Below are 70,795 nucleotides of genomic sequence, written 5' to 3' on the forward strand. Positions count from 1 at the left end.
CCCCCAATACTCACAGCATCAATTCCACAGGAGGATTTTTATAACGTTTTTCTGACTTGCTTATTCCTTCTCTTCCAAAATACCCTTGACATCCTCTAGTGCTTTAGTCTGGTGAACAAATTACAATCATTTTAATAATCACTAAGAGAAACAACTACGTCTCCCACATTTAGGTTCTAATAAATTGGAGATTTGGGAATAAAACTTGGTAGATATTTTATTTTGTTTCCAAATTGGAAATGGGGATTTGTCTACATTCCACCAGGATGAAAAGTTGTAAACCTTTTGCAAATCTGACTTCCATGATAAGCAACCACCAATTAAAAGTAATTGCCTTAGATGAAATCATTGTCTTGATTTGATAGGCAAAGGGACATTGAATTCCAGTTTGAGAGAAATGGAAGTTTATGTGAGTATCCTTCCGTCCATCCATTCATCTATAGATCTTCCCTATTAATACCCCTGCATGTGGAGTTCTACTGCTCTAAGAATATTTTTTTAAAACCTAGTTAGAGAAACAACAGAAGAACAAACCTTGACCAAATGTCAAAAGTGTCCACACCTTCTGTTTTTAAACAAAAGCTGACAAAAACTGCCCTTCAAAATAATGACACTTCTTCCATATTTGTCTCCCCCTTTTGCCCTCCAGCTCCCATATTTGGGTTAGTCTGGTTCCCCAAATCAGCACAAATGTGTTTCCCAACTGCTACAAGATTACCAATAAAGGGGTTTCTCTCTGCATGTCTGAATAGATTGAGGATGTGTACTTCTGTCCTGCTCCAGCCACTTGCAAATCCTCTTCCTTCACCTCTCCCTTCCCCCAATCTCCACTTTGGGTTTTTTGGGGGTTTTTTTCGGGTGGGGGAGAGAGGCATCCATTCTGGGGAAATCCAGAATGGATAAATGTCCCAAATGATGTTGTGTGACACATCTGCCAATACGTAGCACAAGCTGTGCAGCTGAGGCATTTTTCCCTCTACCAGCACAAGATGCTTCTGCTTTATTCCAAACAAACTACAATTAGAGACTGTTTGATTTTGAATGGGGTTCTCTATCTCTTCTACCAACATCAAAACCCAAACAATGAATCATAGCATCTTTAAGAGTATTACTATCATGACACATTTGCTTCAGGGTAAGCTTTTATGGATTAGATATCATTTCTTCAGACAAAAGTGTGAGGCTGTGGCCTAGGTGGTGAAGGAACTCTGCAAACCCCATTGTGATTTGGACAACTCCTCCATGTGACTTGTCCTCTTTTGTTTAGCAGGTGGGGTTTGCTGGGTTCTCAGTCCCACCTGCATCCTTCTTACTATGTTGATGTGTATACGGATGGGGACGTGGTGGCGCTGTGGGCTAAACCGCAGGAGCCTTTGTGTGCTGCAGGGTCAGAAGACCAAGCAGTCGTAAGATCGAATCCACGCGACGGAGTGAGCACCTGTCGCTTGTCCCAGCTCCCGCCAAACTAGCGGTTCGAAAACATGCAAATGCAAGTAGATAAATAGGGACCACCTCGGTGGGAAGGTAACAGCGTTCCGTGTCTAAGTCGCACTGGCCATGTGACCACGGAAGATTGTCTTCGGACAAAGCAGTGGCTCTATGGCTTGGAAACAGGGATGAGCACTGCCCCCTAGAGTCGAACACGACTGGACAAAAATTGTCAAGGGGAACCTTTACCTTTATACGGATGGGTCCAGCTACTTGAGTGGAACAAGAGGAAGTCCACCTGAGGGCACAGAAATCTAGGGGTGAAGAAACTGAGGGATATTATGAGAACAACAACTTCTGGACCCATTCTGGACTTTTTATTCTTTTCTCCTTTTTTGGAAAACGTCCAGCAGATCCATTGCTCCTGTGAAAGCAAAGTCATCCACCTCCTGAGGTCTAAGTTCTACACATTAATTTTATAAAAGAAACAATTAAAAGTGCAACAGGAAAAGAAGAATGCAACAAGTAAATTTCATGTCAGATTTTGTACCCTCCATTTCATTCATTCATTCATTCATTCATTCATTCATTCATTCATTCATTCATTCATTCATTCATTCATTCATTCATTCATTCATTCATTTTCTATAATCCCTCACTTAGTGACACAATTACTGTGGTGATATATCCTTGAAACCTTTGTTCATAAAGTTATAGTTTCAATATATTCCTAAAAATTATAAAGGACGGAGCCTTTGCTATTCCAACCCCGGAATAATGACGGGAGGCAAAGATATGGATTAAATATGGCCCACTTTATTGATAACATCAAAATACGATAATGGCAATCCTTTGCCAAAAGAGGGGCCCTGCTGTAGTGCGGAAACAGGTGAAAGGCAGGGGTATACCGACACCCCATATTCAATAAATGGGCGAGTCCCCAGCCCCAAGTTCCCATGGTCTCCAGACAGCAGGAACCTGGACAGCCGCTAATAAAACACCCCCCCGGACCTCAAGCCATCTTTCGCTGATGACTGTTGGTCCAGAAGTGGCCCAGCGCATCCTCCCGCCACAGACACTGTAATCACATGATCCGCAGTTCTGGGAAGCGAGATGCGCTGTTGGCTTAACTGAGATTACAATTGGGACACACTGAAAATATCAGTTATTTCCACACTACCCGACTATGTGACCAAAATTAAACCACCAAAATGCCAATAACCCTTATCAGGTGTGGGATAGGCAAAAAAGCCAATCAGGATGGAGATCAAAAAATCCTATCTGGCCCCTGAAAGGCAACCAGACAAACTCACACTAGAAAAAAGGGAGGGTGTGTGGGAGCCTGAAAAAGGGGAAGAGGGCAGTGCAAGGGGGAAAGCCTTTTACGTACCCAGGGCTTTCCCGCCTCTCACACATCTCGTGAGACTTAAATGCAGTCTCGCTCTATCCCGGGTGGATAGCAAGGGTCGATTGCTTCGGCCAAAGGCAATGCCTTGCCAGCAATCACAGCATTGATAACCCAGATGGAAATTTATTCAACAGAGCAGGAGGGGCGACACTGAGAAGGCCCAATTTCTTCCTGTCATCTTTTTAACTTCACTTTTTCATCACATTCATTGTTGTGGTTTGGGAGGAGCATGTAAATTGCAAGCTGTATTCTGCGGGGAGGTGTTGTGACAACTACTGAGGTCCTGAATCTTTTTTGGGCTTTATAGGTCAGCACCATGGGAAATCCTCATCATCATCTTCTTCTTTGAATTGCAGAGCTTTAAGGCACCCTGTATATCATCAAGCAAGCCCTTGTCAAAGAGGCCCATTAGAGAATTGAACACCTCACCTCTGGTCTGTTCTTTGCACCAGAGGGCAAAAAGTGTAAGCAGAGAAAATGGATCTTCATCTTTCCTGGACTAAGTATGAAATTGGCCCCTGTCCAGTCCATTATCATGGCTGGGCAATGCTCAAGGACTCAAACTGCATTTTCAGTGAATGAAGCAAAGGAGAGAGAGACCTGCCTCTCACAATTATAATGGTGGCAACACGCCCTAAAACTCCCAGAGACTTCACATGGTGGTTTCATAACCTAGTAAGAATTAGTGAGAGTGAGGTACCCTAGATCTAGTACCTCATCTCAATGGGAAGTATGTTTGTATGTTAGGAAAAAAATTTTCATTTCATTCTTTTTTCCACCTTCTAAGCTGCTCCTTGGTGTTCAACTCAGGCCTCAAGAGAATAATGTAAACCTTGGGAGCAAAGATGCAGATCAAGAGGCCAGCACTGGAAGCTAAGATAGAGAAGATCTCCACAGCGACCATGTGTTTCCCTTTGGTACTCAAATAGGAGGGAACAAAGGACACCCAAACACTGCAGAAGACCACCATGCTGAAGGTGATGAACTTGGCCTCATTAAAACTGTCTGGCAACTTTCTTGCTAAGAATGCCAATGTGAAGCAGATGAAGGATAAAAAGCCCATATAGCTCAGGACAAAATAAAAGATGACAAGGGAGCCTCCATTACATTCTTCTATAATCTCTTCACTCAATGATTGCATGTCAACTGCTGGGAATGGCGGAGATGTTCCTAACCACACGATACAAATTCCTGCTTGACCCAAAGAGCAGGAGAGCACAATGCAGTTTGATGTCCTTCTTCCCAGCCATTTCTTCATGTTGGATCCTGGTTTGGTGGCCATGAAAGCCACGACCACTGTGATGGTTTTGGCCAAGACACAAGAAACGGCCACTGAAAAGATGATGCCAAAGGCTGGTTGTTGGAGGAGGCAGCTCAACTTTCCAGGTTGTCCAAGAAAGAGCAAAGACGAGAGGAAGCAGAGGAGGAGAGAGATGAGGAGAGTGTAGGTGAGGTCCCGGTTGTTGGCTTTGACAATGGGGGTGTCTTTGTGCTTCATGAGAATTCCTAACACCCAGGTTGTCATCAGGGAAAAAGAGAGAGCAACCAAGGCTAAACTCCACCCTAAAGGATCTTCATATGACAAAAAGATGACACGTTTGGGCTGGCATCCATTATTGTTCTCTTTTGGGTACTCGTCTTCTGGACATTTGAAACAGTCATCCATGTCTGAAAAGCATAAATAGAAGAAAAGATCATTGAGAATAAAGATAATGTAAAATAAAATGGGCAGGTAATGGAAGACAGGAGGACCTTGCGTGCTCTGGTCCATGGGGTCACGAAGCGTCGGATGCAACTTAACAGCTAAACAACAACAATATAACATGACATTGAAATATTCAAGTGTGAGATGATCCCTTTCACAGTGCTGTTTATCTTCCCAAGGACATATGCCTACTTTATTCAAATAAGCTAATGTTAATAATTTAAATATTTTAGCAACTTTGAAATTCCCTAATTTATAATATCCCTGATTTTTTAGAATCCCATTGCTAAGTTTTGAGAAATTTGTGTAATTCAGTTGATTCAGTAAGGCTGTCTTAAAGCTAATCTATAGGGCACGCCTACTAATCCACTAAAGCCTACTGTCATGTAGGGATGTCACGCATAGGGGTCTTAGGAGGACCCTGAGTCCGTGAGGGATTTTGTTCTACTCTGCATCTCCAGTTGTGGAGGAAGTCGTGCTTAAGGAGGAAAGAAGCCCAAACCTCCTTCCTCTGATTGCATTAACTAAAGGAAAGGATTTCCCAGCTATACCCCTAACTTTGTTAGAAATGTGAAAAAACACTGGTTCATGAGTTCTTAACCTCTGAAACAAATGAGTGTAATACTCTCTATGTGGGGCTGCAGCTGAAAGCTGTATGGAAACTTCAGTGGGTCCAGAATGTGGCAACCAAATGGATTACAAGTCCCAGCACTTATGATCATATATCTCCAGTCTTGGCATGCCTTCATTGGCTCCCGGTTAATTACTGTGCTGAATTTAAAGTGTTGAGCATGAATCACTATGAAGAGCTTTGTGCCAAATCAAACATGTCTGCCTGAGAACACAGCCCAAGCTCCTTCCCCAACTGTCATGGTGAGGGAGGATCCCGGTGGCCTTTCCAAGAAGGTGAGTGGGACTCTTGGCCAAGGCGGAGGGGGAAATTTAATCACAAAACCTGTAGTGTTGCATTGTTAATTCAGCACAAAGCCTTTCATAGAATTTGGTGCCCATCTCTAACTCTGTATGGTTTAGGACCTCTATATGGGGTGGAACGACTCCTCTCAAAACAGCCAGCTGTTCCACACATTCTTCTCAGTCCCTCAAGTTGAGAATTCTAACAGATAAGAAGGCCAAAAAGCAAACAAAATAACCGAACTTTCTTGGTTCAGGCCCTTTTCCTCTGAAAAAAAAAGCTATCTACACAAGTTTAACGTATGCTATCAACGTAAAGTTTAGGAAGCTAATTTTGGCTGCACACCACATAGCTGACCTCTACTAGTCCAGAACTGCCTCCGATGGTCAAATGGCTTTTCATTTTTGTATTTCTTTGAAGTAGCTCCAGCTCATGACAGGGCTGAATGATAGCTTATGCTTTCTATTTTATTATTATATCTTGTCATCGTATTCTGTTTTTCTTTATTTTTGTAAACCACATAGAACATGGCAACATTAAGAAGGTAGTATAGAAACTCAAATGGGACGTGGTGGCGCTGCGGGCTAAACCGCAGAAGCCTGTGCTACAGGGTCAGAAGACCAAGCAGTCGTAAGATCGAATCCACGCGACGGAGTGAGCACCTGTCGCTTGTCCCAGCTCCCGCCAACCTAGCGGTTCGAAAGCATGCAAATGCAAGTAGATCAATAGGGACCACTTTGGTGGGAAGGTAACAGCATTCCGTGTCTAAGTCGCACTGGCCATGTGACCACGGAAGATTGTCTTCGGACAAAACGCTGGCTCTATGGCTGGGAAACGGGGATGAGCACCGCCCCCTAGAGTCGAACACGACTGGACAAAAAATTGTCAAGGGGAACCTTTACCTTTAGCTATAGAAACTCAAAGAAAAGCAAGCAAGCAAGCAAGCAAGCAAGCAATTAAGCAAGCAAGGAAGGAAGGAAGGAAGGAAGGAAGGAAGGAAGGAAGGAAGGAAGGAAGGAAGGAAGGAAGGAAGGAAAATACTACAGCCAAGGGAAGAGTTCACTGGTTAAGACATCTGAATCACACACAGTAAGGATTAGTTGAACCACTGAGAGCTTAAAATTGCAGAACATGTTAATCAGCAGAAATTCAACACTACAGGAGACATCAATTTTCTTAAAGTGTTGTAAGCTAGGGAAGATTACTCTGGACTCTATTTCATCTGTTGCTGTTATTTTGCACATGAGATGGCATTGAAGCCTAGACACCTACAATATCTTTTCCAATTTCCAGCTGCCGTCTCCTCTGTGTAGATGTGTTTGTCTGTATGTTTCTCCAAAGGCCCAAGATTAAGCCTATGCTGATGCATTAAATGGGTCTCTCCTCAGTTTTGTATCCTCACACTTGTTGATTTGCCATGCAAATATAGAGCTCAATGGGCCATTCTGACCAAGACAATGAATGGAACTCCTGCAACTCGGGAGCAAAGTTCTAATGATTTCTACCCCTCTCCTTTCCCCCATAGAGCCTTTGAAGGCTTCAGGACAGGGTTGGGGAAAGAGGGGTTTTGAATCCCCCTAAATCACTGCTGAGTTGCTGCTGATGGTCCAGACGTACGTGTTGTGGTGGTATTGCAAGGACTTCTCGCTCTCTGAGTTCATTGAACAATTGCATAAATCATCTGAGAATTATATCATCCAGTTTTCAGTGTGCAAAGATGCAGAAAATATTGTTTTCGGACTGCATCATTAGTCGTTGAAGAGTTTTATAGTAAGTTAAAAAACATGAGAACTCTTATTTTCTTATTTTTTTCAACTGACCTAAAAAACCTAAATTCTCTTTATATGACAGATTAAATTAAATGAAAAGAAAACTGGAACACCTACCTGTCTGGTTTGAAATCCTTCCTGCTGGGCATAGAACACAATCATAACAACAAAACTTTTCTCCTTCCTTACTTTTCTTCTGAAAGCCAGGATGGCAGTAGTCGTTGCAAACCGAAATGGGAACCACCTGTTCATAAAAAGAAGAGAGTTGAGAAGGGTCATCGCAAAGAGATCTGGAATAGTCCTCTTAGCCAAATAACCTACAGAAACCAGGTTGGCCAACTGGGGTCTTTTGAATCGATCTTCTCTGGATCCCTTCATAACTCACCAAGACTCAAGCCATGCATAATAAATGTTCAGTTCTACAGGGGAAGAAAAGGTAAAAATACTCGTATTTTAAATTGGGAACAGATATATATGGGAAGTCAATACTTAATCTAGTTTTAGAAAGTGGTCGGTAACTTTCATAGAATAGTGAAGTTGGAAGGGTCCTATAAGGCCATCAAGTTCAACCCTTTGTTTGATGCAGGAATACAAATCAAAGGATATCTGCCAGGTGCTTACAACTAGCTATTAGTAGCAGTATTATCAAGGATAGAAGCAAAAGCATCAAAGGAATTAAAGATACGGCAAACATTTTGTTATCACTTTGACAGGGATTTCCTTGTTACATCTGAAGGACCGCCTCCTTCCATATGAACCTACCCGGCAGTTAAGATCTAGCCATGGGGCCCTTTTGAAATAGCCGTCCCTTAAGGAGGTAAGAGGGACGGCTTGTAGAAAAAGGGCCTTTTCGGCAGCCGCCCCCAGACTGTGGAACGCCCTCCCGATTGAGATTCGTCCGGCGCCGACGCTGATGACATTTTGGCACCAAGTCAAAACCTTCCTGTCCCAGATGGCTTTTAATAGAAATAATATCAACTATGGGTCCTGATGGCAATTTTTAGAGTATATATTTTATTTGTTTTAACTTTTTAATTATATTTTAATTGTTGTAAGCCACCCAGAGACCTTTGCGTAGTGTGGGCTACATATAAGTTAAATAAATAAATAAATAAATAAATAAATAAATAAATAAATAAATAAATAAATAAATAAAAGTTCTGCTCTTTGGATTTTTTTTTTTCCAGAAATTTCCACCCTTCTTACGATCTCCTGCTCTGGTACCTTATTCATCCTTGTTCTGAGATTATGAAAAATGGCTTTATTTTAAATCCAGCATCTATCTGTGGCTACACTCTGCTTTACTTTGAAATCAAGCCTTCTAGTAGAATATGCTCACTCTTGCCCAAAGTTCCCCTTATTGCCAATTCCTCCACTATGTCATCTCTATTGGTTAGAATCAAGTCAAGAATATGGTAGATATTTCTCTAGTTTCTTCCTGTAATTTTAATAGGAGAAAAGTGTCAGCCACACAAGCCAGGAATTTCTCAAAATGACCATCCTTGGCTGAATATGCCTTCCAACATATATCTGGATAAATAAGATCTCCCTTCAGTATGACCTCGTATCTCTTTGAAACTCTTGCAATTTGTTTTTCAAAGGTTTCAACCTCTTCCTCTCCCAGATTTGGTGGCTTGTATTATTTCTATGAAGTCATATTTGCCCTCCTGAAATAAAATTTCCACTTCTTTGTTTCCCATACTCCCGGCATTCATATATAGACACCAGAGATGGTGTGATTTGCAGCCTGTTTATACATTTATGTGAATATTACTATTAATGTTAATGTTATTATTTACCAACATTTAAACAAATTAATCTATCCCTCTTATTGTGAGTAAGGGGTCATTTATCTTTAATTCTGTGCTTGCATCTTTTTCCCGCATCCAATTCAGTTTAAGGCCTTCCTGAACAAAGTTTTCATGCTATGGCCAAATATATTCTTCCCAATCCTTGTTTAATACAAGCCATCTCTTGGTATCAGTCCTACTTCTGGTAAGTTTAGCTCATGGTTCAGAAATCTTTGTCTTTATTTTACAGGCAAACACACCATGTTGAAGAGATCTGAAGGGAAAATAACCTTCATTCACCAACATGACCTCCTTAGGGAAGGACCCCCCCAATAATCCATACCTCGTTAAAGCCTCGGTGCCACACAATTCTATCCCAATCGATCACGACTTCTTCTCCTTCAAGAGCACCGGGAACCACCCTTCCAATTTTCACTTGATGGAAAGAGTTATTGGGGAATATGACCACGTTCATGATGTCAAATCCACCCCCTATTTCCCTTTTCTCATTAAAAGACACTGATTCTCCCTCTGTGTTGTTAAATGACAACCTTTGCAGGAACGGGTGAAGCTAGTTGAAAAAGGAAACAGAACAAATGAGATTAAGGGACAAGAGAGACTGAAGCAAGGAGAGATAGCAAAACATTTTCTAGACGTATGTAGTCAACATCCAATTGAATATTTACAGGAACCTGAATTTCCACCTGAGTAAGTTAGCTCAAATATTTGACAAGATACCAGTCAAGTTTTTCTGGCACATCAGCAACACCTCATCAGATTAGCACAACAGCTTCTTCTGTTGGGATGCGTACATTAATCTAGAACAGTGGTTCTTAACCTTTGTTACTCGGATGCTTTTGAACTGCAACTCCCAGAAACCCCAGTCAGGAGAGCTGGTGGTGAAGGCTTCTGGGAGTTGCAGTCCAAAACTCCTGAGTAACTCAAGGTTAAGAACCAATGATCTAGAACACTGGTTCTTAACCTTGGGTTACTCAGGTGTTTTTGAACTGCAACTCCCAGAACCCCCAGTCAGCACAGCTGGTGGTGAAGGCTTCTGGGAGATGCAGTCCAAAACTCCTGAGTAACCCAAGGTTAAGAACGAATGATCTAGAACACTGGTTCTTAACCTTGGGTTACTCAGGAGTTTTGGACTGCAACTCCCAGAAGCCTTCACCACAAACTGTGCTGGCTGGGGTTTCTGGGATTTGCAGTTCAAAAACATCCAAGTAACAAAGGTTAAGAACCACTGATCTAGAATAAGTTACTGACTCAGATTTATCTACTGATTACTTTTAGTGCTTGATCTGTTGAACCCCAGCAATCACATGAAAAAAGTAAAAGCACATTCATTCTAATCATTGTGAAATTTAATTGTATTCCATGCCCTACTTCTAAAGGAAAAGTGGAACACATTTCCTAATTCTAGGTTATCCACAAAGAATGAGAAACCACTTCTGTGTACTCTGTACTTTGAGAATCCTGTAAGGGGGTTGCCAGAGGTTGGAACTGATATGACCTCACACAAGACATTCAAATATAATTGAAAAAAAATGGAAATTTATAGAGTTCCACTGTGTGCTAGCTAATTGGGCCTCTGGCTGATCAGACACAAACACGTGATGCTCATTCTTTAAGCACTCGAAACTGGGATTTATTGGTACATTCAACGTGTGTTCTGCAACGTTAAACTTGTTATCAGCTTTATCTCTCATCGCCAACGGGTCCAACGAGGGTGTCCATAAGTGTTGTAGAAACAGGTTATAATCAGATTCATACCATGGACCTTTAACGAAAGGGTTAGTGTCCTCATAGTCCGGTGAATCCAAACCATTGTCAATCAAGGGAAGGGTCTCCTCATCTCTTCCCTCCAAGTCGAAGGGGTTGTCTCTCTCGAGTCGTGGGTCCCAGGGTCTGGTAAATACCTCCACCGGCAGGCCTCCTCCAGACGCCATGCTCTCCTTTCTCCTTTCTTGTTCCTTCTGCGTCTTTCTCCTCCCTTAATCTCCTCTGCCACTCTCTGGCTTCGGATTCTCCCCAGTAAGAGGGTCCAGGAGGTAAACCCCTCTGTCTGCAGTAGTCTGCCTCTTCCCGAGGCAATCAGACCTTTTCACATTTCCCTGTCCAGGGATCTTCAATCCAAATCAACTTCCAACCCCCTGATATGTCATCTCTCTTCCCTTTTATATCCACATTTCCCACCTCCATCAACGGTCTGCCTCTTTCTTCCGTTCCCGCCTTTTCAGTCCTGGCCTGGGTAGACACTGATACCTTTGCTATCCCCCGTTCTCAGTCCTGGGTATCTACTCCTTGCTGCACTGTCACGACGCGGGAGGCTGGAGAGTCTGTCTGCACCTCTTGCTCTAGTCTCACAGCTAGTTTAATATTCAAAATATTTAGAGAGGAGTACAGATCTCACCTGCCAAGGCTGAAGATGGTCAAGAACAACATCTGGATTCTCAATCATGGTTTTCTGTCTCAATCTGGATGTGTACTTTTCATGGAAAGTATGTGCCAGGACATAGATGGCATTGTAGATACTATAGCTGTGTCCGGTCAAATGCATGTCAAAAAGAGGCTCAGGAAGGCTTGCCAGTTTCTCCTCTCCAGTACATTTCTCACTATCTGGAACCGTTTCTCCAAAGAAGCAGTCAAAGGCTTGCTCCCAGAAATCTTTCAGGAAACCATCTCTTTCATTCCAGCCAGGTATGATAGGCTGAACAAACTCTCCAAATTTCAAAAGATCTTTTTTGTGAATCATAAAGGAAATAGCACCTTCAAACAGCTGAAGATCCCAATACTTTTGTGGTCCCGTTAATATAAAATCAATCTGAGTTGTTGTTATCCACACTTTTCTGTATTCGGAATACCTAATATTTTCCTGATCATAAAGAAATATAAGTGTTCTTAGCCATGCCATTGTCGAAGACTCTCCGTAGACGATACATGCACTGGCTTTTTGATTAGTTAAAGGTACATATATTTTCCGAAGGACTTCAACAATTGTTTCATCCAAGTCATCCAAATTAGGTTGTTGTGGAATTCTTTGTACGAAAGCTGAGCATATTCCATTTTGAGAAAAGAGTAGCTCCATTGTCTGCACAAAGTGCTCCCCGCTCTCATTATCTACCACAAACATCCCAACCCATATCCATCTAAAATGCTGAAGCAACCGGATTATCCCCATGTATTGAGGGTCTTCAATGGGGACCATGTGGTACAAGTAAGGATGCTGAGATGTATGAATCTCCCCTGGAGCCAAAGAGCCATAAGTGAACTATAAGACAGGAGGGAAAAAACAACTTTGTGATGATTTAGAATTTCAGACATTTCAATAATTATTCCAACATTTTCTCCTCTTCTTCAAAATCAATTTTATTTCTGCATCTGTATTTTCTACTCTTCCTGAAAGCATAACTTGCCACTCAAATTAAATGAGGGGGAAAGGACACACAAGAGTGTGCTATCCTAACTATACCTGCATCTTATCCTACCTGAGGAATTTTGTAGAGACCTAAGACGTCAGCCATAAGAACAGAGGTGTCGGAACCCAGTCCCCCAATAACTGCTAGGAGACTTTTCTTTCCATCACACTCATAATTGGGAACGTATCTCAGCCTTTTGGAGAGCAGGTTGAGAGTGGTCCGATAGGTCATCCATGAATTAGAATAGCTGTCACAAATGTGGAAGCCAAGGGTGATGTTGGGTAAGATTTGGGGATTCTTGTTGATCTCATCGATGGCAAAGGCCATGGCCAAGGCATGCTGGTAGAATTTTGGCACCATGCTGTCAAGACAGATACTTTAATATTGCAACAACATTTCTATAGTTTATGAATTGGCATTCTTCTTCAAACTATACTTTTTTTCCTTCATTGAAAAGACAAATGCTCAAGAAGAAACAGACAGATACATTTGTTTCATAGCTCAAAATGTCTTCATTTTAAAATAGCACAATGAAACCAAGCATTTTTCCCACCAACGAGAACAGAAAAATCCAATACAGATTAAAAGATTAGAGAGAAATAAAACTTCATGGTGGCAAAGTGTACATTATATGGAAGCAAACAAAAAGTATGCAAACAAGTTGAATGGAAAAGTAGAACTGAACATTTACAATTAACAGAGTTGGGAAGAAAAGGTTTGTTTATTTGAAATGCATGATCACAGTGCTGGCATACTGTTCTGGAAAGGTATGGAAAGTGTAATAATGCAGGAGGTAACGTCTGTATTGAGCTCCGCTCCCCACCTACAATGGTTTTAACAGTTATAAATATTTGGAAGGGCTGAGCCCTAAAAAATTTGTAATCAGTCTGCCTTTTTATAGTTAGCCGGTCACAGTGGCAGTGAAGGCTGGGACAAGATCTGTAGCATGTGGTGAGTTGTTACTAGAGCATTCCTTCTCAAGGAGATGGGTGTTGGGAAACAACTCCCTGATGGGGATAAAGAAGATTTGCTTTGCTTTCCTGCAAAGATAATTGACTTTTTTACTGCAGACTCCCGAATTTACACTTCGCACTCCCATAGCCAAGTCCTTCTCTCCTCTGGTGGAAAGTGATAAGGAAGGCAATCAAAAGGGAGAGAATGACAATTGGCCTAAAGAGAGCCCTTAAGAAATTTGCAGACTTCTGCAAAGTGAAGGAATTAGAAATAAATTATCAAAAGACAAAAATGATGGCCTTTGGTAGAAGGTAAAAGAAAAGGTCTTGGACTATAAATGGGCAATCTCTCAAACAGTTTTCCTGTTTTAAATATCTAGGTATGGCCCTTCAATCCACTGGTGAGAGAAAGGCTCATATACAATATGCAGCTACCCAAGGGGGGAAAAACAGCAAATGTCATCTTAAGGTTCTACCATTCCAAAGGGGGTTGATATATTCCAGCAGGACAAAAACTCTTTCAGACAAAGGTGGCCAGCCAGAGGCTCTACGGCACCTTAACAGGGCCTTCATCCAGTTGCTTTGATCCAATAGAGTGGGTTCAGAGTAAATTCCTTAGAGCAATTCTTGAGGTTCCAAGATGCGTAACAAATGCACAAATTCGTTTAGAGACAGGGTCACTAAAAATGGTAGCCAAAATTACACTAGCCTCCCTTTAGTACTGGCTTAAAATAAATTTTCAATTACAGGGATTAACCCAATCTACTTCTAGAGGACAATTTTCAAGTCGAAGTGATTGAAAGTGGTCCTAAATAAATTGCAAGTTATGGGCTTCTCTCTGCAAGCAATATTGAACATGCAATGGGATGAAGCGAAATCAGCCCTTAAACAGATGGAAAGACGGGTAGATCTTAGTAGATGCCCCAACTATAGAGTGATAGACACGCACAAATATCGCTTGCTCCCCATGGTCTATTTATCACAGCTTGAGGCATATAAGTTGGCTAGATGTGCGGCCTTTCCCTCAGCGGTGTTGGAAGGCAGATTTAATAAGATGATCCTGAGGGAACAGAGACTCTGCCCTTGTGGATCTGATGAGATAGACTCTATAGAGCTTACGATGCTCAAATGTAACAGGCATAGCAAGATTCGAGGAAAATATATTACACCTCTCTTAAGAGACATGACAAGCCAAAAAGACTCAGACTACTGTAACCAATTGTTTCTTGATCAAAATCGGACTACTACAGAACTGGTAGCGAAATTTTGGGCAGTATGCCATAGTAGCCAGAATAGATAGCCAAACCCTTAGAAGTTGGTCTTTTATTGTTATATTTGTAGTTTTATTGCTTTTTGTTTATTTGATTTGGTCTTTTGCAGTATATGTCAGTACTTGAAGCTCTGCATTCAGTTTTGTTTTATGTATGGCTTGATGCTGGAACAATAAAATATGTAATATAGGAAATATTACTATTGAATAACAATGAATATATTATTACATTCAGCACATACAAGGATCAATCCTAATGGTGTTCTAACACAAGCAACAGCAATACTGAAAAGCATCTTGTTCCAATTCTTTCGTAAGCTACCAGTCATTCTCGATTCAGAATGTCACTTCATTTTTCCTTTCCTTGAATTGGTGTATGAAAAATTTTGGTTTTCTTTACTTTGATGAATCTTATCAACCACACATTTAAACGAGCACCTATTTGTACCTCTTCAGCTTCCCTAATCAACTTATTCCGACACTTTGGATTTCAGAATTTGTTGAGTATTACTGGCATCATTTGATTACTATAGTTTTGTGCTTTCCCTCAGATTAAAAATGCAAAGGATATGGAGAGGAAGAAATACTTACTTTACACCAAAAAGGTGCTGCGAAGGCTGTTCTTTGAAAGAGATTCCATGGAAAGCATGAATGATCTGAGTCAGAATCCCTCCGATGAGGAGGACACCAGGCTGGTACCACTCATGCGGAACTGGGAGAGGATCCTTCACAGAACAACTCATAGTCCTTCCTTCCTTGCACACGGCAGAACGGTAACTGAGGTACCAGGACTAAAAACCCACTCGTTTGGCAGCAAAGCCTCTGCTCAGACACAGACTCTCCTCTTATGAATCCAAATGAGTTTGCTTAATTTGGCTGTAATGAATGATACCAAGGGACACCAAGCCCTCATCTGAAAAGGCGCTATAATGACCTTTCTTCAACTACCAAGAAATAGAAGAACTGCAAACCTTGAACAGTATCTGAGATGAACTTTGATGTATAACTGACAGAAACGAAATCAACAGAGCCCGCACAATCTCTTCCTCACCCAATACTCCCAGCATCAATTCTGCAGGAGGATTTTTATAATCTTTTCCTGACTTGCTTATTCATTCTCTTCCAAAATACCCTTGACATCCTCTAGTGCTTTAGTCTGAAGAACAAATTATAATCATTGTAATAATCACTAGGAGAAGCAACTAAGTCTCCCACATTTAAGTTCTAATAAGTTGGAGATTTGGGAATAAAACTTGCTAGATATTTTATTTTATTTCCAAATTGGAAAGGGGGACTTGTCTATATTCCACCAGGATGAAAAGTTGTAAATCTTTTGGAAATCTGACTTCCATGATAAGCGACCACCAATTAAAAGTAATTGCCTGAAATAAAGTCATTGTCTTGATTTGGTAGACAAAGGCACACTGAATTCCAGTTTGAGAGAAGTGGAAGTTTATGTCACTATCCTTCCTTCTGTCCATCCATCCGTCCATCCATCTTCCACCTAGTCACCTGTCAATCAATCAATCAATCTTCCCTATTAATATCCCTGAATGTGGAGTTCTACTGCTCTGAGAACATCTTTTAAAAACCTAGGTAGAGAAACAACAGAAGAACAAATTGTCCTTCAAAATAATGACTAATGACACTTCTTCCATATTTGTCTCCCCCTTTTGCCCTCCAGCTCCCATATTTGGGTTAATCTGGTTCCCCAAATCAGCACAAATTTGTGTCCCAACTGCTACATGATTGCCAATCAAGGGGGTTCTCTCTGCATGTCTGAATAGACTGAGGATGTGTACTTCTGTCCTGATCCAGCCACTTGCAAATGCTCTTCCTTCACCTCTCCCCGCCCCTCCCCCAATCTCCATTTTGAGGGGTTTTTTTGTTTGTTTGTTTTGGTAGGAGAGGCGTTCATTCAGTTGAGGCAAGTTTCACTCTACCAGTACAAGATGCTTCTGTTTTGTACTGAACAAACTACAGTTAGAGACTTGTTTGATTTTGAATGGGGTTCTCTATCTCTTCTACCACATCAAAACCAAAAAAAATTGAATTTTTTGAATGGGGTTCTCTATCTCTTCTACCAACATCAAAACCAAAAAAATGAATCATACCATCTTTAAGACTATTACTATAATGACACATTTGTTTCAGGGTAAGCTTTTATCCCCTTCACATATTGCTACCCCTTCACTGATTGCTGACTTGTTGTGGCGAAGGGGCTTGAGTCATTCAGAGAAGCTGAGCGCTATGCCGTGCAGGGACACACAAGACGGACAGGTCATAATGTTGAGTTCTGACTAAACGCCATCCACATGGAGCAGGAACTGGCAATGCCACTCCAGTATCTTTGCCAAGAATGCCCCATGATCAGAAACAAAAGGCTAAAAGATATGACACTAGAAGATGGGTCCCTCGGGTCTGAAGGTGTCCAACATGCTACTGGGGAAGAGCAGAGGACAAGTACAAGTAGCTCCAGAGCTAATGAAGTGGTTGGGCCAAAGCAGAAAGGATGCTCAGCTGTGGATGTGCCTGGAAGTGAAAGGAAAGTCCAATGCTGCAACGAAAAATACTGCATAGGAACCTGGAATGTAAGATCTATGAACCTCGTTAAGCTGGATGTGGTCAAACAGGAGACGGCAAGAATAAACATTGACATCCTGGGCATCAGTGAACTAAAATGGATGGGAATGGGCGAATTCAATTCAGATGAGTATCATATCTACTATTGTGGGCAAGAAGCCCGTAGAAGGAATTGAATAGCCCTCATAGTCAACAAAAGAGTGGGAAAAGCTGTAATGAGATATAAATCTCAAAAATGACAGAATGATGTCAATACGAATCCAAGGCAGACCTTTCAACATCTTCTAGAATTGACACCAAAGAAAGATGTTCTCATTCTAGGGGACTGGAATGTTAAAGTAGGGAGTCAAGAGATAAAAGGAACAACAGGGAAGTTTGGCCTTGGAGTTCAAAACGAACCAGGGCAAAGGCTAATGGAGTTTTGTCAAGAGAACAAGCTGGTCCTAACAAACACACTTTTCCAACAAGTCAACAGGCGACTCTACACATGGACATCAATAGATGGGCAATACCGAAAACAGATCGATTATGTTCTCTGCAGCTAAAGACGGAGAAGCTCTATACAGTCAGCAAAAACAAGGCTTGGAGCTGATTGTGCTCTGATCATCAGCTTCTTATAGCAAAATTCAAGCTTAAGCTGAAGAAAGTAGGAAAAAACACTGGGGTACTCAGGTATAATCTAAATCAAATCCCTTATGAATACACAGTGGAAGTAAAGAACAGATTTAAGGAACTTGATTTGGTGGACAGAGTGCCTGAAGAACTTTGGATAGAGGCTCGAAACATTGTACAGGAGGCAGCAACAAAAACCATCCCAAAGAAAAGGAAATGCAAGAAAGCAAAGTGGCTGTCCAAGGAGGCCTTACAAATAGCAGAGAGGAGAAGGGAAACAAAATGCAAGGGAGATAGGGAAAGCTACAGAAAATTGATTGCAGACTTCCAAAGAATAGCAAGGAGAGACAAGAGGGCCTTCTTAAATGAACAGTGCAAAGAAGTAGAGGAAAATAATAAAAAAGGAAGAACCAGAGATCTGTTCAAGAAAATTGGAGATATTAAAGGAACATTTTGTGCAAAGATGGACATGATAAAGGACAAAAATGGGAAGGACCTAACAGAAACAGAAGACATCAATAAGAGGTGGCAAGAATACACAGAGGAATTGTATCAGAAAGATCTCAATGTCCCGGACAACCCAGATAGTGTGGTTGCTGATCTTGAGCCAAACATCCTGGAGAGTGAAGTCAAGTGGGCCTTAGAAAGTTTGGCTAACAACAAGGCCAGTGGAGGTGATGGCATTCCAGTTGAACTATTTAAAATATTAAAAGATGATGCTGTTAAGGTGCTACATTCAATATGCCAGCAAGTTTGGAAAACTCAACAGTGGCCAGAGGACTGGAAAAGGTCAGTCTACATCCCAATCCCAAAGAAGGGCAGTGCCAAAGAATGCTCCAACTACCATAAAATTGCACTCATTTCACACACTAGGAAAGTTATGCTCAAAATCCTCCAAGGTAGGCTTCAGCAATATGTGGAGAACTCCCAGAAGTACAAGCTGGATTGCGAAGGGGCAGAGGAGGCAGAGACGAAATTGCTAACATGCGCTGGATTATGGACAAAGGCAGAGAGTTCCAGAAAACCATCTACTTCTGCTTCATTGACTACACAAAAGCCTTTGACTGTGTGGACCACAACAAACTATGGCAAGTGCCTGACCACCTTATCTGCCTCCTGAGAAACGTATATGTGGAACAGGAAGCAACAGTTAGAACTGGATATGGAAACACTGATTGGTTCAAAATTGGGTAAGGAGAACGACAAGGCTGTATATTGTCCCCCTGCTTATTTAACTTATATGTAGAATACATCATGCGAAAGTCTGGACTGGAGGAATCCCAAACCGGAATTAAGATTGTCAGAAGAAATATCAACAACCTCAGATATGCAGATGATACCACTCTGATGGCAGAAAGTGAGGAGAAATTAAGGAACCTTCTAAGGAGGGTGAAGGAGGAGAGTGCAAAAAAATGGTCTGAAGCTCAACATAAAAAAAGCTAAGATCATGGCCACTGGTCCCATCACCTCCTGGCAAATAGAAGGGGAAGATATGGAGGCAGTGACAGATTTTACTTTCTTGGGCTCCATGATCACTGCAGATGGAGACAGCAGCCACAAAATTAAAAGACGCCTCCTTCTCGGGAGGAAAGCGATGACAAACCTAGACAGCATCTTAGAAAGCAGATAAATTTCATGTCAGATTTTGTACCCTCAATTCTATTCTATTGATTGATTGATTCATTCATTCATTCATTCATTCATTTTTTCATTCATTCATTCATTCATTCAGTCATTCATTCATTCATTCATTTTTCATTTATTTTCCATAATACCTCACTTAGTGACACAACTACTGTGATGATATATCCTTGAAACTTTTGTTCATAAACTTATAGTTTCAATATATTCCTAAAAATTGTAAAGCACAGAGCCTTTGGTAACCCAGATGGAAATTTATTGCACAGAACAGGAGGGCCAACACTGAGAAGGCCCGATTTCTTCCTGTCACCATTTTAACTTCACTTTGTCATCACACTCATTGCTGTGGTTTGGGAGGAGCATGTAAATTGCAAGCTGTATTCTGGGGGGATATGTTGTCATAACTACTGAGGTCCTAAATCTTTTTGGGGCTTTATAGGTCAGCACCATAGGAAATCATCATTATCATCTTCTTCTTTGAATTGCAGAGCTTTAAGGCACCCTGTATATCATCAAGCAAGCCCTTGTTAAAGAGGCGCATTAGAGAATTGAACACCTCACCTCTGGTCTGTTCTTTGCACCAGAGGTCAAAAAGTGTAAGCGGAGAAAATGGATCTTCATCTTTTCTGGTATGAAAAGTATGAAACTGGGCCCATGTACAGTCCATTATCATGGTTTAGCAATGCTCAGGGACTCAAACCGCATTTTCTGTGAATGAAGCAAAGGAAAGAGAGACCTGCCTCTCACAATTATAATGGTGACAACACGCCCTAAAACTCCCAATGACTTCACATGGTGGTTTCATAACCTAGTAAGAACTAGTGAGAGTGAGCAACCCTAGATCTAGTACATCATCTCAATGAGAAATATGTTTGTATGCTAGGAAAGTTTTTTTTTCCATTTCATTCTTTTTTCCACCTTCTAAGCTGCTCCTTGGTGTTCAACTCAGGCCTCAAGAGAATAATGTAAACCTTGGGAGCAAAGATGCAGATCAAGAGACCCGCACTGGAGGCTACAATAGTGAAGATCTCCACAGCAACCATGTGTTTCCCCTTTGTGCTCAAATAGGTGGGAACAAAGGACACCCAAACACTGCAGAAGACCACCATGCTGAAGGTGATGAACTTGGCCTCATTAAAACTGTCTGGCAGTTTCCTGGCTAGGAAGGCCAACGTGAAACACACAAGGGACAAAAAGCCCAAATAGCTCAGGACAAGGTAAAACATGACAACAGAGCCTCCATTGCATAATTCAATAATCTCTTCAGTCAACGATTGCATGTCAAATGCTGGGAATGGCGGAGATATTCCTAACCACAGTGCACAAATTCCTGCTTGACCCAAGGAGCAGGAGAGAACAATGGAGTTTGCTGTCCTTCTTCCCAGCCATTTCTTCATGTTGGATCCTGGTTTGGTGGCCATGAAAGCCACAACCACGGTGATGGTTTTAGCCAACACACAAGAAATGGCCACTGTAAAGATGATGCCAAAGGCCGGCTGTTGGAGGAGGCAGCTCAGCTTTCCAGGTCGTCCAAGAAAGAGCAAAGACGAGAGGAAGCAGAGGAGGAGAGAGATGAGGAGAGTGTAGGTGAGGTCCCGGTTGTTGGCTTTGACAATGGAGGAGTTCTTGTGCTTTATAAAAGTTCCTAAGACCCAGGCTGTGATCAGGGAAAAAGAGAGAGCAACCAAGGCTAAACTCAACCCTAAAGGCTCTTCATAAGACAAAAAGATGACACGTTTGGGCAGGCATCCATTATTGTTCTCTTTTGGATACTCGTCTTCTGGACATTTGAAACAGTCATCCATGTCTGAAAAACATAAACAGAAGAAAAGATCATCGAGAGTAAAGATAATGTAAAATAAAATGGGCAATGGGAGGCAGGGGAAGACAAGAGGATCTGGCGTGCTCTGGTCCATGGGGTCACGAAGCGTCGGACACAACTTAACAGCTAAACAACAACAAAATAATGTGACATTGAAATATTCAGGTGTGAGATGATCCTTCTCACAGTGCTATTTATCTCCCAAGGACATATGCCTGCTTTATTCAAATAAGCTAAAGTTAATAATTTAAATATTTTAGGAACTTTGAAATTCCCTGATTTATGATATACCTGATTTTTAGAATCCCATTGCTCAGTTATGATAAATTTGTGTAATTCAGTTAATTCAGTAAGGCTGTCTTAAAGCTAATTCATAGGGTAATCCTACTAATCCACTAAAGACTACAGGTACTGTAATATAGGGATGCTACGCATAGAGGTCTTAGGAGTCCTTGATGGAGCTGACCTCTACTAGAGCAGAACTGCCTCTGATGGTCAAATGATTTTTTCATTTTTTTTCTTTGAAGTAGCTCCAGCTTGTGACAGGACTTAATGAGGTTTATTCTTTCTTTTTTTATTATTATTCTTGTCATAATATTCTGTTTTTCTTTATTTTGCTAAACCACACAGAGCATGGCAACATTAAGAAGGTAGTATAGAAACTGAAGGAAGGAAGGAAGGAAGGAAGGAAGGAAGGAAGGAAGGAAGGAAGGAAGGAAGGAAGGAAGGAAGGAAGGAAGGAAGGCTCCATGAAGACAAATACTACAGCCAAGGGAACAGTTCACTACTTCAGGTGAAATGAAAAGAAAACTGGATCACCTACCTGTCTGGTTTGAAATCCTTCCTGCTGGGCATAGAACACAATCATAACAACAAAACTTTTCTCCTTCCCTCCTCTGCTTCTGAAATCCAGGATGGCAGTACTCATTGCAAATTGAAATGGGAGGCACCTGGTCATAAAAAGGACAGAGTTGAGAATGGTCATTATAAGAGATTGTGTAATATTCCTCCTAGTCAAATAACCTACAGAAACCAGGTTGGCCAACTGGGGTCTTTTGAATCAATCTTCTCTGGATCCCTTCATAAATCTCCAAGATTCAAGCCATGCACAATAAATGTTCAGTTCTATGGGGGGGGGAGGTAAAAATACCATTATTCTTAAATTGGGAACAGGTTTATATGGGAAGTCAACACTTAATCTAGTTTTAGAAAGTGGTCGGTAACTTTCATAGAATCATAGAATTGTGAAGTTGGAAGGGTCCTATAAGGCCATCAATTTCAACCCCCTGTTTGAGGCAGGACTACATATCAAAAGATATCTGCCAGGTGCTTACAACTAGCTATTAGTAGCAGTATTATCATTAATTAAATTAATAAACGGCAAACATTTTGTTATCACTTCAACAGGGATTTCCTGGCTACTCCTGTGTACTCTTCCTTGGTGGTGACCTGACATTCTTTCCACTTTTTATACAAGTCCTTTTTTTTCCCCAGGTCCTCTGAGCTGCTTGCAGCCTCCCATCTTTTTCCTTGTTGGCATTGTTTCTGCTTCTGCTCCTTGGATTTCTTTTTCCAGAACTTCCCACCCTTCTTAGGATCTCCTGCCGTGGCAACTTACTTAACCCTTATTCTCAGATAATGAAAGAAAGGCTTTATTTTAAATCCAGCGTCTATCTGTGGTTAAACTCTGCTTTGGCTTACTTTGAAATCAAGGCTTCTAGTAGAATATAATCACTCTCGAACAGAGTTCCCCTTATTGCCCCTTCCTCCATTATGTCATCTCTATTGGTTAGAATCAAGTCAAAAATAATGTAGATAGTTCTCGGTTTCTTCCTCTATTTTAATAGGAGAAATGTGCCAGCCACAGAAGACAGGAATTTCTTCATTCACCTACATCAGTGGTTCTTAACCTTTCTTACTCGGATGCTTTCAAACTGCAACTCCCAGAAACCCCAGTCAGGACAGCTGGTGGTGAAGGCTTCTGGGAGTTGCAGTCCAAAACTCCTGAGTAACCCAAGGTTAAGAACCAGTGACCTACATGATCTCCTTAGGGAAGGATCCTCCACAACCCATACCTGGTTAAAGCCTCGGTGCCACGCAATTCTATCCCAATCAATCACAACTTCTTCGCCTTCAAGAGCACCGGGAACCACCCTTCCAATTTTCACTTGATGGAAAGAGTTATTGGGGAATATGACCACGTTCATGATGTCAAATCCACCTCCTATTTTCCCTTTCTCATTAAAAGACACTGTTTCTCCCTCTGAGTTGTTAAATGACGACCTTTGCAGGAACGGGTGAAGCTAGTTGAAGGAAAAAGAAAAAAATGGGATAGAAAGACAAGCAGACACTGAAACTAGCAGAGAAAGCAAAATATTTTCTAGACATGTGTGGTCAACATCCAATTGAATATTTACAGGAACCTGAAATTCCAGCTGAGTAAGTTGGCTCAAATATTTGACAAGATACCAGTCAGTTTTTTCTGGCACATCAGCAGCACCTCATCAGATCAGCACAACAGCTTTTTCTGTTGGAATATGTACATAAATCTAGAATAAGTTACTGACTCAGATTTATTTACTTATTATATTTCAACTGTTGAAACCCAGGAACCACATGAAAAAAGCAAAAGTACATTCATTCTAAACATTCTGAAATTTAATTGCATTCCATGACCTACTTCTAAAGGAAAAGTGGAACACATTTCCTAATTCCAATTTACAGGTTATCCATGAAGAAAGAGAAACCACTTCTGTGTATTCTGTACTTTGAGAAAACTGAAAAGGGTTGCCAGAAGTTGGAATTGATATGACCTCACACAAGACATACAAATATACAGTGGTTCCTCGCTAGACAGTTACACCGCATGACAGTTTTTTCACTAGACACTGACTTTTTGCAATCGCTATAGTGATTCGCAAAACAGTGACTCCTTTGGGGTAATTTTGCTGGACAATGTTTGGTCCCTGCTTCGCAAACCGATTTTTGCTAGACGACGATTTTGACAGAACCGTCTGTGCTCGCAAAACAGGTGTTTGGGGGACCTAAGCTTCGCAAGACAGCGATTTAAACAGCTGATCGACAGTTCGCAAAGTGGCTTTCCTATGGCCAATCTTCAATAGACAACGATGATTCTTCCCCACTGGAACGCATTAAACAAGTTTCAATGCATTCCACTGGGGAAATGCTTTTCGCTAGACAATGATTTCGCTAAACAGTGATTTCAGTGGAACGGATTATTATCGTCTAGCGAGGCACCACTGTAAATGAAAATGGAAAATTTAGAGAGTCCCACTGTGTGCTTATTTATTAATCTAAATATTTAGAGAGGTGTACAAATCTCACCTGCCAAGGCTGAAGATGGTCAAGAACAACATCTGGATTCTCAATCATGGTTTTCTGTCTCAATCTGGATGTGTACTTGGCATGGAAAGTATGTGCCAGGACATAGATGGCATTGTAGATACTATAGCTGTGTCCGGTCAAACGTATGTCAAAAAGAGGCTCGGGAAGACTTGACAGTTTCTCCTCTCCAGTACATTTCTCACTATCTGGAACGGTTTCTCCAAAGACGCAGTCAAAGGCTTGCTCCCAGAAATCTTTCAGGAAACCATCTCTTTCATTCCAGCCAGGTTTGATAGGCTGAACAAACTCTCCAAAATTCAAAAGATCTTTTTTGTGAATCATAAAGGCAATAGCACCTTCAAACATCTGAAGATCCCAAAACTTTTGTGATCCTGTTAATATAAAATCAAACTGAGTCGTTGTTATCCACACTTTTCTGTATTCGGAATACCTAATATTTTCCCGATCATAAAGAAATACAACTGTTCTTAGCCATACCACTGTCACAGACTCTCCGTAGACGATACATGCACTCGCTTTTTGATTAGTTAAAGGTTCATATATTTTCAGAAGGACTTCAACAACTGTTTCGTCCAAGTCATCCAAATTAGGTTGTTGTAGAATTCTTTGTACGAAAGCTGAGCATATTCCATTTTGAGAAAAGAGTAGCTCCATTGTCTGCACAAAATGCTCCCCGCTCTCATTATCTACCACAAACATCCCGACCCATATCCATCGGAAATGCTGAAGCAACCGGATTATGCCCATGTATTGATGGTCTTCGATGGGGACCATGTGGTATAAGTAAGGATGCTGAGATGTATGAATCTCCCCTAGAGCCAAAGAGCCATAAGTGAACTATAAGACAGGGAAGAAAAAAAACGATCATTGTAATAATTTGGAATTTCAGACATTTCAATAATTCTTCCAACATTTTCTCCTCTTCTTCAAAATCAATTTTATTTCTACACCTGTATTTTCTAATCTTCCTGAAAGAATAAATTTCCACTCAAAATACAAAGGGGGGAAAAGGACATACAAGAGTGTGCTGTCCTAACTATACCTGCATCTTATCCTACCTGAGGAATTTTGTAGAGACCTAAGACGTCAGCCATAAGAACAGAGGTATCGGTGCCCAGTCCACCAATGACTGCTAGGAGATTTTTCTTTCCATCACACTCATAATTGGGAACGAATCTCAGCCTTTTGGAGAGTAGGTTGAGAGTGGTCCGATAGGTCATCCACGAATTAGAATAGCTGTCACAAATGTGGAAACCAAGGGTGATGTTTGGCAAGATTTGGGGATTCTTGTTGATCTCATTGATGGCAAAGGCCATGGCCAGGGAATGCTGGTAGAATTTTGGCACCAGGCTGTCGAGACAGATACTTTAATATTGCAACAACATTTCTATAGTTTACAAACTGGCATTCTTTTTAAACTAGACTTTTCTTCCTTCATTGAAAAGACAAACCGTTGCAAATCTAGTTTGATAGGCTATTGAGTACAGTGGTGCTGAATCCTGCCTATGCTGTTATAAAAGCAGTAGTTCTAATCTGCCTTAAGGCTCTCTGCTGTACTTTGAACATGGTTCCTTTTCTTGATATTCAGTGTGCGCACATAGCTGAAATTAAATGAATCTGACAAATGAGAGGAAGAGCAATCTAAGTCTTCTTTGCAGACTTCTCTGTGAAAGGCATTTTTCCATAATCATTTTTTCTCCTATAAGAAAGCATCAACTTCTGCAGAAGGATTAAGACCTTGCCCAAAATGGCATCATCCATGGATCCACTTCCCTGGGCAAATCTTGTGAAATTGGGCAGAACTGCAAATGTTCTCAAAAAAAATAATAAGGAGAAGAAAAAGGAATGGAGGGAGAAAGGAAGGGAGGCAGGGAGAATCCTAAAATTAGAAATCTGCCCTCAAAAAGGCTTTGAGTACAACATTCACTGGGTGTTACACTGCCAAAATATCTGTGCAAAAGGTTTCACAATATCTTTAGTAAAAAAAATTCCTGCATCCCGGTGCCAATCCAATACAGATTAAAAGACTAGAGAGAACTAAAACTTCATGATGGCAAAGTGCACATCCTTTGGAATGAAATAGAATGTATGAAAACAGCTTGAACGAAAAGTGGAAGTGAAAATTTGCAAATAAAAGAGGCTACAAGAGAAGGTGTGTTTATTTGAAATGCCTAATCACAGCGATGACATGCTGTTCTGGAAAGGTAGGAAAAGTATAATATGGGAAATATTATTATTGAATAACAATGAATATATTAATACATTCTTGAGCACATACGAAGATCTATCCTAATGGTGTTCTAACACAAGCAATAGCAATACAGAAAAGCATTTTTTCGTACGCAACCAATCATTCTCAATTCAGAATGTCACTTCAGTTTTCCTTTCATTGAATTGGTGGAGGAAAATTTTTGGTTTTCTTTACTCTGATGAATCATATCAGCGACACATTTAAATGGGCAACTATTTGTACCTCTTCAGCTTCCCTAATCAACTTATTCCTCCACTTTGGATTTCAGAATTTGTTGATTATTACTAGCATCGTATTATTGCTATACATTTGTGTGCTTTGGTCTAGCTTAAAAATGGAAAGAATATGGAGAGGGTCAAATACTTACTTTACAACATCAAAAAGGTGCTGCGAAGGATGGTCTTTGAAAGAGATTCCATGGAAAGTATGAATTATCTGAGTCAGAATCCCTCCGATGAGGAGGACACCAGGCTGGTACCACTCATTAGGAACTGGGAGGGGATCCTTCACAGAACAACTCATACTCTTTCCTTCCTTGCACACAGCAGAACAGTAACTGATGTCCCAGGACTAAAAACCCACTCGTTTGGCAGCAAAGCCTCTGCTCAGACACAGACTCTCCTCTTATTAATCCAACTGACTTTGCTTAATTTGGCTGTAATAAATGATATCAAGGGACAGCAAGACCTCATCTGAAAAGGCCCTTCAACTACCAACAAATAGAAGAATTGCAAACTTTGAACAGTATCTGAGATGATCTCTGATGGATAACTGACAGAAACGAAATCAACAGAGCACTGTCAGCCTCTTCCACCCCCAATGCTCCCAGCATCAATTCCGCAGGAGGATTTTTATAATCTTTTTCTGACTTGCTTATTCATTCTCTTTCAAAATATCCTTGACATCCTCTAGTGCTTTAGACTGGTGAACAAATTATAATCATTGTAATAATCACTAAGAGAAGCATCTACGTCTCCCACATTTAGGTTCTAATAAGTTGGAGATTTGGGAATAAAACTTGCTAGATATTTTATTTTGTTTCTAAATTGGAGAGGGGGACTTGTCTACATTCCACCAGGATGAAAAGTTGTAATTCTTTTGCAAGTCTAGCTTCCATGATAAGCGACCACCAATTAAAAGTAATTGCCTGAGATAAAGTCATTGTCTTGATTTGGTAATCAAAGGCACACTGAATTCCAGTTTGAGAGAAGTGGAAGTTTATGTCACTATCCTTCCTTCTGTCCATCCATCCGTCCATCTTCCATCCAGTTATCTGTCAATCAATTAATCTTCCCTATTAATACCAATGCATGTGGAGTTCTACTGCTCTAAGAACATCTTTTAAAAACCTAGGTAAACAACAGAAGAACAAACCTTGACCAAATGTCAAAAGTTCCACACCTTCTGTTTTTAACCCAAACTGACCAAATCTGTCCTTCAAAAATGTGACTAATGACACTTCTTCCATATTTATCTCCTCCTTTTGCCCTCCAGCTCCCATATTTGGGTTAGTCTGGTTCCCCAAATCAGCACATATTTCTTTCCAACTACTGTACTACAAGATTGCCATTAAAGGGGGTCTTCTCTGCATTTACGCGCACATATTGGAATATGAGGCGGAGCATGTGTACTTCTGTCCTGATCCAGCCACTTGCAAATCCTCTTCCTTCACCTCTCCCGTCCCCTCCCCCAATCTCCATTTTCTTTGGGGGGGGGGAGGAGAAGCATCTATTCTTGGGAAATCCTGAATCGATGGACTTCCCAAATGACGTTGTGTGACACATCTGCAAATACGTAGCACAAGCTGTGCAGCTGAGGCATTTTTCCCTCTACCAGCACAAGATGCTTCTGCTTTATTCCAAACAAACTACAATTAGAGACTGTTTGATTTTGAATGGGGTTCTCCATCTCTTCTACCAACATCAAAACCCAAACAATGAATCATAGCATCTTTAAGACTATTACTATCATGACACATTTGCTTCAGGGTAAGCTTTTATGGATTATATATCATTTCTTCAGACAAAAGTGTGAAGTTGTGGCCTAGGTTGTGAAGGAACTCTGCAAACCCCATTGAGATTTGGACAACTCCTCCATGCGATGTCCTTTTTTGTGTAGCACGTGAGGTTTGCTGGGTTCTCAGTCCCACCTGCATCTTGCATGTTGATGTCTACACCGATGGGTCCAGGTACCTGAGTGGAACAAGAGGAACTCCACCTGAGGGCACAGAAATCTAGAGGTGAAGCAACTGAGGAATGTTATGAGAACAACAACTTCTGGACCCATTCTGGACTTTTTATTCTTTTCTCCTTTTTTGGAAAATGTACAGCAGATCCATTGCTCCTGTGAAATCAAAGTCACTCACCTCCTGAGGTCTTTGTTCCACACATTAATTTTGTAAAAGAAACAATAAAAAACCCAGACAGATGCATTTGTTTCATAGCTCAAAATGTCTTCGTTTTAAAATAGCACAATGAAACCAAGCATTACCGCCAAAGAGAGCAAAAAAAATCCAATGCAGATTAAAAGACTAGAGAGAAATAAAACTTCATGGTGCCAAAGTGTACATTCTATGGAATGAAACAGATAGGTGAGTATTCCAAATTTTTTGGCATCTAAAGAAAATGGAGGTTCTTTGGTCAAATGACAAAATTAAGGAGTGAAGAACTGTTATGACTGGCATATTATCATAAAGCTGTTCAGTGGCCAGTGATTAAGACAGTGCCCTCTTGTGCCAACTTTATGCTAAATAGATCCTTGTGATCATAGAATTATGAGACTAATGGAGTTGGAAAGGACCTATAAGGCCATCGAGTCCAACCCCCTGCTCAAGGCAGGAATCCAAATCAATGATCTGACAGAGGGTTGTTGAATTTTCTCTTGAAGGTCTCCATCACTGGAGTTGTCACCACATCCTGCGGTCATTGGTTCCATTGTGATATTTTAAGAGGAAGTGCTTCACAGGTGATATCACAGAAGCGAGGGAGATGAGGATCAGGAAGATGGGGTGTCTTGCTTAAAACCAGTGCCCAGTGATATCCAAATCGGCATGGGAAAACAAGAGGATTAAGGAAAAGGGACCAAGAAAAGACCCAATGAGTGCTTGAATTTGGGTTGGTTATTGTTCCTTTGGAACAACAGACATGCAAAAGCATCTATACTGATCGAGAGTCCACAGTAGTCTTCCAACATGTTAGTGTAAGAGACACAATGTCCACAGCAGTGGACATTTCCACTGATTAAATATTTCTCTATTTGAGTCTCTCATTGGTTCAACTTCAGACAGGCTTTCAAGCAGTAAGTCATCCCAGGAATGCTGCTTTTTCACTCCTTGTTTGTTTAGTCATTAAGTCCTGTCCCATTCTTTCTGACCCCTTGGACTAGAGCACACCAGGCCTTCCTGTCGTCCGCTGCCTACCGGAGGTGGGTCAAATTCATGGTTGGTGGCTTCAATGACACTATTCAACCATCTCGTTCTCTGTCGTCCCCTTCTCCTCTTGCCCTCACACTTTCCTAACATCAGGGTCTTTTCCAGGGAGTCTTCTCTTCTCATGGGATGGTCAAAGTATTGAAGCCTCAGCTTCAGGATCACCCCTTGCAGTGAGCCCTCAGGGTTGATTTCCTTTAGAATGGATAGGTTTGACCTCCTTGCAGTCCAGAGGACTCTCAGGAGTCTCCTCCAGCACCACAATTCAAAAGCATCAATTCTTTGGTGGTCAGCCTTCTTCATGGTCCAGCTCTCACTTCCATACATCATTACTGGAAAAACCATAGCTTTGACTGTGCTGACCTTTGTTGGCAAGGTGATGTCTCTGCTTTTTAAGATGCTGTCTAGGTTTCTCATCGCTTTCCTCCCAAGAAGCAAGTGTCTTTTAATTTCGTGGCTGCTGTCACTGTCTGAAAAAGACCCTGATGTTGGGAAAGTGTGATGGCAAGAGGAGAAGGAGACGACCGAGGATGAGATGGCTGGACAGTGTCTGCGAAACAACCAACATGAATTTGACACAACTCCGGGAGGCAGTAGAAGATAGGAGGGCCTGGCGTGCTCTAGTCCATGGGGTCACGAAGAGTCGGACACGACTAAACGACTAAATGACGAATGATGTCACTGTCTGCAGTGATCAAAGAGCCCAAAAAAGTATAATCTGTCACTGTTTCCGTATCTTCCCCTTCTATTTGCCAGGAGTTGATGGGGCCAGTGGCCATGATCTTAGTTTTTTTGCTGTTGACTTTCAGACCATTTTTGGTGATCTCCTCTTTCACCCTCATTAAGAGGTTTTTAAATTCCTCCTAACCTTCTGCCATCAGAGTGGTATCATCTGCATATCGGAGTTTGTTGATATTTCTTCTGGCAAACTTAATTCTGGCTTGAGATTCATCCAGTCCAGCTTTTCGCACAATGTATTCTGCTTATAAATTTAATAGGCTGGGAGACTATATACAGCCTTGTTGTACTCCTTTCCCAATTTTGAATCAATCGGTTGTTCCATATCGAGTTCTAACTGTTGCTTTCTGTCCTACATACAGTGGTGCCTCGCTAGACGATGTTAATCCATTCCATTGAAATTGCTGTCTTGTGAAAACATCATCTAGCGAAAAGTGTTTTCCCATTGGAATGCATTGAAACTAGTTTAATGCGTTCCAATGGGGAAGGATCGTCGTCGTCCAGCGAAGATCGCCCATAGGAAAGCCGCTTTGCAAACCGCCAATCAGCTGTAAAATCACTGTCTTGCGAAAATGGAAGTGCGGACTGAGCTGTCAAAATTGTTGTCTTGCAAAAAAAGGTCCGCGAAGCATGGACCAAATCATCGTCCAGTGAAATTCCCCCATAGGAAACACCGTACTGCGGGGTAATTGTCTAGCGAGGTAGACTATGTCTATCTATGGATTTCTCAGGAGATAGATAAGGTGGTCAGGCACTCCCATTTCTTTAAGAACTTGCCATAATTTGCTGTGATCCATGCAGTCAAAAGCTTTTGCTTAGTCAATGAAGCAGAAGTAGATGTTTTTATGGAACTCTCTGGCTTTCTCCATAATCCAGCGCACGTTAGCAATTTGGTCTCTTGTTACTCTGCCCCTTCGAAATCCAGCTTGTACTTCTGGTAGATCTTGGTCCACATATTGCTGAAGCCTACCTTGGAGGATTTTGAGCATAACCTTGCTAGCGTGTGAAATGAGTGCAATTTTAGGGTAGTTGGAGCATTCTTTGGCACTGCCCCTCTTTGGGATTTGGATGTAGACTGGTCTTTTCCGATCTCCTGACCACTGTTGAGTTTTCCAAACTTGCTGGCATATTGAGTGTAGCATGTTAACAGCATCATCTTTTAAGATTTTGAATTAGTTTGACTGGAATGCCATCACTTCCACTGGCCTTGTTCTTAACCATGCTTTCTGAGGCCCACTTGACTTTCCTTTCACTTCCAGGCACATCCGCAGCTGAGTGTCCTTTCGGCTTTGGCCCAACCACTCCATTAGCTCTGGAGCTACTTGTCCTTGTCCTCCGCTCTTTCTCAGTAGTACGTTGGATGCCTTCTGACCTGAGGGGCTCCTCTTCCAGCATCATATCTTTTAGCATTTTGTTTCCGTTCATGGAGATTTCTTGGCAAAAATACTGGAGTGGCTTGCCAGTTCCTGCTCCAGCTGGATCACGTTTAGTCAGATCTCTCCACTATGACCTGTCCGTTTTGGGTTTCCCTGCACGGCATAGCCCATAGCTTCTCTGAGTTACTCAATCCCCTTTGCCACAACAAGGCAGCAATCCGTGAAGGGGGCTTTTTCACTTACAGGTCTTTTAAAAGGGGAACAAAAAAATAATAGTTGCATGGGGCAAGGAGACTCTGAGCCCCCATTTCATGACACTGAGATGCAGAAGCTTTTTAGTTCACCTTTTCCCTCACATATTCCTCACTTTTGCAGATTTTGACTGTTCTGGGCCTTTGGCCCAAGTGAGACTTGATCTTGAGGGAAGCGTCAGTTGTTACAGTGGGTTAGATTACTCCTTCCAAAAGATTATAGTAAAGGTAAAGGTAAAGGTTCCCCTTGACAATTTTTGTCCAGTCATGTCCGACTCTAGGGGGCGGCGCTCATCCCGCTCTTCAAGCCATAGAGCCAGCGTTTGTCCGAAGACAATCTTTCCGTGGTCACATGGCCAGTGTGATTTAGACACGGAACGCTGTTTACCTTCCCACCGAGGTGGTCCCTATTTATCTACTTGCATTTGCATGCTTTCGAACCGCTAGGTTGGCGGGAGCTGGGACAAGCGACGGGTGCTCATTCCGTTGCGTGGATTCGATCTTACGACTGCCGGATCTTCTGACCCTGCAGCACAGGCTTCTGCGGTTTAGCCCACAGCGCCACCCTTATTGTTTTCCTTACAAGCACACCCACAGCCCCATGATTTCACTCCTTTGTTATACATTTTTCCTTCTCATTTTTTCCATCTGGATTCTTCAGGATCAATTCCCTTCCATAACCCTCATAGTCTACAGGAACATAGTCTCCTTGAAACAGGCTATACGTCTTCCTTTCTCACTCTTTATGCCAAACAGCTGGAATGCCTAGAGGCTCACTATGGCTGATTTTGCATAATCATAATTTCGTCAGAAACCTGAACAGACAATGTTCTGCTTTGAATTGTTTGTTTCACCATTGCATTGTAATGTGTTAGAAATTCATTAATTTTCCTTTGCCTTGTATTGTTCCTTCGTTTTCTGAATCGTATTCCCTATTTACAGTACCTCCTTTGACTTAAATAAATCTTCAAATTCATTGCAACTGTAGACGGCCTCATGTGATCTCTGCTTACACCCTTTGCCCACTGGTGCAAAGTATGGAACTCATAGAACTCCTACATAGCTCTGTGGTTTAAACATTTGGTGAGACTTCCCTCAGCTGCCCCGCTTGTGCAACGTGTTCTCAGATGTGCCACACAATTTTGGTTGGGATGTTCATCTATTCTTCTGCCTGAGATCAGGAAGTAGAAGAGCCCCTTCCCCTAAAAACAAAACAAACAAACAAACAGAAATATGGGGAGGGGAGGGGAGGGGAAGGGTGAAGGCATAGGATTTGCAAGTGGGTGGATCAGGACAGAAGTACACAAGATCAACCTATTCAGACATGTGTTGAGACATGCACAGAGGACCCCCTATATCGGCAAATCCTGTACCAGTTGGGAAACAAATTTGTGTAGATTTTGGGAACCAGACTAACCCTAATATGGGAGGTGGAGGACAAACAGGGGAGACATATATGTAGGAAGTGTCATGATTCACTATTTTGAAGGAGAGTGACTTTGATAGATGATCAATTTTGTTTAAAAAGAGAAGGTACAAACACATTTCTATAAGGCTTACCCTCCTGTTGCTTCTCTACCTAGCTTTTTGGAATCTGTTCTTACACCGGTAGAACTCAACTGCAAGGGAGGCTAATAGGACCACCTCCCCATATTTCAAAGTTTTGAGAGAAAGGAGGGGTATGAATAGAGAAAGGAGAGAGAGAGAGAGAGTAAATGAGAGGCAGACAGTGAACTTCACAGAAAATCCAGCCATGTCTATCTTTTGCAACAGGGCTTTGCCTACCAAATCAACAGAATGGCTTCATTTCAGGCAATTACTTTTAATTGCTGGTTGCTTATCACAAGAGTCTGCGAGAGATTTACAACTTTTCATCCTGCTAGAAAGTAGACAAGTCCCCCTCACACTATAGAAATGACAAAAAATATCAAACAAGTTTTATTCCCAAAGGTCCACCATATTAGAGTCTAAAGATGAAAGACGTAGTTGCTTCTCTTAGTGATTATGACAATGACTATAATGTGATCACCAGAGTAAAGCACTAGAGGATTTCCAGGGCATTTTTGAAGAGAATGAATAAGCACGTCAGAAAAAGATTATAAAAATCATTCTGCGAAATTGTTGCTGTGAGCATTGGGGGTGGAAGAGATTGTGAGGGCTGTGTTGATTCCATTTCTGTCAGTTATTCATCAAAGTTCATCTCGGATACTGTTCAAGGTTTGCAATTCCCTCAGTTTTCACTCTTCTGTATGCAAAGAAGAAAAGACTATGAGTTGTTCTGTGACAGATCCCCTCCCAGTTACTCACGAGTGGTACCAGCCTGGTGTCATCCTCATCGGGGGGATTCTTACTCAGAGCATTTATGCTTTCCAAGGAATTTCTTTCACAAAACAGCCTTCCCAGAACTTTTTAGAGATTGGAAAGTAAGTATTTTTTCCTCTCCACATCCTTTGCTTTTTTAAGCAGGGCAAAAGCAGAAAATGTTAGCTATCATGTGATGCCCGCAACGGTCAAAGAATTCTGAAATCCCAATTGTTTTAATAAGTTTTTTAGGGAAGCTGAAAGGGTACCAATTGGTGCTCATTTAATGATGTCACTGATTAGATTAATCAGCATAAAGAAAACCAAAAATTTTAATCTACAAAAATCAAGGAATGGAAAAATAAAGTGACAATCTGTATCCAGATTGACAGGTGGTTTATGAATAAATGGCAACAAAATGCTTCTCATTATTCATATTCCTTGTGTTAAATCACAAATTAGGATTGATTGTCCTATGTGCAGAAGAATGTAACAAAATTCAGTAATAAGATTTCTCACTTAGCACTTTTCTTACCTGTCCAGAATAGCAAGCCATCCTTGAGGCCATGTATTTAGAAACAGACAGAGAGACTAACAAACAAACAAACACACACAAACACACACAAACAATTTTACAGTTCTTCTTGGTGAGAAAAATGCTTGATTTCATTGTACTTTGTGAAAAGGAAAATTTCTTACACTATGAAAAGAAATTATCTGCCTCTTTTTCTTGAGTATACAGACAGACTCGTTTTCTGAGCACCCCACTCAGCGCTGCTACTTCATTATCAGTCTGTTAATGGGAAAGTCTTCTAATACTGCATTGAACCACACAGGAATATACAGACAGTGTTAATTTTGTAGAAAGTGTTAATATTGCAGAACAGATACTCAAAAACCTAAACATTTCTTGAAAAGGAGTTGACACTGTAATGTAGGAAATGCTTTTACTACTGTGTTTCCCCGAAAATAAGACAGGGTCTTGTATTAATTTTTGTTCCAAAAATGCATCAAGGCTTATATTCAGGAGATTTTTTTCATGTGCCACAATCTACATTTATTCAAATATATTCATGGCATCTTCTTCTGGTTGCTGCACAATGGTGGAAGGGCGGGGTTTTATTTACCTGGGACTTATTTTTGGGGTAGGGCTTTTATTATGAGCATCCTGAAAAATCATACTAGCACTTATTTTCAGATTAAGTCTTATTTTCGGGGAACAAGGTAAGGATATAGAGAAAGCTATTATACAGATATATTCGCAGTTTAGCACCCAGTGGTCGTTGTATAAAAACCCTTTTTGCGGTCTGGGTTCAGATTTTAGGATCCTTCCTTCCTTCCTTTTTCTTCTGAGAACACTTGCAAATTCTGCCCAGCTCTATAAGATTTGCCCAGGGAATTTGGTCCAGGGAATATTGCCATTTTGCACAAAATCAAAATCATTCTGCAGAGGTTGATGGTTTCTTCTACGAAAAAGTGCATTCCACCGAGAACTCTACAAGAAGAATTAGATTGCTGTGCTTCCCATTTGCCAGATTCAATTAATCTCGAAGCTATGTCCACACAGAAGATATCGAAAGAAAGAATTAGGTCCAAGTACAGCAGAAAGTTTTCAAGCGGATCAGAACTACTGAACTTCTGATTGAACAACAACACCTGCAGGTTTCATAAACACTGTCACTCAATAACCTGAGATCAAACTAGATATGCAAGGGTTAGTCTTACTGATGGGGGAAGAAACGTTGAGTTTGAAGAAGCTTGCAGATTGGTAAAATGTGGAAATGTTGTTGCAGTAGTAAAGCTATCTGTCTTAACAGTGTGGTGCCAAAATTCCATGTTCAGTTAACCTTGAAGCTATGGGCACACAGACAATATTGAGAGAAAGAACCAAGTACAGCCAAAAGCCATAAAGAAGATTAGAACTATTGAACTTCTTACTGTATAACAGCATATGCAGGTTTTAGAACCACTGTACCCAATAGCCTGAGATCAAACTAGATGTGTTAGGAGGAAGAATTGTCCAGTTTGAAGAATATTGCCAGTTCATAAACTGTATAAATGTTGTTGCAATATTAAAGTATCTGTCTTGACAGCATGGTGCCAAAATTCTACCAGCATGCCTTGGCCATGGCCTTTGCCATCAATGAGATCAACAAGAATCCCAGGGTCTTGGCCAACCTCACTTTTGGATTCCACATCCTTGACAGCTACTCTGAGGAAAGGATGACTTATAGGACCACCCTAGACCTGCTCTTCAAGACACAAAGATTTCTTCCCAATTATGAGTGTGATGGACGGAAAAGTCTCCAAGCGGTCATTGGGGGACTTGGTTCTGACATCTCCTTTCTCATGGCTGACATTTTAGGCCTCTACAAAATTCCTCAGGTAGGATAAGATGCAGGTATAGTTAGGACAGCATACTTTAGTGTATCCTTTTAAAAAAATTATTTTGACTCCGGAGGGTTAGAAAACAGAGGTGCAGAAATAAAATGGATATTCCAGAAAAGTAGGAAATATTAGAATAATTATTGTCTTTTCAAATTTCCGAAATTCCAAAGCATCACGACAATGTCCTTTTTTCTGTCTTATAGTTCACATACGGCTCTTTGGCTCCAGAGGAGATTCATACATCTCAGCATCCTTACGTTTATCGCATGGTCCCCATTGAAGACCATCAATACGTGGGGATAATCCGGTTGCTTCAGCATTTTAGATGGATATGGGTTGGGATGTATGTGGAAGATAATGAGAGCGGGGAGCATTTTGTGCAGACAATGGAGCTACTCTTTTCTCAAAATGGAATCTGTTCAGCCTTCGTACAAGGAATTTCACTGCAACCTAATTTGGATGACTTGGACGAAACCATTATTGACGTCCTTCTGAAAATATATAAACCTTTGACTAATCAAAAAGCCAGTGCCTGTATCATCTACGGAGAGTCTGTGACAATTACATGGCTGAGAACACTTATATTTCTGCAAGATCAGGAAAACATTAGGTATTGGATATACAGAAAAGTCTGGGTTACAACAGCTCAGATTGATTTTATATTAACAGGACCACAAAAGTATTGGGATCTTCAGATGTTTGAAGGTGCTATTGCCTTTATGATTCACAGAAGCGATATTTTTGAATTTGGAGAGTTTGTTCAGGATGTCAAACCTGGCTGGAACAAAAGAGACGGTTTCCTGAAAGATTTCTGGGAGGAATCTTTTGACTGTTTCCTTGGAGAAACCATTCCAGACAATGAGAGATGTACTGGAGAGGAGAAACTGGCAAGCCTTCCTGAGCCTCTTTTTGATATGCGCTTGACTGGACACAGCTACAGTATCTACAATGCCATCCATGCCCTGGCACATACTTTGCATGCCATCTACTCGTCCAGATTGAGACACAAAACCATGGTTGAGGATCCAGATGTTGTGCTTCAACACATTCAGCCTTGGCAGGTGAGATCTACGTAGACATCTTTCTAAATATTTTCATTAATACATGAGCTCAAGTTGGGACTCTCTAAATCTTCCTGCTTCATTTATATTTTATGTATTGTGTGAGCTCATATCAATTCCAAATTATGACAGGCCTTTTCATGACATTCAAATATAAATAACACAAAAATGGTTTCTCTTTATTCATGGACAACCTATAATTTGGAAATAGAAAATATGTTCCATTTCTTCTTTTGTGCAGGAATGTGTATTTTTGCATGATCCTTCCAATTTTCACTTGATGGAAAGAGTTGTTGGGGAATATGACCACATTCATGATGTCAAATCCACCTCCTATTTCTCTTTTCTCATTAAAGGACACTGTTTCTCCCTCTGAGTTGTTAAATGACAACTTTTCAAGGAATGGGTGAAGCTGGTTGAAGGAAGAAGAAAAAAAAACATTTTATATGACCCATTTCTCCTTTAGAAATGGAGCATGGAATACAATTCATATTCAGAAAGTTCAAAATGAAAGAGCTTTTTTTTGTTACATTTCTCAGCATCAATAGATGAAATATGAAGAGTAAGAAGGACATAAATCTGAGTCAATAACCTATTCCATATTTATGTACATATTCCAAAAGAAAAAGCTGTTGTGCTGGTCCGATGAGGTCTCAGTCATGTCTCAGGAAAAAAACTTTACTGGTACTTTGTCAAGTATCAAAGCTAACTTACAGAGGTGGAAATTCAGGTTCATGTAAATATAGAATTGGATGTTGACCCTATGTGGCTAGAAAATTTTCCTTTCTCTCCTAGTTTCAGTCTCTGCTTGTCTTTCTATCCCATTTGTTTTTATTTTCTTCTTCTTTCAACCAGCTTCACCCATTCCTGCAAAAGTTGTCATTTAACAACTCAGAGGGAGAAACAGTGTCCTTTAATGAGAAAGGGGAAATAGGAGGTGGATTTGACATCATGAATGTGGTCATATTCCCCAACAACTCTTTCCATCAAATGAAAATTGGAAGGGTGGTTCCCGGTGCTGCTGAAGGAGAAGAAATTGTGATTGATTGGGATAGAATTGTGTGGCACCGAGGCTTTAACGAGGTATGGTTGTGGGGGATTCTTCCCTAAAGAGGTCACGTAGGTGAATGAGGGTTCCTTTGCTTTCAGATCTCATCAACATGGAGTATTTGCCTGTAAAATAAAGACAATGGGTTCTGGACCATGAGCTAAGCTTCCTGGAAGAAGGACTGCTAGCAAGAGATGGCTTTTATTAAACAAGGACAGGGAAGAATGTGTTTGCCACAGCATGAAGGACTTCATCAGGAAGGCTTTAATGTGAATTGGAAAGGGGAGGGAGTCATAAGCACAGAGATCAAGATAAATGAAGCCTTATTCACAATAAGAGGAACAGACCAAACTGTTCTATGATTCTATAAATGTTACTGACCACTTTCAAAAACGAGATGCAATGTTGACTTTCCAAATATCTATTCTTAATTCGAAAACGAGAATATTATTACAGTTTTATCTGCGGAAGTGAATATTGTTTTTTGAGTATTGGTGAGTTATGAAGGGATCCAGAGAAGATGTATTCAAAGGACCAGAGTAGGGCAACCTGGTTTCTGTAGGGTATTTGACTAGGAGGAATATTACACAATCTCTTCGTGATGACCCTTCTGAACGCTGTCCTTTTTATGACCAGGTGGTTCCCATTTCGGTTTGCAATGAGTACTGCCATCCTGGCTTTCAGAAGAAAGGGAAGGAAGGAGAAAAGTTTTGTTGTTATGATTGTGCTCTGTGCCCAGCAGGAAGGATTTCAAACCAGACAGGTGGGTGTTTCAAATGTTATTTTTTTGGTTATATCAAGATAATTGAGTTTCTTGGGACAAATGAAAAAAAATTTAAGAAACGAAGATTTGCCGTGGCTGATATCTTACTATGAAACTCCTCAATGGCTAATGATTAAATCAAAAGAAAAAATCTTGTTCTGCAACACTACACTGCGAAATTTGGATGATATCATCCTCATGGGGTTGGGTGACTGTTCAATGTACACGTAGAAAGAGCAGTAGTTGTAATACCACCACAACATCTTCAGCAGCATTTCAGCAGAGATTTGGGGCCATTCAAAACCTCTTTGCCCCGCCCCATCCTGAAGCCCTCAAAGGCTCTCTAGGGAAAAGGAGAGGTACAGAAATCATTAGAACTTGGCTCATGAGTTGCAGGAGATCCTATTGTGTTCTTATTCACAATGGCCCAGTGAGTCCTATACTGGCATGGCAGATCAGCCAGTGTGAGGACACAAGGCATAGGAGAGACCCAGGTAATACCTCAAAAATAGGCTTGCTTTTGTGCCTTTGGAGAAACACACATGCAAACGCATCTACACAGAGCCAGACAGCAGCTTTCAACTAGAGATGATGGGTTGCTTAGGCTTCAATGGCATCTCGTGTGCAAGAAACCAACAATATGTGAAATAGAGTCCAGAGTAATCTTTCCTGACTCACACCAGTGGAAGAAAAATGATGTCCCCTGCAGTGGTGTATTTCTGCTGATTAACATGCTATGTAATTTTAACCCCTCATTATTTCAACTAATCCTTACTGTGTGTGCTTTCGATGGCTTCATCTAAAACCTGAAGCAGGGAAATGTTCCCTTGGCTGCAGTATTCTTGTGTATGTATCATAGTTTATTTGAATAAAACAGGTCTTTCTCCTTGAAAACAAAAACAGCACTGTGAAAGGGATCATATCTCTGAAACAATAATTCTATTTTATTATATTTTACTTTACTTTATTTTACTTTATTTTACTTTACTATATTTTACTTTACTTTATTTTTACTTTCAGTGACCTGTTCCTCTGTTTCTTTCTTCAGATATGGATGACTGTTTCAAATGTCCTGAAGACGAGTACCCAAATGAGAACAAAAATGGATGCCTGCCCAAACTTGAAATCTTTTTGTCTCATGAAGAACCTTTAGGGTGGGGTTTAGCCTTGGTTGCTCTCTCTTTTTCCCTGATCACAGCCTTGGTCTTAGGACTTCTCATGAAGCACAAAGACACCCCCATTGTCAAAGCCAACAATCGGGACCTCACCTACACTCTCCTCATCTCTCTCCTCCTCTGCTTCCTCTCTGCTTTGCTCTTTCTTGGACGACCTGGAAAGTTGAGCTGCCTCCTCCAACAGCCGGCCTTTGGCATCATCTTTTCAGTGGCCATTTCTTGTGTGTTGGCCAAAACCATCACCGTGGTCGTGGCTTTCATGGCCACCAAACCAGGATCCAACATGAAGAAATGGCTGGGAAGAAGGACAGCAAACTGCATTGTGCTCTCCTGCTCTTTAGGTCAAGTAGGAATTTGTTTCGTCTGGTTAGGAACATCTCCGCCATTCCCAGCGTTTGACATGCAATCGTTGACTGAAGAGATTATCCAATTATGTAATGGAGGTTCTTTTGTCATGTTTTACCTTGTCCTGAGCTATATGGGCTTTTTGTCCCTCATGTGCTTCACGGTGACTTTCCTAGCCAGGAAACTTCCAGACAGTTTTAATGAGGCCAAGTTCATCACCTTCAGCATGGTGGTCTTCTGCAGTGTTTGGGTGTCCTTTGTTCCCACCTATTTGAGCACGAAGGGGAAACACATGGTGGCTGTGGAGATCTTCTCTATCTTAGCTTCCAGTGCTGGTCTCTTGATTTGCATCTTTGCTCCCAAGGTTTACATTATTCTCTTGAGGCCTGAATTGAACACCAAGGAGCAGATTAGAAGGTGGAAGAACCAATGAAATGAAAAGACTTTTCTAGCATACAAACATACTTCACAAGAGATGATGGAAAGAACAAGGATAGCTCACTCTCACTCGTTATCACTAGTTTCTGAAAACACTATGCGAAGTCATTGAGGATTTTGCGCTGTGTTGCCACCATTATAATAGCGACATGCAGTTCTCTGTTTTCTTTGCTTCATATGTAGAGAACGCTGTTTGGGTCCATGAACGCTGCTCAGCCATCATAATAGATTGGAGAGAGGCAAATTTAAAACAAAATCCAGAAAAGAGGGAGATCCCTTTTTTGTTAGGTCTATTGGACTGATTAGAGCAAAATCTATCTGGCCTGGATGGGATTATATTCTCCCTGAAGATCGGGTTTGAAGTTTGAGTACGCTCCTGTACTTGCCTCTCTCCATAGCATCTGAAACGTTGTCTATGACCAAAATCACCTTTTATGAACTTCAATTGATTGTCCAATTGCCCCTGTACCTGTACAAAAATGCCTGATAACATGGGTTAACGCATTGCAAACCTCAAAATAGTCTGCTGAAATGCTCAATATAGGGCTGGCCTTCGAAACAATAGGAAAACTCCAGCAGGTTAAAAACGAGTCAGCTAGATTAGCAGGTCTGACCACATATGCCCCGTCTTGGCTTTCCCTACATGTCTGAACCGGAAGACAACGGAACAGTTTGACAGGCTACAAGGTCAGATGCTTTCCGTGGCTCATGGCTCACAGCGTGGCTTGATGCTATGGTCATTTGGTATGCCACAGGGGGTGATTTAATTTTGGGGGTATAACGTAATGTAGTGCAATGCACTTTTTCTCCCAGCTTGCCACCTACCGACACAAAACTGAGTTTTAGAGGAAGGAATCCAACCTGAACGCAGAGAAATTAGGGGCATCAGGAAACAAAAAGTGATTGTTGCATGGGGGAAAGTCCCATTCATTGACATTTACATGCAGAAGCTCTTTAGTTCACTTTTCAATCAAATAGTTTACATTTTTTTGCAGATTTTGACTGTTCTGGGGCTTTTGGCCCAGTTGTCTCTTGATCCTGAGTGTAACGTTAGTTTTCACTGTGGGTTAGATTACTCATCCCGCAAGATTATACTCCCCCCTATTTTTTTTCCCTTTTATTTATTCCTTACAAACACACCCACAACCCAGTGATTTTGCTCCTATGTTTTGCATCTTTCCTTCTCATTTTCCCATCTGGATTATTCTGGATCAATTTCCTTCCATATTCCCCATAGTCTGCAAGAACCTGGTATTTGGAATAGGTAGCTGTATGTCTTCCTTTCTGACTCTTTAAGCCAAACAGCTGGAAAACCATGAGCTTCAGCAAGAGAGCTGGTGGAAGATTAGGGGCAAATATAGTGTTTTATAAAGGGCTAACTGTGGCTGGTAATGCATAATCAAAGTTTGGTCTGAAACTTTAATTCAGGTTGCTCTGCTTTCAATGTTTTGTTCCACCATTGAATTGCATTGTATTAGAAATTCCTTGATTTTCCTGTGACTTCTTTTATATTGTGCCTTCATGTTGTGGATCTTATTCTCCACTGACCTGCTTTGACTGAAATAAATCTTCAAATTAATTGCAACTGTGATCTCTGCTTACACCTTTTGCGCACCGGTGCAAAGAAGGGGCCCCATAGCAATACTACGTAACTCGCTGGTTTAAGCGTCTGGCTGCGGAGCCAGAGATAAGGAGTTTTACTCCCTACTGGACCTCTTTAAAAGCTGCTGGACTAGATGATATCCAGGGTCCCTCTCAGTTCTGCAATTCCATGATGAGGAGGAGGATGAAGATGATTTCCTCTGGTGCTGACCTATAAAGACCAAAACATATTTAGGACCTCAGTATTGGTCATAACATTTCTTCCAGAATACAGCTTCCTATTTATATCACTGGTTCTTAACCTTGGGTTACTCAGGAGTTTTGGACTGCAACTCCCAGAAGCCTTCACCACCAGCTGTCCTGACTGGGGTTTCTGGGAGTTGCAGTTCAAAAGCATCCGAGTAACAAAGGTTAAGAACCACTGATTTATACGGTCCTCCCAAACCACTGCATTGAGGGTGGAGAAAAAGTAAGATGAAAAGGATGACAGGAAGAAATTGGACCTTCTTGATTGTGGCCCCCTACACTGTGGAATAGATTTCCATCTGGTGTATGCCAGGCTCTGTTCCTTCTGACTTTTAGTTAATTATTAAAACCATAACTTTATAAAGAAAAGCGTCAAGAATGTGGTTTTTGCGGTTTGGTGGGGGGTTTGCGGGTCTCATTTGCAAACCTGCCAGAGTAGTGGTGTAATAAATTGTGGTGGTATAGAAAACCAGTCAACTAATCAACCAACCAGCCAGCCAGCCAGCCACAAAGTAAGATGGTAAGAAAGATGCAGATGAGGCTGCAGAACCTAGAGCAGTGGTTCTTAACCTTGGGTTACTCGGATGCTTTTGAACTGCAACTCCCAGAAACTCCAGTCAGGACAGCTGGTGGTGAAGGCTTCTGGGAGTTGCAGTCCAAAACTCCTGAGTAACCCAAGGTTAAGAACCAGCGACCTAGAGAGTCCACCTGCTTAACAAGACAGGAAAAGTAATGTAAACTTGTTGGCTAAACTAAAACGGTCCTTGCACAGTTCCTTCAGAACTTGGGCAACGTCTTCTGAAGAAGTGTATGGCAATTGGACAACACTCACCCTGAAATAACTTGGTTTGTCTTAAAGATTCTACATAGTTATAGATTTTTTGCATTGCCAGAACAGAGAGACAATTCTATCCAAAATCACATATACTGTAGCTGGAATCTGTTTGATATAGGGCAGAGATACCTTGTACTGGTAGAACAACACTTGTGGCAGCAGAACCTCTTGTGCTAAGTGTTCTCACATCTGTCACACAACTGTATTTGGTAGGTTCATCTACTCCAGCGACTGACTTTAGGAAGTAGACTGCCCTTCCCCCTTAAAAGAAGGCAGGTGGAGAAGGGGAAGGTTAAAGAAAGAGAATTCACAAGTTTGTGGATCAGGACAGAGGTACACATGCTCAGCCTATTCAAACATGTTCTCATACATGCATATAGGACTATCTTTGTCAGTGGTTCTGTAGCAGCCGGGAAACACATTTTGCTTGCAAGGAAAGAGACCTCTGTTCCATGGGAAAGTAATTGATAAATTCTGTTCCATAGTGAAAAACTACGAAATACCTCTAAACATGAAATCTATTAGTATTGTATCTTACATGTTCCTCTATATCCTTTGGTTGTACTAGTTATGAAGCACCATATGTCTCTCTTTGGGGAGAAAAAACGGTGATGTATGTATGTATGTATGTATGTATGTATGTATGTATGTATGTATGGATGGATGGATGGATGGATGGATGGATGGATGGATGGATGGATGGATGGATGGATGGATGGATGGATGGATGGATAGACGGACGGACGGACGGACGGACGAACAGATGGATAGACAGACAGACAGAGAGTGGAGGTATCTGAGAGGCACATGCATTTCCAGTTTTGAAAGAAGAAGTAGTTATTTGTGGCAGTCATTTCATTTTCTTTCAATGTGGACAGTTTTGTCTACCCAATGGCTTCATCTCAGAAAGTTACTTTTAATGAGCAGTTTGGAAAAGTTTTACAACTATTCGTCTGATTAGGCTGTAGAAATAACACGCAATATCTGGACAGTTTTATTCCCAAATGTCCAACGCAGAGTCTATTTTCTGAAGAAGCAATTACCGTTCTTGGTAATTATTAAAATGATTATAATTGATCACTAGACTAAAGCACCAGAAGCTTTCCAGGGTATTCCAGAATAGAATGAATAAACAAGACTGGAAACAGTTATAAAAATTCCGTCTGTGGAATTGAAGGCAGGGAGTGGTGGTAGGGGAAACAGGCTGTGATGGCTTTGTCAATTCTATTTCTGTCAGTTTCCCCTGTTCTCGTTTTTCCAGCCTGAGGTGAAATAGGAAGATTGTGTATCTCAGCTCTTGTTCAAGGGCTGCAACCCACAGATCTGTCAATAGGTGAAGAAAGGCCACTGGAGTTCCTTTTCTAATGAAGACTTGCTGCATGAGTATCACTCATTCAAGGCAGTTTAGATCCAGTAGTTTAGATCCAGAAGAGGAGAATCTGTGTCTAAAGGGATTTTTTTTTTTTTTGATGCCACAGGACTGTCTTAGTACTGGGTCCTCTGTTTACTATTCTACTCTGTGCAAGAAAGGAAATACTATGAGTTGTTCTGTGAAGGAGTATTGGGGGTGGAAGAGGCGGTGAGGGCTCTGTTCTTTCCATTCATGTGCAATTTCTGTCAACGTTCCTCTCCGATACTGTTCAAGATTCGCAATTCTCTCAGTTATCATTCTGCTGTGTGCAAAGAAGGAAAGATGATGAGTTGTTCTGTGAAGGATCCCCTCCCAGTTCCTCATGAGTGGTACCAGCCTGGTGGACTCCTCATCGGAGGGATTCTGACTCAGATCATTTATGTTTTCCACGAAAGGTCTTTCGAGGAACAGCCTTCTCGGAACCTTTTCGATGTTGTAAAGTAAGTATTTGTTCCTCTCCACATCCTTTGCATTGTTTAGCCAAGGAAAAGCACAACAATATAGCAATCAAGTGATGCCGGTAATGGTCAAAGAATTCTGAAATCCAAAGTTTAAGAATAAGTTGATTACTCAAGGTCACGTGGAACAAATATCTGTTTATTTAATGGTCTCAGTGCTTGGGTTCATCAGCATAAAGGAAACCATAAATTTTCAAACCTCCAGTTCAAGAAAAGTAAATATGTGGCCTTGTGTATATAAATTGACAGATGTCTTGCAAGGAAATTGGATGAAAATGCTACTTATTCATTATTCATTTTGCTTTTATAAGAACACCCCAAGGATTGACCCTCAAATTAGCTGGTCAACGTAACCATAATAAATGTATAATTTCCTACAGGAACATTTTTCCTACCTATCCAAAATAGCTTGCCATTGTTATGATGATGCATTTTTTTAAAAGTAAGGCTCCAAGATCTGCTTAATTGCTTGACTTCTGTTTTTTATATCCTCTTAAGCTTAAAGCTATGTGCACAGAGAATGGCAATAAAAAGAACCCTATTCTCTTTCAAGCACAGCATAAATCAGCAAGACTAATCTGAAGTACTGAAGTTGCAATTCTATTTTAACATATGCCCGATTTACCACCCCTGCAATCAACAGCCTGCAGAGCTCACTAGATGTACAAGAGATTGTATTAACAGATGAGGAAATAACCAGGTTTCAGTGTTAGATCTTGATTGACTGTAGAATTTTTGTTACAATCTTTAAATCACTCTCTTGGCAGCATGATGACAAAATTCTACCAGAATGCCCTGGCCATGGCCTTTGCGGTCAATGAGATCAACAAGAACCCGAAGATCTTGCCGAATGTCACGCTTGGCTTCCACATCCTTGACAGCTACTCGGATGCAAGGATGACTTATCGGTCCACTCTCGACCTCCTCTTCAACTGTCAGAGATTTGTTCCCAATTATGAATGCGAGAAAGAGAAAAATCTCCAAGCAGTTGTGGGGGGACTGGGCTCTGACACCTCCTTTCTCATGGCTGACATCCTAAGTCTCTACAAAATGCCACAGGTAGGATTAAATGCAGCAATATATGGGATAGCAAACAACTGTGAATCCTTTTCTCCATTATTTTCACTGCAAAGTTATGCTTTCAGGAAGGAGAGAAAATACAGGTGTAGAAATCAAATTAATTTTGCAGGTGACAAAACCTGCAATAATCTTCTGTTAAGTTTGGAAATTACCTTCAGCAAATATTTGTTCCAGATATATGTAGACATAGCAACAAACTTGTGTCATGATTCTGAGTTTAAGTGGGAGGAAGGAGGTTTCTTTTCACAAACTAAGATGAAGGTTTTCTGTCACTAACCAATGATCAAAGTCCTTTCTCCTGGGTTTGAGGGAAGCAACCATTCCCTCTTCCAGTTTGTTGGCCTTCTGTAGCTTTGTTTTGCTCTCTCTACTTACTGACCTTCAGACCATGTGGTTGCATGGATCTCTTCTTCTTCCAGATAGATGGGAGATCCATCTCTCTATTTATCCTTTTTATACTCCTGATTGTAGTTGAAGATCAACGGTAAGTAAAGATGCCTTTTGTTTTCCCTACTTAAGCCACTTGCAGAGTCATTTTATATACAAAGGGGTAAATATTGTGAAATCATAGAAAAGTGAAGTTGGAAGGGGCCTACAAGGCCATCAAGTCCAACCCCCTGCTCGGTGCAAGAATACCATCAAAGCATATCTGCCAGGTTTTTCTTGAATGCCTCCAGTGTTGACACACTCACCAACTCCCGAGGTAACTTGTTCCACTGCTGTACTACTCTAACAGTTAGGAGACCAAATTGAAGCTTTCGTTGTTGTTTAGTCATTTAGTCATGTCCAACTCTTCGTGACCCCTAGGACCAGAGAATTATGATATCTACTACTGTGGGCAAGAATCCCATAGAAGAAATGAAATAGCCCTCATAGTCAACAAAAGAGTGGGAAAATCGAATTCACCTATTCCCATCCATTTTAGTTCACTGATGCCCAGGATGTCGATGTTTATTCTTGCCATCTCCTGTTTGGCCACATCCAGCTTACCCAGGTTCATAGATCTTACATTCCAGGTTCCTATGCAGTGTTTTTCTTTGCAGAATTGTATTTTCCTTTCACTTCCATGTGCATCCACAGCTGAACGTCCTTTCGGCTTTGGCCCAACCACTTCATTAGCTCTGGAGCTACTTGTCCTTGTCCTCCGCTCTTCCTCTGTAATGTGTTGGATGCCTTCTGACCTGAGGGGCCCATCTTCCAGCATCGTATCTTTTTGCCTTTCGTTTCTGTTCATGGAGTTTTTTTGGCAAAGATACTGGAGTGGCTTGCCAGTTCCTGCTCCAGGTGGATGGCGTTTAGTCGGAACTCTCCACTATGACCTGTCCGTCCTCTGCGTCCCTGCACGGCATAGCCCATAGCTTCTATGAAATATTCAAGCCCCTTCACCATGACAAGGTAGCAATCTGCGAAGGGGATCATTGAAGCCAGCAACATGAATTTGACCCAACTCCGAGAGTAAGTGGAAGACAGGAGGGCCTGGCGTGCTCTGGTCCATGGGGTCATGAAGAGTCGGACAAGACATAACAACTAAACAACAAAGAAAAATAAGGATTAAATAAGAAATTTCCAACAATAAGCAAATAAAGTAGAAATATTATCACAACCATACCTGTACTCTTTCTTATAGTTCACCTATGGCTCTTTGGATCCTGAGGTGATTCATACATCTCAGCGCCCTTACTTCTATCACATGGTCCCCAATGAAGACCGTCATTATATGGGGATTATCCGCTTGCTTCATCATTTTAGATGGATATGGGTTGGGATGTTTGTGACAGATAATGAGAGCGGGGAACATTTTATCCGGGCCATGGAATCACTGTTTTCAGCTAATGGAATCTGCTCAGCGTTCACACAAAGAATTCCAGAACAACCTAATTTGGATGACATGGAGGAATCAATTCTTATTGTCCTCATGAAAATATTTGAACCTTTAACTGATGAAAAAGCCAGTGCGTGTATCATCTATGGAGAGTCTGTGACAATAGCATGGCTAAGAACAATTATATTTATAGAAGATCCTGAATATACTGCGTATTGGATATACAGAAAAGTGTGGATTACCACAACTCAGATTGATTTTATATTAACAGGACCACAAAAGTTTTGGGATCTTCAGATGTTTGAAGGTACTATTGCCTTTATGATTCATGCAAATGACATTTTTGAATTTGGAGCGTTTCTTGAGTTGATCAAACCTGGCTGGAATGAAAGAGATGGTTTCCTGAAAGATTTCTGGGAACAAGCCTTTGACTGTGTCTTTGGAGAGACAGTTCCCGATAGTGAAAAATGTACTGGAGAGGAGAAACTGGCAAGTCTTCCCAGGCCTGTTTTTGACATGCACTTGACTGGACACAGTTATAGTATCTACAATGCCATCTATGCCCTGGCACATACTTTCCATGCTGTGTACTCATCCAGATTGAGACACAAGACTATGAGAGATGGCCCAGTTGTTCAACTTCAGCCTTGGCAGGTGAGATCTATAAAGCTTTCTAAATTTTTTGACTAATACTTTAGCATTCATTGATAAGAGGGTGTTTTCTTCCTCTTTCTTTTTCATGAATGGCTAATAATTGCCATTTATGATTTTTCCCCCCATTGCTTCCTCAGAAATGGAGCTTGAAATAGAATTTAAGTCCTCAGTGTTTTAAATAAAACCCTCTTTTAATACTTCCCATAATATTCATGGCTTTCTGCATAAGCATAAAGAATAATAAGTAAGTAAACCCAAGACAATATCCTAATCAATATGAACTCATGTACAATTGTAATGGCAGAAGCTATTGCAATGATCTAATGAGGTGCCACAGATGTGTCAGAAAAAAACGTGACTGTTACTTTGTTGAATACGTGAGATGAGGTAGACAGGAGGAAGTTCATATGAATCTAAATATTCAACTGGAACGTGACCAGATATGGCTAGAAATTTTTTGGCTTTTTCTCCTAGCTTCGGTCTCTTCTAATATTTCAATCTCACTCATTTTATTTCCTTTTTCAACTAGCTTCACCCGTTCCTGCGAAGGTTGTCCTTTAATAACTCAGAGGGAGAAACAGTGTCCTTCAATGAGAACAGAGAAATAGGAGGTGGATTTGACGTCATGAACGTGGTCATCTTCCCCAACAAGTCTTTCCATCAAGTGAAAATTGGAAGGGTGGTTCCCGGTGCTCGTGAAGGAGAAGAAGTTGTGATAGACTGGGATAAAATTGTGTGGCACCGAGGCTTTAACCAGGTATGGACTGTGGAAGGTTCTTTAGTAAGGAGGCCATTTTGGTGAATGAAGTTTCTTTTGCTATTGTTTGTACTTATTTATTTATTTATTTATTTATTTATTCATTCATTCATTCATTCATTCATTCATTCATTCATTCATTCATTCATTCATTCATTTATTGAGAAATGAATACTTGTTCTCCATTTTTTTAAAGTACTAATGGGCTCTGAAAGGAACAAGGTAAGATTCTTTAGAAGATCATTGTTGGCCAGCCCTGTTTCTCTGGGATATTTGACTAGGAAGAATGTTTAGTTTGTCTTTCTGATGACCTTTCTCAACTCGGCTTCATTTTGTGGATAGGTGCTCCCCATTTCAGTTTGCAATGAGTACTGCCATCCTGGCTTTCAGAAGAAAAACAAGGAAGGACAGAAGTTTTGTTGTTATGATTGCACTCCATGCCCAGATGGGAAGATTTCAAACCAGATAGGTGAGTATTCCAATTTTTCTGGCATCTAAAGAAAATGGAGGTTCTTTTGTCAAGTGACAAAATTAAGGAGTGGATAACTGTCAGGACTGGTATATTATCATAAAGCTGTTGAGTGGCCAATGATTAAGACAGTGCCCTCTTGTGCCAACTTTATGCATAATAGATCCTTGTGATCATAGAATCATTAGACTAATGGAGTTGGAGAGGACCTATAAGGCCATCGAGTCCAACCCCCTGCTCAAGGCAGGAATCCAAATCAAAGCTGATCTGACAAAGCGTTGTTGAATTTTCTCTTTAATGTCTCCATCAGTGGAGTTCTCACCACATCCTGTGGTCATTGGTTCCATTGTGATATTGTAAGAGGAGGTGCTTTGCAGATGTTATCACAGAAGCCAGGTAGATAAGGATCAGGAAGATGGGGTGTCTTGCTTAAAACCAGTGCTTAGTGATATCCAAACCGGCATGGGAAAACAAGAGGATTAAGGAAAAGGGACCAAGAAAAGACCCAATGAGTCCTTGAATTTGGGTTTATTATGGTTCCTTTGGAACAACACACATGCAATAACATCTATACTGATCTAGAGTCCACAGTAGTTTTTCAACATGTCAGTGTAAGAGACACAATGTCCACAGAAGTGCTAAATTTCCTCTGATTAAATATTTCTCTATTTCAGTCTCTCATTGGTTCAACTTCAAGCAGGCTTTTAAGCAGTGAGTCATCCCAGGAATGTTGCTTTTACACTTGTCATTAAGTCATGTCTGACTCTTTGTGACCCCATGGACCAGAGCACGCCAGGCCCTCCTGTCTTCCACTGCCTCCCAGAGTTGGGTCAAATTCATATTCGTAGTTTCGATGACCCTGTCCAACCATCTCATCCTCTGTTGTCTCCTTCTCCTCCTGCCCTCACACTTTCCCAACATCAGGGTCTTTTCCAGGGAGTCTTCCCTTTATATGAGATGGCCAAAGTATTGAAGCCTCAACTTCAGGATCCCCCCTTTCAGTGAGCACTCAGGGTTGATTTCCTTTAGAACAGATACGTTTGATCACCTTGCAGTCCAGGGGATTCTTAAGAGTCTCCTCCAGCACCACAAATCAAAAGCATTAATTCTTTGGCGGCCAGCCTTCTTTATGGTCCAGCTCTCACTTCCATACATCGCTACTGGAAAAACCATAGCTTTGACTATGCGGACCTTTGTCGTCATAGCAAGAACAGAAGTGGGGAACGGCCGGACAGGAAAAGCTTATATGAAGCGTCTATAAAAGTAGATACACCTTTCAGCAGCGCTAATGGCGTCTGGACATGCCAATCCAGGATCTCTGTCCTGATTGGCCAAGGCTTTGAATTGGCGCCAGGAAGCTCAGAGAGGCCCCCAAAGGGGGTAACAAATATAGACGAATAAAGCCTAGGAAATATTCATCAAGCCATATTCGTCCTAATTTAAAATTTTACAAATATGGAGCGAAGAATATATGATGAATATAGCCGATTTCTCATACAGAACTCTCCACTATGACCTGTCCGTCTTGGGTTTCCCTGCACGGCATAGCCCATAGCTTCTCTGAATTACTCAATCCCCTTTGCCACGACAAGGCACCAATCCGTGAAGGGGGCTTTTTCACTTACAGGTCTTTAAAAATTTTGAATTTTTTCTAAACTCTATTTGAATCTTAAGAGATATTTCTTTTTTTCCTAAATATGATATTTATATAGTGTTTTTAAATCTGTTGTAAACCACCTTGGGTTTCGTATGGGGAGAAAGGCAGCATAAAAATAATTTTAAAGAAATAAATCCTCACTATCTGTGATTCTGATGTTTTCGTCCACAACTGGAAACTGAGAACGTTTCCTTTGGCTGCAATATGCAGCTACAGGCAACATTGTTTCCATGAGCTGGTTCAACTGGAGAAATAATATTTGGATGTATATCTCTCTCAAGGACTGTTTGCTCCATGCGTGGAGAACCTCAGAGAAGCATCAGAACTCAGTGTCTTCTCCTGAGACATATTTGATTTATATCCCGCCCATCTGGTATATTTATACCACTCTGAGCGGCTAACAACAGGATATATACCATTATAATAATATAAAACCAAAACATCGGTTATTAACAAAACATACCAAAAATCATAAATGATAGGTAGATAAGGAAGAGAAAATTAAATTAAATTAGATTAAACGCTGGCGGGAGGGAAGGCCTGGACATAGAGCCATGTCTTTAGTTGAATTTTAAATGTACCCAGCGTAGGGGCCGCGCGAATCTCAGGAGGGAGATTGTTCCAAAGGCGAGGAGCCACCGCCGAGAAGGCCTGGTTTCACATCTTTTCCCTCCGAGCCTCCCTCGGCGTCAGGCTCCTCAGCCTCACCTCCTGGCTCGCATGAGTGACATGGGTAGATCTTGGTGGGAGTAGGCGTTCCGCCAAGTATCAAGGTCCCAAACCTAATTAATCTAATCTAATTAAACCAGTGATCTAAACTGACGTATCACTCATATAGCAGCTGCAATGTAACAATCGTGCTAATTATAGCACAACTAAGGACATTTTTAAATCAAACTATTAACATGCATGAAACAAGCAGGCAGCTGTCCTTTTGAGTACAAATATCTTTTTACAAGCATGAGTAAGAAAGGTCTATATCGCATATTTGAATTGACCATGAAGCTATATTTCAATATTTCTCTATGCTCTGTCCCACTGTTTTCTGTTTCTGTTCTTCAGATACGGATGACTGTTTCAAATGTCCAGAAGACAACTATCCAAATGAGGGCAGAAATGAATGCCTGCCCAAACATGTAGTCTTTATGTCTTATGAAGAGCCTTTAGGGTTGAGTTTAGCCTTGGTTGCTCTCTCTTTTTCCCTGATCACAGCCTGGGTCTTAAGAACTTTTATGAAGCACAAAGACACCCCCATTGTCAAAGCCAACAACCGGGACCTCACCTACACCCTCCTCATCTCTCTCCTCTTCTGCTTCCTTTCTTCTTTGCTCTTTATTGGACGACCCAGAAGGCTGAACTGCCTCCTCCAACAACCGGCCTTTGGCATCATCTTTTCAGTGGCCATTTCTTGTGTATTGGCCAAAACCATCACCGTGGTTGCGGCTTTCATGGCCACCAAACCACGATCCAACATGAAGAAATGGCTGGGAAGAAGGACAGCAAACTGCATTGTGCTCTCCTGCTCCTTGGGTCAAGCAGGAATTTGTTCTGTGTGGTTAGGAACATCGCCTCAAACCCCAAATTTAGATATGGACTCTATAACTGAAGAGATCATTGCAGAATGCAATGGAGGCTCTGTTGTCATGTTTTACCTTGTCCTGAGTTATATAAGCTTTTTGTCCCTCATCTGTTTCACATTGGCCTTCCTAGCCAGGAAGCTGCCAGACAGTTTCAATGAGGCCAAGTTCATCACCTTCAGCATGGTGGTCTTCTGCAGTGTTTGGGGGTCCTTTGTTCCCACCTATTTGAGCACCAAGGGGAAGTACATGGTTGCTGTGGAGATCTTCTCTATCTTAGCTTCCAGTGCGGGTCTCTTGATCTGCATCTTTGCTCCCAAGGTTTACATTATTCTCTTGAGGCCTGAATTGAACACCAAGGAGCAGCTTAGAAGGTGGAAAAAAGAATGAAATGAAAAGACTTTTCTAGCATACAAACATACTTCCCAAGGAAATGATGTTATACTAGATGTAGACTTGGTCACTCTCACTCGTTCTCGCTAGTTTCTGAAACCACTACGCCAAGTCTTTGGGAATTTTGTGGTGTGTTGTCACCATTATAATGGCGACATGCAGCTCTTTCTTTCCTTTGTTTTATTTGTAGAAGATGATGTTTAGGTCCTTAAACACTGCCCAGCCATGATAATGGAGTGGACAGAGGCCAATTTGAAACTGAGTACAGATATGATGGAAATCCTGTTGCTGAGAGATCCATCGGACTGAATGGAGGGAAGTCTACCTGGCCTGGATGGGCTTCTGTGACCCCTGGAAAATCAAGTTTGACATTTGAGGGTGCCCCTCTACTCAACTCTCTATAGAAACTGAAACATCGGCTGTGGTTCTGAATACCTTTTTTGAACTTCAGTTGATTGTCCAGTTGCTCTCCCCTACCTGGACAGGAAATGCCTGATTGGTTAATGCATTCAAATTCACAAAATAGTCTAATGCGATGCTCAACATAGGGCTGTCCTTGAAAACAATAGGAAAACTCCAGCAGTTTTCTAAAGTCTGGGATTGTAAGACTGATCACATATGTCTTGGCTTGCCTACGTGGGCTCCCTGGCAGTTTTTGCACCCAATTCAAGGTGCTGCTTCTTAATCAGGACCAATTTTTAGATATAATGTGCACTGGGCAAAATACATATGGCCTACAGAATGGTCTGCCTATAGAATGGCAGTCAGGAGATCTTTGGTTTGTTTCCATGAAGGGCACGGTTGACTGTTTCCTTTAGGCAAAAGTGGCTGAGGATTCCTCCCAGTCTGGAGTTTGCTTCGTGGCTTGAGCAGAAAGGGGAGAGAGAGATGATTGCTGTGGCAACAAGACTCTGCCTGAACTGGAAGACAGTGGAAGAGTGTGGACAGGCTACATGGTCAGATGCTTTGAGTGGCTCCCGTGTGGCCGGATGTGATGACATGGGACAAGGGGAAGGTTTACTTTTTGGGAATAAAGAAAAGTAGTACAATGCAGTTTGTTCTCCCAGCCTGTCATCCACCAACACAGAACTCGGCAGGAATCTGATCCTTAGAATAGGTAGTGATATGTCTTCCTTCCTCACTGTTTAGGTCCAACAGCTGGAACACCATGAGCTTCAACTGGAGGGCTGGTTAAAGTTTAGGGTAAATATAGTGTTTTAAAAAGGGCTAACTTTGGCTCATGTTGCATAATCATAATTTCATCTGAAACTTTAATACAGGTTGTTCTGCTTTGAAGTTTTCATTTCATCACTGCATTGTCTTGTCTTAGAAATTCATTGATTTTCCTAGGACCTCTTTTATATTGTCACTTCATTTTGTGAATCTTTTTCCCTACTTACCTGCTTTGATTGAAATAAATCTTCAAATTAATTGCAACTGTGGATGGCCTCATGTGATCCTTGCTTACACCTTTTGCCCTCTGACGCAATGTAGGGGCCTCATAGAAATGCTATCTAGCTCTGTGGTTTAATTCTCCAGCTGTGGAACCGGAAGTGAGGAGTTCAATTCCCTACTGGGCCTCTTTAACAGTGGCTGGTCCTGATGATATCCACGGTGCCTCAAAGCTCTGCAATCCCAAGATGATGATGATGAGGATTTTCCCTGGTACAGACCTAGAAAGCCCTAAAATGATTTAGGACCTCAGTATCTATCTATCAGAACATCTCCCCTAGAAAAGAGCTCGCCATTTACATGGTCCTCTCAAACCACAGCATTGAGTGTTGTGAAAAATTAAGATGAAAAAGATAACAACAAGAAATTAGGCATTCTTGGTGGTGGCCCCCGCACTCCATGAAATCACCATCCATTTGGGGCATGCCACGCTCTGTTCCTTCTAACTTTTAGGAAGCTATTAAATTCATAACTTTATATACAGAAGTATCAAGAAGGTGGTGTTTGGGGTTGGGTTCACTGGTGTTATAAAGTGTGGTGGCAGAGAAAACAAACAAACAACTGAGAATGGAAAATCCAGCACAAAATTTTCTGATTGAATTCTTGTTTTTCTCTTGCACTTTTTATTGTTTCTTTGATACAGTTAATGAGTAGAAATTAGACATGGGATCGTGGGTGTCTCTGATTTCAGAATCTGCTATATGCCTTCCAAAAAAGAAAAGAAAAGAAACGATAATGAATTGGTCTAGAAAGTTTCTGCTCTCCTAACGTTCCTCAGTCGCTTCACCCCATGATTTCAGTGCCCTCAGGTGCAGCTCCAGTTGTTCCCCCCAAGTTAAAGCTCAGAACCTGGATCCACGGGAATGCAGCTCCGTAAGAGGGATGCAGGTGGGACTGAGACCCAGAGAGCCCCACCTGCTTAACAAGAACGAACAAGTCCCATTGAGGAGTTGTGCAAATGTAGACGATGTTTGCACAGTTCCTTCACTCCTTGTGGGCCACAACCTCACATTTTTGTCTGAAGAAATGGGAAATAATCCATAAAAGCTTACCCTGAAACAATTGTGTCATGATAGTAATCGTCTTAAAGACACTATGATTCTTTATTTATTTATTTATTTATTTATTTATTTATTTATTTATTTATTTATTTATTTATTTATTTATTTATTTATTTATTTATTATTTTATTTTATTTTATTTTATTTTATTTTATTTTATATCCTGCCTATCTGGTCAATTACGACCACTCTGATTTTGCCTCAGCCGCACGTGTTGTCAGATGTGCCACACAACTTCGTTTGGGAAGTCCATCTATTCTACTGCCTGAGATTAGGAAGCAGAAGAGCCGCTCCCCCCCCCCCCAAAAAAAGATTGATAGATCGATAGGTACACAGTAAACTTTTGTGAGATGTACATAAACTTCTACTTCTGTGATTTTTTACAGAAAATGAAACCTTTTTCAATCCTATTTAACACAGCTTTACCTACCAAATTGACACAATGGCTTCATCTCAGGCAATTAGTTTTAATTGGTGGCTGCGTATCGTCGCAGTCTGCAACAGATGTGCAACTTTTCATTCTTGTGGAATGTAGATAAGTCCCCTCCACCATTATCGAAACAACTTTAAATATCGAACCGTTTTTATTCCCAAGTGACCAACTTTTTAGATTCTAAAGGTGGAAGACGTACTTGCTTCTCTTAGTGATTATTACAATGATCATAATTTGTTCACCAGACTAAATCACGAGAGGATTTCCAGGGTATTTTAGAAGTGAATGAATAAGCAAGTCAGAAAAAAAGAATATAAAAATCCTCCTGCAGAATTGATGCAGGGACTATTGGGGGTGGAAGAGGCTGGGAGGGCTCTGTTGATTCCATTTCTGTATATTTTTCATCAGTGTTCATCTCAGATACTGTTCAAGGTTCGCAATTCTCTCAGTTTCCACTCTTCTGTGTGCAAAGAAGGGGTGACTATGAGTTGTTCTGTGAAAGATGTCCTCCCCGTTCCTCATGAGTGGTACCAGCCTGGTGTCCTCCTCACTGGGGGTATTCTTACTCAAATCATTTATGCTTTCCATGAAGTTTCTTTTGAGGAACCACCTTCCCGGGACCTTTTTGATGTTGTAAAGTAAGTATTTCTTCCTCTTCACTTCCTTCGCATTTGTAATCTAGGCAAAAGCACAAAAAAATTGGCAATTATATGACGCTGGTAATGGTCAAAGAATTTCGATATACATATTTTTTAAGTAGGTTGTTGAGGGAAGCCCATGGGGTAGAAATATGTGTTCATTTAACAGTGTCACTGATTAGATTCATCAGTGTAAAGAAAATGAACGTTTTTAATCCAGCACTTCGGGGGGGGGGAAGGAAAACAAAACGTGACATTCTGTCTCTAGCTTGAAAGATGGCTGAAAAAGAAATGGGAACGAAATACTTTTCATTATTTATCTTGCTTATGTGAAAACACCCATTAGGATTGATATTCCTATGTGCTGAAGAATGTAATAGTCTGTTTATAATTATTCAGTAATAAGATTTCCCACTTAGCAATTTTCTTACCTGTCCGGAACAGCATGCCATCAATGTGATTATGCATTTCAAAAAAACAAAACCACACCCCTTTTCTTACCACCATTATTTGCAGATTTTCAGCTCTCTTTTTTCCTTCAAGTTTTTTCCATACCTTTTGTTTCCTTCCATATAATGTACACTTCACCACCTTCAAATTATATTTCTTTGTGTTCTTTAATGCTGTATTGGATTTTTCTCTTCCGTTTGGTGGGGAAAATGCTTGGTTTCCTTTCGCTATTTTAAATGGATGACTTTTTGTGCTGTAAAATAAATTCATCTACCTCTTTTTTTTCCTGAGCATGCAGACAGTCTCATTTTCTGACCCTCTTACTGTGCCCTGGATGAAGTTTTTGAAAGGAGACCCTTAGCACTAATTCTTGATTATCGGTCTGTTCATGGGAAAGTCTATGGATACTGCATTGAACCATACAGAGATAGACAGACACTGGGCAGAAAGTGTTAATATTGTAGAACAGATTCTTAAAAATCAAAACATTACTTGAAAGGAAGTTGACACTGGGATGTAGATTATTTTTTTACCAAGAGTACTGAGAAAGCTACTATACAGATATCCAGTAGTATAGCACCCAACAGATGCTGCATTCAAAGCCTTTTGGAGGTCTGAGTTCAGATTTTAGGATATTTCCTTCCTTCCTTCCTTCCTTCCTTCCTTCCTTCCTTCCTTCCTTCCTTCCTTCCTTCCTTCCTTCCTTCCTTCCTTCCTTCCTTCCTTCCTTCCTTTTATATGTGTTAATTCCCCCCACAAAGGATATTTAGAAAGCTGTTATATAGATATTCTGGCACCCAATGGATGTTGTGCTCAAAGCATTTCGAGGTTAGAGTCCTGATTTAAGGATTGAAGTTCTGCTTTTGCAGTCAATGACTGGAAGGTAGGAAATCATTATAGCCACTCCCATTCCGGAGTGGAAACTCCAATGTCACCGAGGTGGAATTATGGGCAGAACTGGAGCTGCTGTAGGTTCAGAGAGGACTTCATTCCACTAAACAAAACAAAGATGAGTCAGGCAAGAAAAAAAGGAAAGGAAGAAAAGGAGCCATACACACTGAAGAGTTTAGACCAGTGGTTCCCAACCTTGGGTAACCCAGGTGTTCTCAGACTGCAACTCCCAGAAACTCCAGCCAGCACAGCTAGTGGACAAGGCTTCTGGGAGTTGCAGTCCAAGAACATGTGGGTTACCCAAGGTTGGGAACCACTGGTTTAGACAAAGATAGTAATTAAGAGATTTGATGCAACTCTAGGAGTGCAGTAGAGATGAGTAGAATGCTTGAAACCCTTCTGATTCTTTGTAAATTGCCAAATACCACACTGTCAAGTCTTGCAGTAGCAGGATTACATGTACCCCAGTGAGAAACTGAGGTTGGCCTTTGACTTTCCTTCGTTCGTTCGTTCGTTCGTTCATTCGTTCGTTCGTTCGTTCGTTCCTTCCTTCCTTCCTTCCTTCGCTCTGTCCCTCCTAACTCCCCCACCCTCCTTCCTACCTTTTGCTTCTACATATAATTTTTTGAGAAGACTTGCAAATTCTGCAAAATGCTATCAGATTTGGTCCAGGGATTATGTCATTTTGCACAAAATCATAATAATTCTACAGAGGTCGATGGTTTTCTTGTAGGACAGAAATGATTGTGAAAAAACACCTTGCACAGAGAAGTCTTCAAGAAGACTTAGATTGCTGTGCTTCCCATTTGCCAGATTCAATTAATCTTTAAACTAAATCCACACAGAGAATATTGAGAGAAGGAACCATGTTTAAACCCAGCCAAAAGCCTTAGGGCAGATTAGGACTCCTGAACCTCCGACTGTATAATGGCATAGGCAGGATTCAGCACCACTGTACTCAATAGCCTGAGATCTAGTAACTAGATAGGCAACAGTTTGTCTTATGAATGGAGGAAGGAATGTCCAGTTTGAATAATATTGCAAGTTTGTCAACTGTAGAAATGTTGCTGCAATATTAAAGTATTTGTCTCAACAGCATGGTGCCAAAATTCTACCAGCATGCCTTGGCCACGGCCTTTGCCATCAATGAGATCAACAGAAATCCAAAAATCTTGCCCAACGTCACCCTTGGCTTCCACATCTGCGACAGCTATTCTAATGCAAGGCTGACCTATCGGACCACTCTCAACCTTCTCTTCAAAAGGCAGAGATTTGTTCCCAATTATGAGTGCGATGGACAGAAAAATCTCCAAGCGGTCATTGGGGGACTGGGTTCCAAAACCTCCTTTCTCATGGCTGACATCTTAGGTCTCTACAAAATTCCTCAGGTAGGATAAGATGCAGGTATATTTAGGATAGCACACTTTTGTCTATCCTTTTTCTTTCTTTTACTTTGATTACAGAGGTGTAGAAATAAAACAGATTTTTCAAAAAAGTAGGAAATGTTGGAATAAATATTGTCTTTTCAAATTTCTGAAATTCCAAATTATCATGACAATGTCTTTTTTGGTGTCTTACAGTTCACATACGGCTCTTTGGCTCCAGAGGACATTCATATATCTCAGTATCCTTACCTTTATCACATGGTCCCCACTGAAGACCGTCAATACATGGGGATCATCCGGTTGCTACAGCATTTCCGATGGATATGGGTTGGGATGTTTGTGGCAGATGATGAGAGTGGGGAGCGTTTTGTGCAGTTGATGGAGACACTTTTTTCTCAAAATGGAATCTGTTCAGCCTTCTTAAAAAGAATTCCACCACAACCTAATTTGGGTAACTTGGATGAAAACATTATTACAGTCCTTCTGAAACTTTATGAACCTTTAACTAATCAAAAAGCTATGGCATGCATTATCTATGGAGAGTCTGTGTCAATAGCATGGCTAAGAACAATTATTTTCCTACAAGACCCTGAAAATATTGAGTATTGGATATACAGAAAAGTGTGGATTACAACAACTCAGATTGATTTTGTATTACCCGGACCACAAAGGCCTTGGGATCTCCAGATGTTTGAAGGAGCAATTGCCTTTATGATTCACAGAAGTGTCCATTTGGAGTTTGGAAAATTTGTTCAGAATGTCAAACCTGGCTGGAATGAAAGAGATGGTTTCCTGAAAGATTTCTGGGAGCAAGCCTTTGACTGCGTCTTTGGAGAAACGGTTCCAGACAGTGAGAAATGTATTGGGGAGGAGAAACTGGCTGGTCTTCCAGGGCCTGTTTTTGACACGCACTTGACTGGACACAGCTCTAGTATCTACAATGCCATCTATGCCCTGGCACATGCTTTGCATGCCGTCTACTCATCCAAATCGAGATGCAAAACCATGGTCGAGAATCCAGATGGTTTCCTTCAGCATCTTCAGCCTTGGCAGGTGAGATCTATACACTTTTCTAAATATTTTGATTAATACATTAGCATACAGTGATTCTCTCCAGATCTTGATTCTTTATTTATATTTGTATGCATTGTGTGAGCTCAGATCAATTCCAACCGAAGGCAACCCTTACCACGGTTTTCAAACTGGAGAGTACACAGAAGTGATTTTTCGTTCTTCATGGACCAGCTGTAATTTAGAATTATGAAATGTTTTCCATTTCTCCTTTGGGGGGTAGTTTATGTTGAATCCTCAGAGTATTAGCGCCAAACTCCCAGGAGTGCCATTCTCCCGTGGTCCCTTTTTGCCTCTCTCTAAATCTTCCTTCCTTTCTTTTTAATATCTATATTTAAAGTTGCCTTTAGAAAGGCAATGGGACGTGGTGGCGCTGCGGGCTAAACCGCAGAAGCCTGTGCTTGCAGGGTCAGAAGACCAGCAGTCGTAAGATCGAATCCATGCAATGGAGTGAGCGTCCGTCGCTTGTCCCAGCTCCTGCCAACCTCGCGGTTCGAAAACATGTAAATGCAAGTAGATACATAGGAACCACCTCGATGGGAAGGTAACAGCGTTCCGTGTCTAAGTCACACTGGCCACGTGACCACGGAAGATTGCCTTCGGACAAACGCTGGCTCTATGGCTTGGAAATGGGGATGAGCACCACCCCTTAGAGTCGAACACGACTGGACAAAAATTGTCAAGGGGAACCTTTACCTTTACCTTTAGAAAGGCAACCCAGGGCTCAAGTGACGGGCTCTCGCCCTCAGACCTCGAGGGAGTGCCGATACACCCCTCACTTCAGGTGGTTTCGAACGTGCTGCGCTATGCGTGTTTTTGCCAACTGCAGCGCTGACACCATCCAGTCCAGAAGAAAGCCTCGGAAGAAGCCGAGAAGGAGGTGGAACACAGCTATATACTCTGTTCCCCAAAAACACGGCCCCTTGGATGACGTGAGGTAAGATTCTGGTCTCACATCATCCAGGGGGAATGGGGCAAAGAAGCTCCACCACAGCGACACGGTGAACACTGGTGAGGCCACCAGAATGTTAAGAATGAAAGACGTTCTTTTTTTTCCCCCCATGAGATTCCTCAGCTCCAATAGATGAGGGATAAAGAGTAAAAAGTACATTAATCTGAGTCAGTATCTTACTCCAGATTTATGTACCTATCCCAATAGAAAAAGCTGTTGGACTGATCCGATGAGGTGCCACTCCTCTGTCAGAAAAGAAGTTGACTGGTACCCTTCAAATATCTGAGGCAACTTACACAGGTGGAAGTGCAGCTTCTTGTAAATATTGAAATGGAATTTGACCATATATGGCTAGAAAATGTTTGGCTTCTCCTCCTCGCTTCACTCTTTCCTCATATTTCAGTCCCATTTGTATTGTTTCTTTTTTCAACCAGCTTCACCCGTTCCTGCGAAGGTTGTCATTTAACAACTCAGAGGGAGAAACTGTGTCGTTTAATGAGAAAAGGGAAATAGGAGGTGGATTTGACGTCATGAACGTGGTCATATTTCCCAATAACTCTTTCCAGCAAGTGAAAATTGGAAGGGTGGTTCCCGGTGCTCTTGAAGGAGATGAAGTCGTGATAGATTGGGATAGCATTGTGTGGCACCGAGGCTTTAACCAGGTATGGTTTATGGGGGGGGGGGTCCTTCCCTAAAGAGGTCATGTTGGTGAATGAAGTTTCCTTTGCTTTCAGATCCCTTCAACATAATGTTTTAGCCTCTAAAATAGACAACAGGTTCTGGGACCGTGGGCTAAGCTTCCTGCAAGAAGGACTGCTAGCAAGATATGGCTTGCACCTCAGAAGGACTGGAAAGAATGTGTTTGGCCACAGCATGAATAACTTCGGAAGGCTTTGAACAGAATTGGAAGACACAAGCACACAGATCAAGACAGATGAAGCCTTACTCTTGTTAAGAGGAAGAGACCAAACCGTTGAAATGGGGCTCAATAAAAATATTAATAGTAATATCCATTAAAATGTACAAACAGGCCAGAAATCACCCAGTGATTATATACGAATGTGGGAAGCAAACAAGGACTGGAAATTTCAGTTCAGGAGAGCAAATATGACTTGATAGAAATAACTGAAACATGGCGGGAATTGAAATGCAGACTGAAATGCAGGAATTGAAGTGTGTAACTTGTTCATAAAGAACAGAGAGACTAGAAAGGGAGGTGAACTGGAAGTTGAGTCACGGCAACTGGAGTTCTTTCTTAGGAAAGAAGGTGATTTGCCATGGCTCATCATCTTCCATATAACCACCCCTGGATGACTGAGAATCTTCACAGATATAAAGGGAGGTGAAGTTGCAGTAAATGTAAAAAAATACGCATTCTGCACAGAAATAGAAGAGGAACACTTTTCAAAGGCTGCCATGCACAAATGGGGCAGGATCTGTTCTTGATCATCCCAGAGTTTAGGACATGCAACATTGGGGTCAAGTTACAGGAAATTCAGCTTTTGGCTGAATATCAGGAAAAAATCCATCTTCGAGCAGTAAGACAGTGGAATCAATTACCTTGAGAGGTAGTAAGTAATCCAGCCCTGGAGGCATTCAAGAGAAACTTAGACAACCAACCACATGACAGATATCCTTTGATTTGTGCGCTGTGGGCTAAACCGCAGAAGCCTGTGCTGCAGGGTCAGAAGACCAAGCAGTCGTAAGATCGAATCCACGCGACGGAATGAGCACCCGTCGTCGGTCCCAGCTCCCGCCAACCTAGCGGTTCGAAAGCATGCAAATGCGAGTAGATAAATAGGTACCATCTCGGTGGGAAGGTAAACAGCGTTCCGTGTCTAAATCACACTGGCCATGTGACCACGGAAAGATTGTCTTCAGACAAACGCTGGCTCTATGGCTTGAAGAGCGGGATGAGCGCCACCCCCTAGAGTCGGACACGACTGGACAAAAACTTGTCAAGGGGAACCTTTACCTTTACCTATTGAGCAGTGGGTAGGACTTCATGGCCTTACAGGCCCCTTCCAACGTTTCTATGATTCTATGTTACTGACCAGTTTCAAAAATGAGACGCAACACTGACTTCGCAAATATACCTGTTCCTAAATTGAAAACTAGAATACTCTTACAGGGTTTTTTGTTTTTCTGTTTTGTTTTGTAGAAGTGAATACTGATTCTGCATTTCTTGAGTATTGGTGAGTTATGAAGGGATGCAGAGGAGATGGATTCAAAAGACCCCAGTTGGCCAACCCCGTTTCTGTAGGTTATTTGACTAAGAGGAATATTACACAATCTCATTGCGATGACCCTTCTCAACTCTGTCCTTTTTATGACCAGGTGGTTCCCATTTCGGTTTGCAACGAGTACTGCCATCCTGGCTTTCAGAAGAAAAGAAAGGAAGGTGAAAAGTTTTGTTGTTATGATTGTGCTCTATGCCCAGCAGGAAGGATTGCAAACCAGACAGGTGGGTGTTTCAAATGTTATTTTCTTTTTTTGTTTATATAGATATAATTGAGTTTCTTGGGTCAAATGAAAAAAAATAAGAAACAAAGAGTTGCCATGACTGATATCTTACTCTGAAACTCCTCAATGGCTAATGATTAAAGACAAAATCATGTTCTGCAAGATTATACTGCAAAATTTGGATGATATCATCCTCATGGGGTTGGGTGACTGTTCAATGTACAAGTAGAAAGAGCAGTGGTTGTAATACCACCACAACACCTTCAGCAGTGGTTTGGGGCCATTCAAAACCTCTTTGACCCGTCCCATCCTGAAGCCCTCAAAGGCTCTCTAGGGGAAAGAAGAGGTGCAGAAATCATTAGAACTGCGCTCATGAGTTGCAGGAGATCTCTTCCTGTTCTTATTCACAATGGCCCAGTGAGCTCTATACTGGCATGTCAGATCAGCCAGTGTGAGGATACAAGGCATAGGAGAGACGCAGCTAATACCTTAAAAATAGGCTTACTCTTGTGCCTTTGGAGAAACACACAAGCAAACATATCTACACACAAAGCCAGATGGCAGTTCTGAGCTGGAGATGATGGGTGCTTAGGCTTCAATGCCATCTCATGTGCAAGAAACCAGCAATAGGTGAAATAGAATCCAGAGTGATCTTCTTCATGCACCCTTCCTTCCTTCCTTCCTTCCTTCCTTCCTTCCTTCCTTCCTTCCTTCCTTCCTTCCTTCCTTCCTTCCTTCCTTATCGATTAATTGATTGATTGATTGATTGATTGATTTCATTTTCTATCCTACATTCGTAGTGTTAGCACTTTCTGAATGGTTTAGGAAAAAAGAGGGATGATGATGATGATGATGATGATGATGATGATGATGATGATGATGATGATGATGATGATGATGATGATAATAATAATAATAATAATAATAATAATAATAATAATAATAATAATAATAATAATAATAATAATAATAATAATAATAATAATAATAATAATAATAATAATAATAATAATAATAATGAAAAAGACACAATAAAAGATCATGAAGTCCCTAGAGGTAGCTATTTGAAATAAATGGAAAACTTAAAACCTATTTGACTATCTGAGGCAGTTCTTCAGTACTAAAAGGCAACTGTGTATTGTTTAGCCTTAATTAACTTCCTAAAATGTTAGGCTTAGTTAGCTTCCTAAAATGAATCTGACCCAACTCTGGGAGGCTGTGGAAGACAGGAGGACCTGGTGTGCTCTGGTCCACGAAGTCACGTTAAGTCATAGACGACTTAACGACTAAACAACAAGAAAATGTTAGGACTAGTCAGCTGCCTGAGGAGGTGAGGAAGGGCAGCCAAAGCTGATTCCCTTAGTGGTGTGTTGAGGGCAAGGGAGGACCCCAGTTGTATGCTGATGAAAGTGAGTGGTCCATATTGTTGATTCGGCCCAAAGCGCCATAGCGCTTCATGATCATCTCTATTCAGGGTTCTCCAGGTTATGCTCAACACTAATTGCACAGAAACTAACAGGGAGCTAAATAAGGCATGGAAAGAATGGAGTTATGTCTTCACATCTGCTGGTAATTGTAATCAAACTAGCTGCCACATTCTTGACCCAATGAATTATATTTCTATTTTATTGTATTTTACTTTCCATTGTTTTTACTTTCAATGACCTGTTCTTCTGTTTCTTTCTTCAGATATGGATGACTGTTTCAAATGTCCAGAAGATGAGTATCCAAATGAAAACAAAACTCGATGCCTGCCCAAACATGTCATCTTTTTGTCTTATGAGGAGCCTTTAGGGTTGAGTTTAGCCTTGGTTGCTCTCTCTTTTTCCCTGATCACAGTCTGGGTCTTAGGAATTCTCATGAAGCACAAAGACACCCCCATTGTCAAAGCCAACAATCGAGACCTCACCTACACTCTCCTCATCTCTCTACTCCTCTGCTTCCTCTCTTCTTTGCTCTTTCTTGGACGACCTGGAAAGCTGAGCTGCCTCCTCCAACAGCCAGCCTTTGGCATCATCTTTTCAGTGGCCATTTCTTGCGTGTTGGCCAAAACTATCACCGTGGTTGTGGCTTTCATGGCCACCAAACCACGATCCAACATGAAGAAATGGCTGGGAAGAAGGACTGCAAACTGCATTGTGCTCTCCTGCTCCTTGGGTCAAGCAGGAATTTGTTCTGTGTGGTTAGGAACATCTCCCCCATTCCCAGCATTTGACATGCAATCGTTGAGTGAAGAGATTATCCAATTATGTAATGGAGGCATTGTTATTATGTTTTACCTTGTCCTGAGCTATTTGGGCTTTTTGTCCCTCGTCTGCTTCACGTTGGCCTTCTTAGCCAGGAAATTGCCAGACACATTTAATGAGGCCAAGTTCATCACCTTCAGCATGGTGGTCTTCTGCAGTGTGTGGGTGTCCTTTGTTCCCACCTATTTGAGCACCAAGGGGAAACAAATGGTCGCTGTGGAGGTCTTCTCTATTCTAGCCTCCAGTGCGGGTCTCCTGATCTGCATCTTTGCTCCCAAGATTTACATTATTCTCTTGAGGCCTGAGTTGAACACCAAGGAGCAGCTTAGAAGGTGGAAAAAAGAATGAAATGAAAAGACTTTTCTAGCATACAAACATACTTCCCAAGGGAATGATGTTATACTAGATGTAGACTTGGTCACTCTCACTTATTGTCACTAGTTTCTGAAAACATTATACAAAGTCATTGGGAATTTTGTGTTGTATTGTCACCATCACAACGGTTACATGCAGCTCTCTCTTTCCTTTGTTTCATTTGTAGAGGACTTTTTTTTATCCCTGAGCACTGCCCAGCCATGATAATGGAGTGGACAGAGGCCAGTTTGAAAATGTGTCCAGATAAGATGGAGATCTTCTTGATGAGAGATCCATTAGACCAATTAGAGGGAAATCTACCTCCCCGGATATGGTTAGATTCCCCCTGAAAGATCGGGTTTGAAGTTTGATGGTCCCTCTCTACCCATTTTTTTCTAAAGAAGGTGAAACATCAGTTGTGGCCAGAAGCACCTTTTATGAATTTCAGTTGTTTGTCCAGTTGCCTCCTCCTACCAGCACAGGAAGTGCTTGTTAACATTCGTTAATGCATTGGAAATCTCAAAATAGTCTAACGCAATGCTCAACATAGGACTGTCCTTGAAAATAATATAAAAAACTTCAGCAGGTTCAAATCCCGGCACCTAGACCAGTAAGTTTGATTATATATGGCCAGTCTTGTCTTGGTTACATTGCCTCCCTTTTAGTTTTCACAACCAATTCAAGTTGCTGGTTGTTAATCAGGTCTGATTTTTTGGTATAAAGTTGGATCTTATTTCCTACTTACCTGCTTTGACTTAAATAAATCTTCAAATTAATTGCAACTGTGGATAGCCTCAGGTCATCTCTGCTTACACCTTTTGCCCACTGGTGCAAAGAAGGGGCCTCACAGAAGTGCTACATAGCTGGGTGGTTTAGGTGGTTTAAGCATCTGGCTGCGGAGCCAGAAGTAAGGAGTTTAATTCACCAATGGGCCTGCTTAAGAAAGGCTGGACTAGATGATGTATAGGATCCCTTTCAGCTCAACATTTGCAAGATGATGATGTGGATGAAAATGATTTTTCCTCATATTGACCTATAAAGCCGTAAAATAATTTAGGACTTCAGTATTTCTCAGAATATATTTCCCAGAAAACAGCTCACCATTTACATGATCCTCCTAAACCACAGTATTGAGGGTAGTGAAATGTGTGGTGAAAAAAGATGACAGCAAGCAATCGGGTTGTGGCCCCGCCTACTCTGTGGAATAAATTTATATTTGAGGTACACCAGGCTCTGTACCACCTGATTTTTAGGAAATGATTTAAGTTATAACTTTATAAACCAAGTTTCAAGAACATCTCGATGGCTGTTGTGATTTTTTACTTTTTGAATTTCAGGTTTGAAAAAAGGAGTTGGCGATTACCGTATCGATTGGGTTTGTATTAAGGTGATGTTTGGTGTTGAGTGGTGGGTGCACTGGTCTCATTTGTAAGCCTCCCAGAGTAGTGGTGTCATGAAGTCAGCTGGTATTGAAAATAAATGGAAAAAAATGAATGAATGAATGAATGAATGAATGAATGAATGAATGGAACACCCAACATGAAATTCCCTTCCTGAATTCTTCTTTCCCTGTTGCACTATTTTATTGTTTCTTTGAAATAGTTGTTGTGTAGAAGTTAGACTTGAAAAGGTGAATGAATCTGATTTTGCCATAGCAATGGTTCTGCTGTACATTTGTTTAAATGAGAAGGAAAGAAAGTGAATAGGTACAGACGGATTTTGCTCTCCTAATGTTCCTCAGTCGCTTCACCCCTAGATCTCAGTGCCTTCAGGTGCAGCTCCAGTTGTTCCTCTGAAGTTACAGCTCAGAAATGGACCCATCGGAAGGCAGATCCACATGGTTAGTGGGATGAAGGTGGGGCTAAGAACCCAGAGAGCCCCACCTGCTTAACAAAAAAGGACAAGTCACATTGAGGTGTTATCCAAATGTAGACGGAGTTTGCACAGTTCCTTCACAACCTGGGCCACAACTTCATACTTTTGTCTGCAGAGTGGACCATAATCAATAAACGTTTACCTTGAAACAAAAAGGATCATGATAGCAATTGACTTAGAGATGACATGCTTCCTTGTTTGGGTTTTGATATTGGTAGAAGAGACAATCGAACACCCAAAATCGAACAGTCCCTAGCTGTAGTCTGTTTGGAACAGGGCAGGAGCATCTTGTGCTGGTAGAGTGAAACCTGTGTCAGCT

The 70,795-nt window shown here is 41.2% G+C and overlaps 5 protein-coding genes across 5 annotated transcripts; 3 read left to right on the top strand and 2 right to left on the bottom strand.

The window, feature by feature from the left end:
* Positions 1 to 1,840: 1,840 nt before the first annotated feature.
* Positions 1,841 to 19,527, bottom strand: LOC110091440 (vomeronasal type-2 receptor 26-like). Its single transcript, XM_078378317.1, has 4 exons — positions 11,430 to 19,527; positions 9,357 to 9,584; positions 7,341 to 7,467; positions 1,841 to 4,504 (listed from the first exon to the last, which is right to left on the bottom strand). Exons 1-4 carry the CDS (start codon positions 12,222 to 12,224, stop codon positions 3,600 to 3,602), a joined length of 2,055 nt encoding a protein of 684 aa, XP_078234443.1. The 5' UTR covers positions 12,225 to 19,527; the 3' UTR covers positions 1,841 to 3,599.
* Positions 19,528 to 19,728: 201 nt separating this feature from the next.
* On the bottom strand, positions 19,729 to 25,456 carry LOC110091439 (vomeronasal type-2 receptor 26-like). The gene is made up of 4 exons (XM_073003026.2): positions 24,662 to 25,456; positions 23,392 to 23,619; positions 22,140 to 22,266; positions 19,729 to 21,301 (listed from the first exon to the last, which is right to left on the bottom strand). Exons 1-4 carry the CDS (start codon positions 25,454 to 25,456, stop codon positions 20,397 to 20,399), a joined length of 2,055 nt encoding a protein of 684 aa, XP_072859127.2. The 3' UTR covers positions 19,729 to 20,396.
* A 9,066-nt stretch (positions 25,457 to 34,522) lies between these two features.
* On the top strand, positions 34,523 to 44,288 carry LOC110071466 (vomeronasal type-2 receptor 26-like). The gene is made up of 4 exons (XM_072977020.2): positions 34,523 to 38,475; positions 39,331 to 39,558; positions 40,160 to 40,286; positions 41,335 to 44,288. The coding sequence occupies exons 1-4, from the start codon at positions 37,681 to 37,683 to the stop codon at positions 42,237 to 42,239; spliced, it is 2,055 nt and encodes a 684-aa protein (XP_072833121.2). The 5' UTR covers positions 34,523 to 37,680; the 3' UTR covers positions 42,240 to 44,288.
* A 1,654-nt stretch (positions 44,289 to 45,942) lies between these two features.
* On the top strand, positions 45,943 to 56,642 carry LOC110091438 (vomeronasal type-2 receptor 26-like). The gene has a single exon (XM_078378318.1). The coding sequence runs from the start codon at positions 54,261 to 54,263 to the stop codon at positions 55,200 to 55,202; it is 942 nt and encodes a 313-aa protein (XP_078234444.1). The 5' UTR covers positions 45,943 to 54,260; the 3' UTR covers positions 55,203 to 56,642.
* A 4,585-nt stretch (positions 56,643 to 61,227) lies between these two features.
* LOC110091437 (vomeronasal type-2 receptor 26-like) lies at positions 61,228 to 69,395 on the top strand. The gene is made up of 3 exons (XM_078378807.1): positions 61,228 to 61,518; positions 62,203 to 62,365; positions 67,691 to 69,395. Exons 1-3 carry the CDS (start codon positions 61,228 to 61,230, stop codon positions 68,593 to 68,595), a joined length of 1,359 nt encoding a protein of 452 aa, XP_078234933.1. The 3' UTR covers positions 68,596 to 69,395.
* Positions 69,396 to 70,795: the final 1,400 nt, after the last annotated feature.

The sequence above is a fragment of the Pogona vitticeps genome, chromosome 6, assembly GCF_051106095.1.
Source record: "Pogona vitticeps strain Pit_001003342236 chromosome 6, PviZW2.1, whole genome shotgun sequence".
Taxonomy (NCBI): Eukaryota; Metazoa; Chordata; class Lepidosauria; order Squamata; family Agamidae; genus Pogona; species Pogona vitticeps.

What these genes read in the sequence shown, in the direction of transcription:
- LOC110091438 (XM_078378318.1), top strand. Translation starts at nt 54,261, where the DNA reads ATGCTCTGTCCCACTGTTTTCTGTTTCTGTTCTTCAGATACGGATGAC.
- LOC110091440 (XM_078378317.1), bottom strand. Translation starts at nt 12,224, where the DNA reads ATGGTCCCCATTGAAGACCCTCAATACATGGGGATAATCCGGTTGCTT. An exon ending in ACCATCTTCAGCCTTGGCAG is followed by an intron (nt 9,585 to 11,429) that starts GTGAGATCTGTA and finishes TTTTTCAACTAG; the next exon opens with CTTCACCCGTTCCTGCAAAG. An exon ending in GGCACCGAGGCTTTAACGAG is followed by an intron (nt 7,468 to 9,356) that starts GTATGGATTATT and finishes TTTTATGAACAG; the next exon opens with GTGGTTCCCATTTCGGTTTG.
- LOC110091439 (XM_073003026.2), bottom strand. Translation starts at nt 25,456, where the DNA reads ATGGTCCCCATCGAAGACCATCAATACATGGGCATAATCCGGTTGCTT. An exon ending in ACCATCTTCAGCCTTGGCAG is followed by an intron (nt 23,620 to 24,661) that starts GTGAGATTTGTA and finishes TCCTTCAACTAG; the next exon opens with CTTCACCCGTTCCTGCAAAG. An exon ending in GGCACCGAGGCTTTAACCAG is followed by an intron (nt 22,267 to 23,391) that starts GTATGGGTTGTG and finishes TTTTATGACCAG; the next exon opens with GTGCCTCCCATTTCAATTTG.
- LOC110091437 (XM_078378807.1), top strand. Translation starts at nt 61,228, where the DNA reads ATGGTGCCAAAATTCTACCAGCATGCCTTGGCCACGGCCTTTGCCATC. An exon ending in GTCTCTACAAAATTCCTCAG is followed by an intron (nt 61,519 to 62,202) that starts GTAGGATAAGAT and finishes TGGGATCTCCAG; the next exon opens with ATGTTTGAAGGAGCAATTGC. An exon ending in TGGAGAAACGGTTCCAGACA is followed by an intron (nt 62,366 to 67,690) that starts GTGAGAAATGTA and finishes TTCTTTCTTCAG; the next exon opens with ATATGGATGACTGTTTCAAA.
- LOC110071466 (XM_072977020.2), top strand. Translation starts at nt 37,681, where the DNA reads ATGGTCCCCATTGAAGACCATCAATACGTGGGGATAATCCGGTTGCTT. An exon ending in GGCACCGAGGCTTTAACGAG is followed by an intron (nt 39,559 to 40,159) that starts GTATGGTTGTGG and finishes TTTTATGACCAG; the next exon opens with GTGGTTCCCATTTCGGTTTG. An exon ending in AAGGATTTCAAACCAGACAG is followed by an intron (nt 40,287 to 41,334) that starts GTGGGTGTTTCA and finishes TTCTTTCTTCAG; the next exon opens with ATATGGATGACTGTTTCAAA.